Source organism: Urocampus carinirostris, chromosome 6, assembly GCF_059441175.1.
Source record: "Urocampus carinirostris isolate Australia breed hairy pipefish chromosome 6, RoL_Ucar_1.0, whole genome shotgun sequence".
In the NCBI taxonomy this organism is placed as follows: domain Eukaryota; kingdom Metazoa; phylum Chordata; class Actinopteri; order Syngnathiformes; family Syngnathidae; genus Urocampus; species Urocampus carinirostris.
This window is the reverse complement of record NC_142354.1, coordinates 45964967-46025914: the sequence shown is the minus strand read 5'-3', so window position 1 is coordinate 46025914 and position 60948 is coordinate 45964967. Positions and strand designations below refer to the sequence as shown.

Below are 60948 nucleotides of genomic sequence, written 5' to 3'. Positions count from 1 at the left end.
AGATGTACGAACTTTGAAAATGAAACGGAGCGCCAGCGCCCAAAGTTGCGCCGGTCGACGCCTCCGACGTCGGAAACGGCAACCGCCATTGAAGCCGGGACTGGAAACCGACGCGATGGCCTTGACGCCTGAAAAGCGAAGCCGCGACATAAAAGAAGCCGGTTGACGCAAGCGACGGGTGGGTCAAAGGAAGCGGGGGGTCGTCATCGCACGCTTCTGCTTCTCGCGGTCGCTTCTTTTGGAAAAACGTGGGCGTGTCACGCCGTCGGTCGCCCTTTATAAGCCAGGCTCTTATTGCCGATCGGTCTGGTCGGAGACAGCCGCGGGAGCTCTCGCCGACTCCGTCATGACGTCTTTCTACAGGACGCTGCTCTTCTTACTGCCGCTGTTGTGCCGAGGATCTTCGGCCGTCATCACCGGGGTGAGTTCCGACACGCCCAACCGGAGGTCTCCGACCTTCTTCGGTATACCAATTAGCTCCCAGTTTAGTATCAATTTTTAAAAGAACAACCTATGTTAGTATGTTACCAATATGTTATTACCGGTCCACGGGCTCCTCAGGGGTCCTTAGGGGGCACACTGGTGTCTGTGGGCACCACGTTGGAGACCCCTGGCCCAGAAAAAAAACCCGGCCTCATTTCCGGTCGTCACCGTTTCCGCAGATACCAAATCCCGGCGAAATGTCTCGATATGAATGATGGAAAAAAAATTGCTCGGTTCCCACCTCCCTTGGCATCAAAGTTAAGCCTCAATAACTACATAACCCATCTTCCTGATCCCTAAAAACACAGTGATACGATAAGTAAGATGATATAGATGAAGTAAAATGTTAGTTTATGATGAGGAAGTGGCCATTATGGAGGTGTGTGTGTGTGTGGTGCAGGAGGAGTCAGGGAGACATGACTGTCGATGATAGAAAGCCACTTACTGTATACTTAACCTTCAGCCTCCCTCTCAATAAACCCATCAAGCTACCCTATTGTGATCACAAATGGAAAGAGATCTTTTCTAAACACAGCACATTTATCCACAAACAATCGGGTTTTCATGTTTGGTATTGACGGTGTTAACGGATTTTATACATTTGACTGTAAAGGATTTTATACGATCGACTCAGTTTAATGCAATGAAGATTTTGACCGAGTGGGCTTTAGTTCAATGTACAAGGTCAGGGGAGGCTGTGTGGAAGATGTTTTGTCTAGGACATTTCGGATAACAGGAGGCCCGTGCTGACGCGGGACGACCGGAGATCGTTGGCCGCAAACAACGGCTTGGCACGCCCACGGGAGGAGCCGAGACGCCATCTGGGGGGGAGATGTCGGCCAATAAGAGAAAGGACTTCGGAAGAAGGCTTCCCACACAGACTCCAACGTCACGACTTTGGCCGTCTCCCGAGTACACTTAGTTCTTCTGTTAGGAAAAATAAACACCCGCCCCCGTGTGAAAGGCCATCCTGGTCATTTTTTTTCTCACAAGAAACGAGCGCGCATGATTGTTGGATGAATGTAGGTTGTGTTTGGTGAATGCAGTCAGATAACTCATTTGAACAATTTGGTAAACGCTCCATTTTGATCGTTAATTCCCAACAGGACTTATTTGAACAGTTTTTACACCTGAACCAACTCGCCACGCTTTACAAACGCTATAGAGAGCATTCGGTTTGCATTTCTTTACAAGAATCGGACCCGGAGACCTGTTTCTTTTTTCGACATACTTTTGGGTGGGCCGGATGAAATGTTTGACTTGCCACTCGGTGTGCTTTTGTGTGCAGGCTTGCTCGAAGGACTGGCAGTGCGGCGGAGGATCCTGTTGCGCCGTCAGTTTGTGGCTGGGCAGCCTCCGCATGTGTACCCCCATGGGGTCGGAGGGCGACGAGTGCCACCCCATGAGCCACAAGGTCAGTCGGACCCCCCGCCGCCCCCCTAGTGCAATGTTTTTCCACCTTCTTTGAGCCCAGGCTCCTTTCTGGGAATTCAAACATTTGAAGGCGGCCCATTGACGGATTCTCGCTTGCCACCGGGCAAGTACAACTCAGTGGCGCCCAGGCCAACTTCTTTTTCCCCCGTCTCGAAACGATACGTATATCGAAAATTCCGGCTCGATCGGGAATGCTAGCGATGTATCCCTTTCGGAATGAATAGTCCCAGATTTTTCCTATTGAATTTCATTCCAGGGGTATGTAAGTATGTGCAAAAGGCATGCGAATGAGCGCATGCTAACCAACAGATGCTAATGACTACACGCTAACGCCCCTATACAGTGGAACCCGGGTTCTCGACCATAATCCGTTCCAGAACCCTGTTCGAGAACCGATTTGTTCAATCACCGAAATCGATTTTCCCATTAAAAATAATGTAAATCGTTTTAATCCGTTCCAACACCCTGAATGTTTACCAGGAATGTTTAACGTAAACATGAAGCTAACCCAGGCTAATCGTACGTTCGCGTTAGCGTCATCTTCCGTACGAAAGATTACGCTAACACGAACGTGTAAAAAAAAAAAAAAGATAAAGAAAAGAATTATGAATAGGATTTCTTACTTTGTGGTGGTCAGCAGAAGGCGCATGCTGTATTCCCTTAGCAAGATCGGAAACTCACACACCTCTTTCATATTTAGCTATTATGTCTTTCTTAAAGGCAATAGTTGTACGAACAACTTATCTTTTTTCACCTGTCCCGCTTGCACCGACCTTCTTCGGAGGCATAGTTAGGGGCTAAAACACTCCGTTCACCGATATTAAAAGCGAAAGCAAAAAGAGGCAAGTGCGCAGTTGGTCACGAGGGGTGGGGGCCATCTACATCATCTACACCCGTACGCCGCTCAGCATCGCACTCTAGCGTACGCACTCAGGCATTACCAGCGTTCGAACTCCGAATTTTTGACCGAACAGCGAAGCAAGAATTTCTCTACATTTTTGGTCGAACACCGATTTGTTCGAACTGAGAGGCGTTCGAAAACCGAGGTTCCACTGTATGCTAGAGAGTAGATGCTAATGAGTCATGCTAACGCCCGCATGCTAACGGAAACATGCTCACAAATAGATGCTAAGGGCTGCTACATATGAACTGCTACATGCTAATTGGTCTTGCTAACGGCTACATGCTAACAGTTGGATGCTAATGGGTTGATGCTAAGAATCATGATAACACCTACATGCTTATGATTTATTCTAATGGTTGCATGCCAACAGGTGGATGCTAACAGCCACATGCTAAAAAGCTCATGCTAGCGACGACGTGCTAACCACTTTAATGGAGGAATCCAGCCTCACCTCTCACGATGGCCACGGGAATTGTCTGGTTTTATTTGAAACCTTAAGTGACGTGGCCTCATTGGACAATACAAAGTTGTTCTTATCATGTGTAGTCACTCTGGCTCATGAATTTCATATATTTATATTATTCCAATTGTACTATATTTTGGTCTTTTTTCTTTAAAAAAAACAAAACCGGAAACAAGCAAAAATGATTTTTTTTCCATGTGTATTCCTGTATATTCTATTCTTGTCTATTCCTGTGCAGTCAGCTCTACTCTATTCTGTCCTATTTCTTACTGTTCTTTCCTGACTATTCTATTCAATTCTTGTCCATTCCTGTCTCTTCTGTTCTTGTCTATTCTATTCTATTGTTGCATTCTTGTCTGTTGTGTTCCTTTTCGTCCTATTAATGTCACAAGCCAGAAACGGAGACAGGACCCAATAGCGTTTGTTTTACTCAGTTTTATTGAGGAAGAGAGCAGTGCTTGCATCCACGATCTGATGATTGTCGGACACGGGTAGCTGATGTTAGGAACGCGGAAGTGGCACTTCCGTGTTAAGTGAGGATCGTCGTGGGCGGCGGGAAAGCGGGTCGATAGCCGGAACGGAGGAGCAAGGGCAGTAAGGAGTCCAGAAAAGAGGTCGGCAACAGGTATAGGGCAGGAAGCAGGGCAAAACAGGTCGATGGCCGGGACGGGAGAGCAAAGCAGAAACGGGTCCAGAAACAGGTCAGCAACAGGTAACAGGCAGGAGAAAACAGGGCATTGTCGGAAGGTACAGAGCTTGCCTAGCAAAAGCGTAGGTTCGCACGATGGTCTGACAGCTTCCTCTTGGAAGCCGGGGGTTTAAAAAGAGTCCGGGAACCAATCAGCGAACAGGGCTGTTGGCGCATTCGCATCCGAATCAGCAATCATGACAATTATATTCTTATCCATTCCATTCTATTGATGCCCAGGATCTTCTATAGTATTCTACTCAATGGCGTGTTTGTCGTTTTCAGGTTCCTTTCGAGGGCAAGCGTCTCCATCACAGCTGCCCGTGCCTGCCCAACCTGGCGTGCGTCCCCATGGAGACGGGACCCCCCAAATGTCTCCCGTCTTCTTTCCCCCGAGAGCCGGACTACACCTGATGCGGCCCCCCCACTCCGATGAGGGTCCGGGGCGTCGACGCTCGACGAATGAACGGAGCCTTTATTTTGCATGACGGGATTTGAAGGCCAGGTCGCGTGAAACGGAGTCGACGCCGTCGACTTTGAATTCGATCGTCTCGATTGTCTTTGATAACGAGGTCGTCGATTTGATCCGGAATCTGCACAATTGTATGCCGCGGCTTCACACTTTGAGTTTTCCGATGCCGTTTGAAAATGAATAAAAGCACAAAAGCAGCAAACAACCAGTTCCTACACCGTTTTCAGTTCATGCTCTTTTCAAGGTGATATTTTTCAATACCTTTAATAAATCCAGCTCCGATCAAAACAATCTTTTTTCTTTGTTGACTTTGATGTCTAAAATAAAGTGCCCGCCTTGCTGCTAGCACATACAGTGTCCAATTTTGAGCTGTAGCTATTTATGATCTAGGCTCTTTGTATCAATGGGGGCTGCTCTAAACTGACATGAATTCTGCCATTCTGCCTCAACAATGCATGCGCAGTTACAATACGTCACACTTATTTGCACAATAACATCATTTATCATTATCATCATCGGTGGCCCTGGGGGTATGGCGCCCGCTCCGAGACTGGGAGGTCGCTGGTTCAAGCCTCGGCCGAGTCATACCTAAGACTTAAACATTGGTACCCGTTGCCTCCCTGCTTGGCGTTCAGCATTAGGGGTTGGAATTGGGGGGTTGTCTCACCTAATGACTCCCAACACCTCAGTTGGGTAAGTGAGGGGGCTGGGAATCCCTTCCTCTGAATCAATCTACCAAAAAGAGTCAGAAACAACTCTAGCCACCACCAATATATATATATATATATATATATATATATATATATATATATATATATATTTGTTTTTGTTTTCATAGCACTTAGTTAGTATTTTGCTCAATTATGATTTGGTTAAAATTTTTGCTTGTAGTGATCATTGATCCAGTGTATGTTGGCGTTGCAACTTTGCCTATTTGTTTCAGAAGCTTCTCTTCAGTTTGTTTGTTGTGATCTGAACTTTGAAGCGGTTGTGAAAGATACCAAAAAAAAACAGTCCTCTTGGAAGGAGAAAAGATGCTCGACTCGGGAGGAATAATTTGGTCGAAAATAGGCAACGACTCGCCACAAAAACAACTATAGATGGCGATCGATACGTTATAGTTACTTTCATTCACTAAAATCTGTGAGCTTTGAAAGAAAACCTACTTTTCGAACACACAATAAAACCGAATAGAGTGACACTTCTTCGTAGAACGCTCGCTGAAGCGCGTGTGACGTTTCATGATGGGAATTCGTTTCTTTTTAGAGAAGCGGCTTTATCGGCAAGCTCTTTTGGCTTTTAAGCATATTGTTTCTCATGCTTTGATCCATTCACGGCCAACTGTTATGTAACATTGTGCTCGAAATGACTTTAAATGAGGAGAAATGAAACAAAAAAATCAAACAAAAAAGGGGAAAAAATAAAGTAAAAAAATTGAATCAAGCCAGAAAAAGAACACCTACTTTCAAAATGGAAAAATGAAGCAATAAATAAAAAAGAAGGGAAAAAAGAGAAAATCACCAGAAAAATAAGGAAAGTTATAATGTAACGATATGTACAGAAGGAATTAATCATTCCTAGAATTTTTGTTATAACACTACTATATATTTTCACTTTCCAGTGTCAAGAACCGGAACAGGAGGAGAACCCAAATGCGTGACGTTTCTCACACAAGCCTTTTTTTTTTTACAGAAAATGGGGAGTCATGCACGTTAGGCAGCGGTCCAGCGTGGAATGACAGGAAGCCAGAGGCTGACGAAATCGATACCAATTGCCTGAGCAGATATCAGACAGGCGGGACGGACAGGATTGATATCAAAACTTGATATCGAAATCAAACAGGACAAACTAGACGGGAACGGAATTGGAGATCGATATTACAGGAAGAAATAGGCGGGACAAAATACCGGACAGGAAACACAAGCAGGAAAGCGTACGGAGTCAAAACACACGTCTTGCGGGGCAGAGGTTCGTTGACGGACTGACAAAGGGTGAGTGAGAGCACTGAGCTTAAATAGGAGGAAAGCTCTTAAGCTAAAACGGCTTCCGCTTACTTCAAAGAGTCGTCTCATTAAGGCGTTTCGTTCGCGAATTACAAATGACTGGTGACGTCACGATGGGTGAACGGAAACCGGAAAAGCGTTTGCGGAGGAGCAGCAAAACCTGGACCCGGTTTCATCGGAGAGAAAAAAAAGCCAGATTTGCCAAGTTCCGAACCGGTTCCGATGGCGGACCTCCAGACGGAGAGCGGAGCCGCAAAATGCATCGACATCGACGAGGAAGCGCTGGAAAAGCTGACGAAGAGCGACGCAAGCGCCGGCTTGCTGCCTTTGCACTCGCCCTGGACCTTCTGGCTGGACAGGTGGGTTCTTGGGTCCGAATTCTGCTCAAGTTAAGAGCTAAAGGCCTCCTGAATGTGTCCTTCCGTTCCCTGGGCTGCTGATGAGCCTGCCAAGTTGTCCTTGTCCCAAAGGGTCTCCGCTGCAGTGCTTCTCAATCCGTTTCTGTCTCACCCCCCTAGGAAGAAGAAAACCTCTCACATCACCCTCCCCCGCGACTATAAATAGTCCAATTTCATACCTGTGAACCTCAACTCATAGGTCCATGTATTGATGGTTGCAATTCCCCTTCTGAAGCTAACAACACCACGCGGCACCTATTTACTCACAGCCAGACTGACGACCTAGAATCTGCCATAATAAAGCAATCATTGTTTGCAACAAGATTAAACATGACACTCCACGGTAAAACATCTAGAGACTTTTAAGAGTAAAAAGATCAAATCATTTAGAATAAATAGGCAAAAAAACAACAACAATTTCAATTTAGTGCTTAACAGAACAGCGCATTGTAACAATAGTACAATTTATCAGCAGCAATTCTAAAACAACAACATAATTCACGTGGAATGTAAAAATATCCTCACAGGTTTGTATGATGGTATCTTTCCAATTTTTCATCAACAACAAAAATAGAAAAGAAAAATGGTAGCCATGATGTTGTTACTGTTTTGTGAGTTTGTTGATGCTCTTTCATTTTTCTTCCTTCATCTGAGACACATTCTTATGGACCGAGATTTTTTTTCTCTACACGTCTGCTGCGTCTCTACATTCCAGTGCAAAAGATACTCAGATAAGCTTTCTTTTTGGGACATAAGTCTCAAGACCTTATCGTTTTAGAACGGGAAATCCATTTGGAATATTAGAATTCGGATTGCATTCTTTGCACTCGCGGATAAACACACAATAAAGACTTGAAATACAAAAAAAGAAGATTAAAAAAAAGTCAGGATGAAAAGCGAACAAGCGATTGATGACCTCCCTGTTTGCCTTTTTTCTCTTGTTGCATAAGCACAAAGTAACACAGAACAATTCATGATACACTCTTCCTCTGTTACTCTCTTATTCCATCCATGATCTGCATCGCTTTATCCTCAGTAGGGTCGCGGGGGTGCTGGAGCCCATTCCAAGCATCTTCGGGCAGTGGGCAGGGGACACCCTCAACTGCTTGCCAGCCAATCGCAGGGCACACAGAGACAATCGCTCATTCCCACCTAGGGACAATTTGGACCGGCCCATCAACCTGAAATGCGTGTTTTTGGCATGTGGGGGGAAACCCACGCAAGAACGGGGAGAACATGCAAACTCTGCACAGGAGGTTCGATCTCATGACCTCAGAACTGTGCCGCGCATGCGCTGACCACTGCGCCGCCGTGCTGCCCTACTCTCTTAATACACTCTTCAAATTTGGCATATGTGACATCCCGCTGCAGGGGTCAGGAACCTTTTTGTCCCAAAAGCAAACCATATTTGGATTTTTTTTCCGAGAGAGTCACTCCATATATTGGAAGACAAAATTCAACAAAAGCCCTAAACCTGCCCAATGATTCCCAATATGGTCGTTAGCCCTCCCCTTTCAATGGACACCCTTTCCACATTGAGGGTCTGTTCATGCTAGTTTCATTCACGCTCAAAGCGCAAACTTACATTTGTCTTCCTCCACCTTTCTCACTCTTACCTTGACTGCTCTGGCGCCCCCTGGCGGCCGTCAAAAAAAAAAAGCATCAGTTAGCCCTATCATTGCATAAGCCGCAGGGAAAAAAGCCGCGGCTTATCGTCCAACTGTCAGGTAACAGTATGTTAAGTGTGCTCATTTTATTTGCTCTCCGGGCCATTTGGACTCAAGAAATGAGCCATACTTGGCTCGCGAGCCATATAGATAGATAGATAGATAGATATGTTGATGGTTTTGGTACATGCACCAAACATGATATATGTTTTTCGTCCACATGGCGGCAGCGTGGGGGGAAATGAATGGCCTTGAAGCCCACGCGTGTGCGTGGAGCATTTTCCTGTCCGGGGCTTCGTTTTGATGCGGCCCCACCATTTAAGAGTCGCGGGCCCGTGGCCCTCGGGGTCCACCCCATGCTAAGAAGAGAGTCCTCGCGACAAACCTCCACAGGTGAAATCCCATTTGACGTGACGTGTGTTGCAGGTCTTTGCCGGGAACCACCGCCGCCGAATGCGAATCCAACCTGAAGAAGATTTACACCGTGCAGAACGTTCAGGTACTTTCTTTTCAGCGCTCGCGCCGCAGACGCTAATACGTTTTTTTCGTTTTTTCGTTCATCACCCGCCATTCAAATTCGCTCTCCGGACTCTGTCGGTTTCGTGCCGATGAGCCGAATGCCTTGCACTTGGGCAGGGGTGGGAAGCGCCTACCCGAGGACGTTCTCCGCCCGCGCCAAAAAAAAAAACGGATAGGGTAAAATGACTTAGCAAGAGAAAAAAGAAAGAAAATAACAAAAGGGTAAAAAAAAAACAGGAACAATTAGGACAACGCAGGAAAATAGAAAAATATTGGGAAAAAAAGAATCAAAAGAAGAAAAATATAAAAGCGAGTAATAAAGGAGAAAGAAAGAAACAAAAAATAAAAGGAAGAATAGAGAAAAAAAGAAGAAAACCAACAAGAATTTTTTTACAGCTAGGAAAAAAGAAAAGACAAAATGAAAATGAGGAAAAAGAAGTGAAAAAAAAACCAAGAAAAAAAAGAAACCAAAGAATAAGAAAATAAAACCAAGTTAAAAAGGAGCTAGAAAGAAACACAAAATAAAAGGAAGAATAGAGAAAAAAGAAGAAAACAAGCAAGACATTTTTCAAAGCTCAGGACACAAAAAGAAAATATGAAAATGAGGAAAAAGAAGTAAAAAAAACAAGGAGAAAAAATAAATAGTTAGGAAAAAAGGAAACCAAAGAATGAAAAAATAAAAGCAAGTTAAAAAGGAGCAAGAAAGAAACAAAATATAAAAGGAAGAATAGAGAAAGAGAAGAAAACAAGCAAGACATTTTTAAAGCTAGGGGGAAAAAGACAAAAGGAAAATGAGGAAAAAGAAGTAAAAACAAACAAGAAAAACAGGAAAATAAAAATATTTAGGAAAAAAAGGAAACCAAAGAAGAAGAAAATAATTTCACTTTTTCTGACCCCCTAAACTCCGAAAATCACCTTTGAGGTTTTCTTTGCTTTTAGGGGTGTGATGTCATTGAAATGGGGAAGGCAATTCCCTGCATTTTATAATGGAATGCGTCCATCCGCTGCATTTTCACAGCTAAATCGAGAAACTTGATGGAATTGGTACGAGACGGTCAAAGTCAACCACGTTCAAAGGAAGAGAAAGTGCTGCAGGAATACAGAGAAAACACTTGATAGATGAATAGATAGATAGATAAATAGATAGATAGTTAATTCATCCCCGTAGAGAAATTCAAACTTCCAGCAGTATCCTTGTGTTGACAAATAAAATAATAAAATAAAAGATATAGAATAAAAAATACCCAATATAACCTGTTGATATAGAGTATTTAAATAATGCTACGGAAAATACACATGGTCATAAAAAAAGTGTCATATGCAAATGTGGGGGTGGGGTTTCATGTGGGCTTTTAGAATAGAATAGAATAGAATATACCTTTATTGTCATTGTTACAAATGGGCTAACATATTGTGACAACGAAATTGGGCATGACACTCCAGTTTTACACATAGTGAGGGTATGAGCAAGAAGATAAAGGAACAGAGAAGATAATGTTATAAAACAAGGGGAATAAGGCTATAGTTATAATTTACATGGTATTTACACAACAATGTCAGCATGTGGGATGTTACATACAGGGTTGTCGTGATAACGTTGTATCGTAACGGTTGTGCAATATTGCATTTGGTGCAAAGTCATCATGGTGCAAAAATAGTCCGCATATACATTGGTGCAAGCATAGACATCATAGTACTTCCCCGGGTGGAGTTAAAGAGCCTCGTGGCATGAGAAAGAAATCATCTCCTCAGTCTGTGCGTGGAACTGTGACAGCAGTCTATTTGAACATAAATCAAAGTAAGAAGAAATACACGAAAGATTCACGGGATTCTCAATACAATATATATCATTGGGAACGTTGATCATATTCAAAGAACCCAAAAAAACAAATTCGTGAACCACATTTTGAAAAGCGGGTTTACATTTTGGCGGATACAAATTTAGCCAATTATCAAAGTGAATGGATTGCGCTTTTTTTCGTTTTTTTGTTTCGTATAATTAGTCAAACGTAATATGATCTTTTAGATAAGGTGGTCTTATGCATTTGCAGGTCTATAGCCTAGATTTCGACTTATTTTTCTTTCAATCATCTGAGAAAAACATTTTGATCCGAATATTCCGTTGTCGTGTGCATTCTTTTTCTGTCTTTTCTAAACTTCATGATTTGAACATAGTAGGAATGGTAAATGTTCTGTATTTATATAGCGCCGGGAATCGAACCTGCCACCTCTTGATCCCGAGACGAGCGCTCTACCTCCTGAGCTAATGCCGCCCACCATGAAATATACATATTTAATTGAACATACTCCAAATTCCTACAGAAATTGCACAAAACTGCCCTGTCTAAATCAGTAGAAACAAAAATCAGTAAATAGACTGTATTTTAAGGACAGACAAATCAACAATCAAAATAGTTGAGCTGGTGAGGGATGGGCACCGTTAGGCTGTGCTTGCCCAAGACACACCACGGGAAGAGTGGTTAAGGGATCTAAAGACCCAAGCAAGCAAAGATTTCGCGTCCGTGTAAAGCGGTGCTTCTCAAGTATTTCTTGTCAAACAACTCCGTAATGACCCTAAGCATGCTAATGTGGTGGGGGGCTTAACCATCCTAGATTTTTGTAGTATTTCTCTATTTTTGTGGTCATTCTGTAGTATTTCTGCAGAATTTTGATACTACCACCCGATAATGTGTTTTTTAAAAATCCGAATCATCGGTTCGCGGAAAGTAGGACGGACGGATCCGAGGATTTTCCGATGACGTACGCACGGAGCCGCGACCCCGGCTTTTTCGGAAACCCGTCAAAGAGACTTTTGGATATTTCGGCGAATTCTGCAAATATCGGACACGGTGTCGTGTTTACCGTTGAAGCGGCGCAGGAGACGTTTTTGCCCGCGCTCGTCGCGAAACCGGCCTCCCCGGACGGACTTTTCCCTCCGGACGGCCAAAGAAAATCCCTAAGTTCTCTTCCTTCCTTCCTTTGATTGTGTTTTTGTCTTCTCGCAGCTCTTCTGGAGCGTATACAACAACATCCCGGAGGTGACGGCGCTTCCCTTGAGATGCAGCTATCACCTCATGCGGGGAGAACGCAGGCCCTTGTGGTACGTCTTACACTCCGGATTTTGACTTCCTTCCATTTTCTTCTTCCGCCTTCCCTCGCTATCGTTTACCGGGTATCGTCCCCGTTCGATCGCTCGCTATCTACGTGAAGACGAGGCGGTGTCACCCCGGGCACATAGATTTCCATCTGCTGCAGGGACCTCCAACTTTTGGACTAGCGTGTGACGTCATCCACTCCGCTGTTGCTAACTACAACACAGCACCCCGAGGCCATCCTGTTCATCTGTTAATAAACAAAAGGATCCTGCTGGAAGTGGGAATTTCCCAAAAGGGATGAATAAAGTATCTATCTATCTATCTATCTATCTATCTATCTATCTATCTATCTATCTATCTATCTATCTATCTATCTATCTATCTATCTATCTATCTATCTATCTATCTATCTATCTATCTATCTATCTATCTATCTATCTATCTATCTATCTATCTATCTATCTATCTATCTATCTATCTATCTATCTATCTATCTATCTATCTATCTATCTATCTATCTATCTAGACATCTGTCTAGACAGATGTCTAGACCACTGGCATCAAACAGGCGGCCCGCCAAATCAGGCCCGCTAAGGGATTGAATCCGGCCTGCGAGACAACACTCAAAGAAGCGCAAGAGAAAAACGAGCTGCAGGTTGAAATAGGTCAACTTGATGTTGCCAAAGCCTCAAACAAAGACACCGTACTTGTATTTCTTTCTCTCTCTCTCTCTCTCTCTTTCTTTTTCATCCCTTTTGTCCCACTCTCTGTCTCTGTCTCTTTCACTCTCTTTGTCTCTCTTTTTCTCTTCCTTTGTTGCTCTTTGTTTCTTTCTCTCTCTGTGTCTTTTTAACCTATTTTGCTCTAACTTCCTTTTTTCCTTTTCTCTTTCTCTCTTCCTACCCTTTGCGCTTTATTTTCTCTTTTCTCTCCTTCTGTCTTTCTATTTCTCTTTGGATTTCTTTCTTCCTCACCTTTCTTTTCCCCCTCTCCCACGACTTTTTATCTTTTGTTTCTCACGCTCTCTCCCTCTCTCTCTTTTTCTTTGTCCAGCCCTCTCTCCTTTTCCCTCCCTCTTTCTCTTATTTCTTCATCTCTCTTTTTCTTTCTCTTTAATCTACGAGTCCGGCTCCCGACAGAATGTTTGTTCTATCGTGTGGCCCCCGAGTTCAAACGAGTTTGACACCCCTGGTCTAGACATTTGTGTAGGCCTCTATCTATCTATCTATCTATCTATCTATCTATCTATCTATCTATCTATCTATCTATCTATCTATCTATCTATCTATCTATCTATCTATCTATCTATCTATCTATCTATCTATCTATCTATCTATCTATCTATCTATCTATCTATCTATCTAGACATCTGTGTAGACATCTAGACATCTAACTATCAATTTCTCCTTTGAACAGTACTGTAAAAATTGGAGAATCGTCCTTGAAATTCCTCAAAATGGGCTGGAATTCAGCGGTTCTAAAAAAGGTGTTCGAACCCCGGTGACGCACTGGTGACTTTTTGTCCAACCTAAGCCGGATTGTCGTCTTTTCGGTGATTTTTTTGAAGACGTCGACGTGATTTTCTACTCTTCTTCTGTTTTTTTGCCTCGGACAGGGAAGAGGAGAGCAATGCCAACGGCGGCGTCTGGAAGATGAAAGTGTCCAAAGAAGGCACCGTAAGTCTTCTCACCAACGGCCGGCTTTCTGAATCCGACCTAAAGGTTTCCCGGTTTTCTCCCGGTTTTGCTTCAGTCTGCCGTCTGGAAAGAATTGTTGCTGGCCACCATCGGGGAGCAGTTTGCCGACGTTTGCGTCTCGGGTACGGCCCGCAAAAGTCCACCTTTTGCCCGTCCTGAACACATCCAGCTTTCTTTTTGGGTTTCTATCAGGAGACGAGGTCGTGGGCGTGAGCGTGAGCGTCCGGGATCGTGAAGACGTGGTCCAAGTCTGGAATAAAGACGCCTCGCTGGCCGAGCGAGCCACCGTCTTGGCTAAAATCAACCAACTTCTGCCCGCCATTTCTTTTAAAGCGGTATTTTATAAATGTGAGTACTGTTGGGAATTCATGATCAAAATGGAGCGTTTACCAAATTGTTCGAATGAGTTATCTGACACCATTAACCGAACGCAACCTACATTCGTCCAAAAATGTATGCGTGCTTGTTAAGAGAAAATGACCTGGAGCCGGCATTTGTACACGGGGGCGGATTTATTCACAACATCAGAACTAAGTGTAAAACAGGAGACGGCTGAAGTGACGTTGGAGTGTGTGTGAACCCCTCTTCTGAAGTCCTTTAGCTTTTTCTTATTGGCCCACGTCTCCCTGCAAGGTGGTGTGCCGGCTCCTCCCATGGGCGTGCCAAGCAGTTGTGTGCGCGCCTTGATGTCTAGCTTCCCAAAACCACATCGCCTGCCGTCCTGCGTCAGCAAATCCACGAGTCCTGTGATCAAAATTCCCTGGACAAAATATTCAGCATTTCGAACAGCCTGCCCTGACCTAGTACTGAACTAAAGCCCAATCAGTGAAAATCTTCATTGCATTATGAGTCAATCGTATAAAATCCTTTATAGTCAAATGTATAAAATCCTTTAGTACCATGTTTTGTCTGATTTCTCTTCTCGGATGCGGCTTTCGTTGGCGTTTTCCTCCGCCGCAGTAGTAAATAGGTGCTTATTTTAGTAGACGAGGAAGCCCGCTTCTGGAAATCTGGTGTGGCTTGTACCAAGACACAACCCAATGTCCTTTTTACATTTGAGCATGCGGATTTGGATCAAACGCTCTCTGCAGTCTGGAATTTATCGTCGCTGTTCCTGCCTGTGAAATTTTGGATTGACTGTTCCGAACCTATACAATATCGGAAGGCGGCCTGATTTTCAATCCTGGTTTCTCATTTCGCAGCTCACATGGAACACCACGCCTTCGAAGGAGGACGTTCGAGGCACTAGACCAGAAGAGCAGAGGAGGACGCCAGAGAACAAGAACTCTATTTTCCCAACGCCGACGACTGATGCCTTGATTTTGTTAGCTCTGTGTTGGGGGTCCCCAGGACCGAGTTTATACGCGTACGTTTCTTTTCGATCAAGTCAGCTGCTAGCGCAAGGGGTCGGAACCTATTTTGACCCAAAGAGCCATAAAAGCAAAAACATTTTGATTTTTGAGAGATAAAGCTATACTATATATTTTGAGACAACTTTTAGAAAAGCCGCCTGACCCGCTCTCCCTAAAAAAGCCTATTTTTCCAGCGCATTTTATTCACGATTTGATAACTATGCCGGAGGCTCATTTTGACCTTCATTTGGTGACTGAAGTTTCCAAACAAGGAACAAGCACAGTTCTTTTATAAATACGTCACAAAAAAACTGCAAACAAAAAGTTTACAGATGTATTTCCCTACATGGGGCACGTGTGAAAGAGAGGGGAGTGTGCTGTGTGTGCTTAGCTCCGCCCACCCAATCCAATTGCTCCGCCTGCTTGGCTAGCATTTGTGGGTAAAACAGGTTGTTTTGTGGGTTTTTTATCATAAAGAGTCTCAACAGCAAACATTCACGGTTCTATGAGCTTCAATTTAAAAGATTTTTCAGCGATTTCGAGTCAAAACGGGGTCTGTTGGTGTGACACCTTGACTGTAAACTGTAGCTAAAACTAAAAGACTGAACGGTGTCAATGATTCAAGTGGCTTTGCTTTGCACGCACCAAACCCGACATTCAGCATATCTGAATTGAAACACGATGGCCGAATATACGTTCGTAGCATTTTATATCTGAGCCGTATGTGAAAAAAGCATATATGGCTCGCAAACCATACGTTTCCCACCCCCGTGCCTAGTGTCTTTGCCAGCACTTTCACTTTCAATTCCTATGATCGGAAGGAAAATGTCTATTTTCAAGGCGCAATTTTGCATCTTCCTCAGTTGCAAGTCACACGGAGATGCGTTTCTTCGCATGTTAAGTCCTCAAACTCGTTGATTTCCACTTCTACGAGTACACCAACGCTGTTTTTCCTTTTTTTTGAGGAGAAATTCACACCTGTATGGCGACGTGTTTTGTGACTCAGAAGGCAAAATATTGTGCAAAGTTTAGATCTCGTTTTGCTGTCATTTTATTTCGTCAAATGTAAATTAAAATATGCAAACTCGTTTTGTTGTCAAACTTTTGGACTATCGTGTGACATCATCCACTCCGCTGTGGCTAAACTACAACACAGCACCCCGAGGCCATCCTGTTCATCTGTTAATAAACAACAAAGGAATTGCCCTACGGGGATGAATAAAGAATATTGATCTATATCTATCTATCTAGACATCTATCTATCTAATAGAGATGTCACTAAAAAGTCGAGTTTAAAAGCCAAATTTTCTGCATGATGGATTTGTGAGGAAGTTTCTTGACTTTGATCCATAGAAATCATCATGATTAATCATCAGAAGTGTGCTGAAAACGCTGAAACCAGGAAGGCAGCTGGCCCGGATGGAGTACCAGGGGCAAAGCAGCTAGCCCACCCTGCCTCAAGTCCTCCAGCATCATCCCCATCCCCAAAAAGGCATCAGTGATCGGCCTAATTGACTACAGGCCTGTCCAGCACATCAAAGGTTCCCCACCTCCCACACTGGACCGTCATCAGTTTGCCTACAGGACACACTGCTCCACTGATGCTGCAATAAACCTAATTTTTAAAGGAAAAACACAGGAGCTATGTAAAAACTCTCTTCTTGGACTTCAGCTCTGCACCTGACACCGTTGTCCTGGAGATACTGCTGAAAAAACTTTCAACTGAGGCTCTCCTCCTTCTGCATCATTGACCTTCTCTCCAACCGACCAAAGGCTATGAAACTCGCCCGCTAGGTCTCTTGAGCACCGAAGACCCCGAAGGAATTGTTCTGAGCCCTCTACTGTTCACCCTGAATACCTTGGACTGTACATGAACCCACCCCACCTACACCATTGTGAAGTTCGCTGACCACACCACCTTGGTGGCACTCATCTCGGGTGAAATTGAGAAGGCATACAGGAAGGAGGTGGAGATGCTGGCGATGTGTTGTACAATACTAAATCACACAAAAACTAAGGTGGCAAGCACGGACCCACTCATCATTAACGAAAAATGTGTAGAGAGAGTCCACTCTCTGGCTCCTGCAGGTGTACATCTCTCCTGGTCTGCCAAGACCAAGGGTATGGTGAGGAAGCCCCAGGAAAGACTTCCCTTACTGAGGCTCTTCAGGAGGAACAACATGGAACAGAAGTTGCTGGTGTCCTTCTACCACAAGGTGTTGTATGGCAAAACAAAGACAGCTTCTCCCCCAAGGCCATCACCTCCCTAAATTAACACACAAAACTGAAAATGTATATTGCGACGCGTTCATTTGCCGATGACAAGGAGATAAATCGAGCACGATCGCTCCCTTTGTTTTAAAAGTGTGCCGGGAGCACCCCTCGCCAGCCGGGGGCGCTGTCTCCTCACAATTGTCGAGGCCCGTGCAGCGGCTGCCAGCCTACCTCCACAAAAAAAAAGATTTAGAATTTGGAATCGTCTTTCTTGTCATTTATAACGTTGAGAAATGAGATTAGACATGACACTCCAGAAAAAAATGATGAAACTTCAGAGATACAGGCAAAAATGAAATACATTTGTTTTAAATCGCTACCTTGGCCAAAGAAAATGGAAAGAAAGGATTCTGCCTTCCACCTTCATCAAGGACACAAATGAAATCAATGTGGCTTAACATGTTCAACATTTTCTTCCTTCGGTAAGGAAAATCTTTGATATAAGTTGCTTGGGAAAATAAAAGCTTCATTTCTCCATTAACAGATATTTGCAAACACATTTCTCAATAAGACGTTTGCAATATTTTGGGACCTCGACTCTTTCCTTCACGCCATGATGTCCAAATAATAAGTACTGTATTTTTCTTAGTGTAAAACATTTGCCAGAAATTCCAAAGGGCACTTTATAGTCTTGCACTTTATAGACCATAAATACGGTCAGAAATTCGTTTTTAAGATGAACTACTTCTACAAACCTTAACTATTTCTGAATACATCAAGTTAATTTCGTTTTGAAACCAGATGACGCTATATTATGTTTTATCAAAAAATATACGGTTTTAATGCTACTTATTTGAATATGCCTTGATCTTGTGATCTTGGCACAACACGGGTTGCTGGCTAGTTAAAATGTTATATTTGGGGATTTTTATGTTGTTTAATCCATATTTGACTGTTAGGGGAAGTGTATTAGTATTACAGGGTGTTGAGTTTTGTGTAGCAGAAAATGTAAGAGAAGTACCAGTATATCACCACTAGATGGCAAAGTCTCACAGAACAGACAAGGGTGCTTGGGCTAAGTCTCACAGGACCTCGCGTGATTTAATGAGACTTGCTCAAGAAATGATCCTTTATGTCAACAAGTAAATGGTGTCGTGTGAGACTGACATTTAGCATCTATTTTGAAGGTGAGATGTAGATACTGGTAACACACTGACTGTGGGGATGATAATAGGTGAAAATATATGTGTAAAGGTTGGTTTTGATGTCTGTAAACTTTATAAAAAGTGGAATAGTACGAGTGAGTCATCTGTTAGCTGCTATTTGTTGTTATAAGCCCTATTTGTGTTTATGCTAACGGTTAGCATAAGCAAGAAATAGGGCCTTGGGTGAGGTATGCTATGTTATGCTGGACTGGCTTAAGAGTGTATTGTGATGTTGATTTCTATATTTTGATACCAAACTACACAAGGTGGGTTGTTTTGGAAGGGACAGTTTTGGTGTTTTGTTAAATGATTCTTGAAAAGTTCCAATTGATGGCAATGTTATTTTGTATTGAAATGTTAAAGGGATCTCGCGTGATTTAATGAGACTTGCTCAATAAATGATCCTTAATGTCCACAATTAAATGGTGTTGTGAGAGACTGACAATTATCAGCCATTTTGCAGATGATGTAAAAAACAAAAATAAAAAAATATATATAAAACAAATGTGTAACACCCGCTGGAGCTAGACCATCCAACTGGGTCCCATTACATGCTTTTATAGTTTGAAATAGATGGTGCCGCAATTCATTTTAAAAATCAAATTAAAGTCTCGGTGGTTACATGACTGCAAATTGTGCCTGGAATGAATTTCTTGCAGTTGCCATTTCTGATCAATAAGTTTTGAACCAGGAGAAAAAAGTCATAGAGGAATCTTGAATCGAAGCCAATTGCACTCGAGCAAGTCAAGTGTACTCGTGACTCTCACAGACCCGGAAGAACAAAACCGTATCCCGATATTGATGCTTCTTTTGATCTCAAGGGCGTAGTTTTGGCATGGATGGAGGGGACGTGCCCCCACCCGTATCAATCATTGTTATCGTCCCTACCGATATGACGTCATCACTTAATAAATGCATGCACTCTTGATTATTCGATTTCTCTTATACTTGTTATTAACAGCCTTCATTGTCAAGCCCTATTTTTGTTGCCTTTTCCTTTTTTGGGATGCTCTTTTGTTCCCAATGATGTGTCCGTTCAATGTAAATGGTAAATAGACTGCATTTACATAGTCACTGAAGACCCAGCCCCCAAAACGCGTTACAATATACTCCACACTTACCCATTTACTCACACGATAGGAAGTCAGCCAACCTGCATATCGGAGGCATTAAGGGTAGAGTGTCTCGCCCAGTGTCTCGTTTTTAAGACATAGGTGAAGCAAATTGCATCGATTTGACATAAGACGGGGCTCACCTAGAAGCAGCTGACATGATTGTCCGGCATCTTGCTGCTGTGGCTACCCCAAAAAAGACAAAAGCCTCGAGGAAGGCCGGGCAAAAAATGAAAGAAAAATGGTGCTTTATGGTCAGTTTCCGTAGTTTGTATTCTTCCTTGTACTTTTTAGCACTCGTTTTCGATCGAGGGCAGCATGAGGCCGTTGTTTGCCCACTCCTGGTGTAAGCTATGGGTGTGGACAGTGTTGAATGTTCCTAAATAAAAAAAAATCACTCTGAACCTAAAATGGACCCTATCCCCGAATCATAAACACGATTCAATGGTGAGCCTTTGAAAGATCCTCAGCCCTCCAGTTGATGCACACCTTTATGCCGTTCATTGACTTGTCTGGCCCCTGTAAGATTGTTTTCCTACCACGTGGCCCTTTGAGCAAAAAATACTTTGACACCACCGATATAACATTACCCGAGTCTTTCTTTGAAACCCTGGTTTGCTGCAAACCTCAAATACTTGCTGTCATGTGCCTGGTTATCCACTAGAGAACAGCCTACACAAGGATACAATTGAAATCTTTCCAAAGGTCATATACTCACCAGGGTTGCACGTACACCACAGCATCTCCATTGGATTTAAATCCGGACTTTGACATTGCCACTCGAGAACTTTCAGAGGTGGACTTGCTGGTGCGTATCGGTTCCTTTTCAGTCATTTTTCTGTCCTTTTTGGGTTGCCATTTGCTTGTCTTCCAGTCGGTTATTTTTGGGGTATTTTTTAATCCTTTTGGGGTGGATTTTCTCACCCTTCTATTGTGATTTTTCAGTCGCTTCTTGACACAACGTGGTCAGAATGGGATGAAACTGTTATGCCACTCAATATTCGCTGTCTGCCAATGAAACGATGCCCCTTCTGACCAGATTCTTCAAATACCACAGTTTGACTGATGTTTCTCTTTTACCAGCATGTCAGTCTGGATGGAGTCTATTAGCTGGCAGCTAACAAGGACATAAGGCAAAAATGATCCATTAGATCCTCATTTAACTTCTTCAAATTTCAGGGATGAACCTTGTCCACCGTGGCCTGAGTCATTAGATTGAAGAGAAAAAAAATCCAAATGAATATGAAATCAAATACAACGTAAAGTGGGACAATAGTGACTGACCCAAACGTGTGACGTTCTCACACAAGCCTTTATTTTACGGGAAATGAGGAGTATTGCACGTTAGGCAGCGGTCTGGCGTGGAAGGATAGGAAGCCAGAGACCGATGGGATCGATTCCAATTGCCCGAGTTGATATCGGGCAGATGGGGTCCTCTGAGCGTTTACGACAGGATAGACAGGATAGCTAATGAATCAGGGTATCGACAAAACAGGACAAAAATAGACGGAAACAAAACTGGAAACCGAAAATAAACAGGACAAAATAAACAGGAACAATACCGGACAGGAGATACCAACAGGAACAAGACCGAGTCAAAACCCACGTCTTGCGGGGCAGAGGTTCGTTGACTGGCGGACAAAGGAAGCGTGACAGCGCTGAGCTTGAAATAGACAGAAAGCCAATCTTTTAACGGGCGGGGCCAATTGGGCGCCATGGCAACCGTGACACTGTTTGGCCATCCGGAATGCAAAACACAATACACGTGCAAATCTGTCAAGGAGCAAAACCAAGAAAAGTAGGCCGAGTTCTAGCCCAGGGGCCACTGGACCTAAAAGCGAGAATTGTCTAAACAGGTACAAAGTATCAAAGCAAACCTCAAATGAACCAAACAAAGACCAAAACGTACTCAATAAAATGCAGCCTTTTGTTTTCTTAGAAATCAATCACTTTTATGGCTTGGAATTTCCAGATGTTGTCAAGCATCCGACTGAAACAAGATGGCGTCGGATGAGCTTATTTCCTACCTCTGCGCTTCGAGCAACAAGAAGAATGGTGTTAAAGCGAAGATACACAAGAATGGCCCATCTAATAAGTGAGTGATGATTCTTTCTCCCCTGACATCTCTAGGAGCTTCGCCACGTCTCCTTTTAATCCCGCTGTTTGGCACAAAGTGGACCCAGTTATCTTATTCACTGTCATCACGTATAAATATGTTTCCAGGAGCAATGGTCCCTGCGAGCCAAAATTTAAAATCGCTTAATTTTGTTAAATTAAAAAAAATAATACTCTAAAGGCTTTGGCGCTGCCGATCAGTGAGTATCACATCTTTTGGAATGATTTCAGGATGATAAAATAGCACTGTACGGCGTAGTTGGATTTGATCAAATCTCTGTCCACTCATCGAGGAGCCCCCCCCTTTCTCCGTGATGCTTAGCTTTCTGTATTTAGCGATTGAGAGTGTGTGTTCGGCCCCCGAATGACCGATATCCTGTGATGACATCACTGTTGACGCATCGTTCGTGCAGACGTTCAGTGTTCTTGCACAAAAATGTCATTTAAAGTGCCCTTGTATTCGTAGAAAGCATTGTTTAGAAATTGGAAGTATTACGAATGCCAGTGAAAGTTGAATGAATGAATGAAAACTTTATTTCAAACATTAAAATTAAAACAGAACAAAAACAATAACTCAACATCAAAAAAATGTGACATAATAAGTTCGAAAATTGGTAGTAAGAAGCAGATGCTTCTATTCCCTACCCCTTCATCTTCCCTATGAAATACACCAATGATAATAACAACAATAGTAATAATATTAATAATAACAGTTATGATATAACAATAGCAACAACGACAACAAAGTTAACCATAGTTCTAGACGTACTGTTCCCAATCTCTCGTATCACCCATTTTCTTCATCTCTGTATTCCGCCAGTAATGATTTTTTGAACACGTGAATAGTTGGACATTGTTGGATCTCGTCTAGTAAATTGTTCCAAAGTTTGACTCCGCACACAGACACACACATACTTTTCCTGGTGGTTCTCACCTTTGGGATTTTGAATTCACGACAGCCCCTTAAATGATAATTTCCCTCTTTCCGAATGAATCATTTTTGGATTTTTTTCTGGCACTATGTTTTTGTTGACCTTAAATAGCAGTTGTGCAGGGAAAAAAATTATTAAATCATCCAATTTTAATAATTTGGACTGCAGGAATAAAACATGAGTATGATCTCGATATCCTACCCAGTGTGTGGTTCTAATTGCACGTTTTTGGAGGATTAAAAGGGGCCGGAGTCAACTTTTGTAATGATGGCCCCAGACTTGTGCACAAGATGTGAAGTATGGCAGAACGAGAGAACAATATCCTAAATACAATCTATTATAGTTTAAAATGAATTTGCCTTTATGAATTATTGAAATGTTTTTAGATACTTTAGTTTGTATGTATCTGATGTGTGTTTTCCAGCTTAATTGATTGTCTATTACGACCCCTAAAAACGTCATTTCTGATTTGTATTGCAGCAGCATCCGTTTTGACTTCTAAATCTTGATTTGCCTTGCGATGACCGAAGAATATGACTTTGGTTTTATTTCAATTTAAAGATCATTTATTTATATACTTTTTAGGTTAATGAATTCACGATGAATACAGGATACCAAATCAATATAGTTATCATTTGAATAGAAATTGTGAGTGTCGTCTGCAGATATTACTATTTTCAATAGTTTTGAAACATTCAAAATATCATTAATACATAAATAAAGTTCAGTTCGAAACGCATCCTTTCACCAGAAGCTGTATTTCTTGGAAACCTGTATTTTCGCCTTGGTCAACCGTTTACTTCACAATGGTAAAAGCTAGAAAGATACTTTTTCTGATGATAAGGGTGGACGCTTTCTTTTTAGATAGCTACAGAAGAACAGATGGGACAAAATGCTGCAGCGAGGCTTTTAACTAAGACATGAAATTTTGATCACATGACCCTGATTTTAGCTAAGGTGCATTGGCTCCCTGTTAGCTTAAGATGTGATTTGAAGGTTCTGTTGGTAGTATACAATATCATGCAAGGACTTGCTCTTTCATATCTTTCAGATTTAATTTCCCCTTATGTTTCGGTTCTGAGTCTTCACTCTGAAAAGGAGTCAAAATGGCCAAAACTGGCCGGCACCCGCACTTCCCGTTTGAGAGAAACGTCCGCCATGGAGCGAGTTACACACCTTGAGGCGGTGGCAACCATCTCCCCAAATATATTCTCAAGATCAGACGAACGTTCTCAAAGGTAGAAAAAGAGAATAGCTTTGGCACGGCCCGCCGTCTTGCTGTTGATTACAAAAGCCGCTCCGGAGGGATTAGCCGGCTTTTCCCGTTTCAACTCCCGATGCACTTCCCAGATCTCCTTGTTTGGATTGCATCTGGCCAAGACGGCTTTGCGTCATCACAAACATCCCGTCCGGAGGACGCGGAAGCCGACCCGAGGTCCCACGCGGGACCCCCGAGGCCTTCCCGGGCCCACCGGAAGAGGTTTTCGGGCCCTCCAACAGGTTCTCTCCGGAGGAATAGCAACACTTCATCAGCGGTGGAGTCAAATTGCCGGTAAAGCGCCTCGCCATATGGGCTCCGCTTCTGACTACGGGGGCAATCTGTTTAACAGGAGCACGCTGCTCGGTAAATAGAGGCCGTGCGGCACGGGGGGACAAAAATGATCAATTACCGGCATTACACGCGCTCCTTCAGGAATTGCTTTTATGGGTCCGGACATCTGTTTTAATATTGTCATAATGTATAATCAGATGGGGCCTGTTCCAGCCAAGTGGATGCCCAAAACGTAGCCATAAACGCTCAATTAAAATGCGCGATGGCAGCTTTTTGTCCATCTGCCGAAAAAGAACCGACGGGGGACGGGGACCAACGGTCAAGGATGACGCGGCTGCGACGTGACCTTCCCAAAATCGTACGTCTTCCTATTGTTTTTGAGCTTCTCTAATCTTGTACCAGTTTTTGCGTTACAGAATACCGCGAACGGGAATGTATTTACTTATGTTAGACGATGGGACGAGGTCACAGGTTTTAGCTTGGAAATCAAGTGGTCCTTCATCGTCCTCTGTTCTGTCTTATACACTAGTGTTTAAAGGTTACTGATCCCACACACTCTCAATCGCTAAATACAGGAAGCTGAGCATCACAAGGAAAGGAGGGCTCCTCGATGTGTGGACAGAGATCTGATCAAATCCGTCCCCGCCATATATTTTATCATCCTGAAATCATTCCAAGAGGCTTTTTTGCCATGAAGAATTGACATTATGATTTCACAAATGTCTCGTCCGATGTCTGTGTTCTTTTGCCCACAAGAATATCTTCTTCTTGTTGTCTAAGATATGGCTTTTTCTTTGCCACTCTTCACTGTGCATCTCATTGTTTAAGAGACGGGAAAACGATTATATTGACAACCTTACAGTGCTCCTGCTGCTAGTTGTAGGAACACAGTTTTGTACTCTCAACCGTTGCCGACCCCTGAATTAGCAGATAGTTTTGGAGAGAACGTCGTTAGCCGTTGCCATAAAACATACGCGGAGAGGAGATATGGCAAAAAGGGAACGACAGATGTCTACGCACTATAGGCTATTGTCAGCTCCACGACTTGGGGATAGTGTCAGGTTCAACCCAACACCTGTAACAAAAACCTGCATACAAAAAGACACAGAGAATTGTGTGTGGTTATACTTGCAAGGAGAGTGACAAGAAAACTGCAACTCACTCTGAAGCAGTTTTTCTCTGCTTGCTTTTTATTTAGAAAGGAACGCCCTAGTTACAATGTGGTTTCAACTGCTAAGGGAAAGGGGTGCGGTTGAAGGTGAAATGTTCCAGTTGAAACCAGTTCTTGCACAACCACTTGTTATTTGCAATGTGACTGATTCACTCTTTTCACGCTATCTTCAGGAAACAACCTTGGCCTGCGGTCAAATCTGTAACTGATTCATACCGTTAGTTCTCTCTTGCCAGGGTGCAGTGGAAAACCTTTGCTGTGAGAACATCCTATCTTGTAAGCGCAATATTTCAAGCAAACATATAACACACATAGATTATAGTAAAGTTGAATAACTTATGTACATTATTCCAACAGTTAGCTCGCTTCCAGTTTCCGGTTCATTCCGTATCATTAGTTATTGTCTACTTTCTACAACAATAGGTAAATGTGGCCGGTATTTGGCAGGGTTACTCCTGGACTTTAAGGCGAAAGGACAAGCATAAACGGAATAAAGCGGCGTAGGAGAGCGCATTGGACCTTTTCAAGTCAGGTACACAAGAAAGTTATGAACTCCTATGATTTTGTTGTTGTTGAGGCGGCCTCATTGTTGCATAGACTTGATAGAGACAATTGAAATTTGCTCCTGCATCACACCTTATCACAGGTAATTTGCTTTTTCTGTGTTTTATTCCTGAACGCGTGGTTTTATTTTGGCTCCGTCCTCTAATGGTGTTGGTGGTGCCAGTTTGCGATGAATCGCGTCGCTTTTCCGGTCTTTATTGAGCAATTTGCTTTGCTGCTGACTACTCCGAGCTGGAAAACGCCGTCATTAGGAGCGCTCGTCTTGTATTTTATTGCTAAAAGAGGTTTGTAGTACCGGGGCGCAACATTCTGAGAAAAGTAGGCCTTATCCCCTCCCATACATTCTCAAGGTAAAACTTAAAATGTCCAATGCGTGGCTGGGTGAATGTTAAGGAGAGCTTTAGCGAATGCTCTCTTCCCGCCTTCTCTGAAGATTAGCACTCTTTAAGGCAGCAAAAACATCAATGGCGGTTTATTTAAAGGATGAAGATATTTTCTCAATGGTATTTGGAGCTTGTATCATCAGGTCTGGAGCCAGGATTAGCGCCGCCGGGCCTTTTTTCCTGTCCCGATAAGTCGGATTTCACCTTCAATCTGCGTGTAAGCCCCGAGAGGCGCTCCTCTCGGGTCCTACCTTGATCCGGCGAGGGCCGCTCTGGCTTTCCCGGTCTATCTGCGGGACCCCCCCCCCCCCCGCCCCCCTCTCATGTTCTCGTACCGCTTTCACCTCGCCGTCCGCGGCGTTTTGCGGCGACGCATTATGTACGGGAGCCCCGGGGTATTGGTCACGGCCAAAGTCGTTTGGCAGCCCGGTCCACGGGTGACGGGGGTTAACTACTGAAGTTGTTCGCAACTTAGAGTTTTGCGTGGGATGATTAATAAAGCGCCGGGCGAGGAACCCCGTCCCGTCGTCTCACGCCGCGTGCAGCATCTGTGATGGTCGCTGCAAACAAACGACTGCGCCTCCAGCGAGCGGACCACGCCAGCAATTAGTCAAAGGTTGCTGTCCTATGACTTTTCTTGCAATTTTGTATGAAATGACACACGCGCTAATGTTCCAAAGTTGTTGGAATGTCCTCTTTTTTTCTTAACAAAGATAACAGAAATACACCTCATTCGTTGTTAAAGTGGTAAATAACTATTTCATATTTTCAATGCTGTATCTACAAAGGTATATCAGTAATCTCGTTTGCCCGCGTCCCCTGCATCCTAAACGCATCATTTTTGCCGGGGAAGCATAGTGTAACTTTTTCAAAACATGCAGAAAGTGATAACAACGGCAATAAATTCTTCGGAATATCGCAGAGGCAAGGAAAACACGTGTGTTGAGGCCAACGATTGGACGACAGAAAATAAACAAAAGAATACTCCTAGCAAGAAAAGGACTTTTCTGCCAAAATGGACTAAATTGTACATAATAATAATGTACAATATCGAACTGAACTGAAAAATCTCGAAGTAATAACTGATTTGTATTACCAATAAACTGTGATGATTAAAACTGAATGAATACATAGATTTATATTATATGTTTGTCGCCGATTTACAATTTCAACCTGGATAAGACTACATTTTGGGGAGCCATAGATCTCTGTTGGGACCCATAGATTTTTGAGCATGCGAGTCCCCGGGACCCATCACTTTTCACAGCTCAAATGAGCACTGAGTATATAGAGGCCCTTTTCCAGCAACCGGCTCTTCTAATGGTACATTTTGTGAGATATGGACAGAAAACCCAATAATGTTATCATAGCTAAAATAGTTTAGCAGATTGGAGGAGCTGTAAAAACTGACCTTCCTTCTGAGCTAGTGAAGTATCTGAAGCTTCACATTTGTGCCTGTGATTCAACTTTTAGAATTGCTCGAAAAAGAGAACCTTCGTGTGGAACTGAGCAGTTTATGATTGTTTCTAAGAAAATCAATTCCCAAGATTTCCTACAACACTTTCTACCACCCCCTTTAAAACAGTTCAAACTGAGTAGAAAGAAGCGGGAGGACAAGATTGTTTGAGAAGGAGGCACCTTAGTAGTCCTCAACAAGCAGTTTGGTGAATTAGGAACGGCAAAACCAGCGGTGTCACCATCTGCAGTGAAGATGCGACTCGGAGAGAACGAGCCGATTCTTAGACTGGCCGACAAAAGGAAGAGATTCGCGTGAAGAAACCAACACAGACCTCAGAGAACTCATTTGATAAATAGAAGTGATACTTTTTCATGGAGATTACTAAATTGCCTGGGTGACCCCAAACTTTTGCCATTTCTGCCAAACTGGCAGAAATGGCAGCCAGTGCAGTCCCACTATTTGTTGGTTTATTACTGTCGTGACGATCGGAATAAGATGCATTACTACCGTTTAGAGATTGTTGGTTGGTTGATCCGAAGGAAGCATCAACTGAAAACATCCTGACATATGCACATCCTAGTTTCTGCATGGTTCTATTATGTAACATATGTAACAGATGACACTCAACTCTATCTTCCGATGGAGGAATCTGCCACACTAAAGAGTGGAAATTTGGAGGCCTGCCTCACTGAGATCAAAGAATGGATGTCACTCAACTTCTTGCGCCTTAACTCTGAAAAGACCGAAATGTGAGTTAGTGGTCCATCCAAATGCCGTGACTTGTTCTCAAAAACGTCTCTGAACATTGACAAATGTAATATCACCCAGAGTGTCTCAGTCAAAAATTGAGGTGCCATATTTGACCCCAATCTGTCCTTTCAAACACACGTGAAGAATATGACTAGAACAGCTTTTTTCCATCTTGGCAACATTGCTAAAATTCGTCCTATGCTGTCTCAGTCGGATGCGGAGATTATGATTCCTCCCGTCTCGATGACTGTAATGCACTACTCTCCGGTCTCCTGAAGTCCAAAATCAAGAGAGCCTTCAGGTAGTACAAAATTATGCAGCGAGGCTTTTAACTAAGACAAGAAAGTTTGATCACATGACCCCGATTTTCACTAACCTGCATTGGCTCCCTGTTAGCTTAAGATGTGATTTTAAGGTTCTCTTGGTAGTATACAAAATTATGCATGCACTTGCTCCCTCATATCTTTCAGACTTAATTTCCCCCTATGTTCCAGTTCAGAGCCTTGGCTCTGGAAATGCCGGTCTACTAGTGGATCCCAAGAGCCAAGAAGAAATCCGACGGTGTTTTCCATTGGGGGCCTTGGTGCTGTGGAATGCTCTTCCCCCTGAGATTCGATCTGCACCTCAGTGGAAATGTTTCAATCTAAGCTTAAAAGACACTTCTACTCTATAGCATATGAATAACCTCTACTTTATGTTGATAATGTGTGTATTATTTGCCCTCATGTAGGTTTTAGATGAGGGGATGGTGTCATCATAGTCTTTGATCTGTGCAGCCCTTTGAGACTCTTTGACATTAAGGGCCAAACAAATAAACATGACTTGACTTAACAACCTTAAAGAAAAAGCCTGTTACTTAGCAAAAAACGGAAGGAGAGCATGTCGAGGAGTGCGTTATTGGAGCAGGATCATTTATGGAAGTGACAACTATCAAGCAAACATTTCTACTCATCGCTCTTTTAATTAGGGAGTCTAATTTGCAAGCTCTGGAGTGCCAAAACAATCCATCTCACGTGCGCATCGCGGCTGAGCCGAAGCAGGAAGGCCTCGTCGCATCCTAGAAACAAATAGGCTCCGCCCCCCCCCGCCACTCCACGGCTCGTTTGCCGATTTCCATTTTTCGCCAGAAACGGTCGCGGGGATTTTCCGACGTCGTGTAAATATGCATTAACGGGGACACAATTAGCGCTGATGAGCTTGACTGGAGCCTCATTCCACGGGCAACTTTGCTCACAGGGCCCGATAAGGCGCGTTATCTGCAAAATTGGCTGTGGGAAAACAGGACGTCTGATTGCCAGCAAAAGATCCAGATAAGGAGTCGGCTGAAGAGAAATATAATTGAGGTGGAATATGTTACCGAGGTGTCGTGAGCTCATCGGGAGTCATTTAGCCCGACGTTGGCATTGCGCTCCACGTTTAGTCTTTGCCCGCTTTAATTACCTTCGCTGATATTGCGTCTCGTTAAGCGTATCCGCACGTGTTGGACCGGTTCGATTTTTGTGTGCGTTGCCGTGAAAAAGTCTTTGACCCCTTCTTTATGTCACAGTTGTCACAGTCTTGTTCCACGGACAGACTAAGGAGATCATTTCTTTCTCATGCCATGAGGCTCTTTAACTCCACCCGGGGGAATAAAAGCCCACATGAAACTCAACCCCCACATTTGCATATTGCCCTATTTTTATGACAGTGTATATTTTATGTAGCACTATTTATTTCTTTTATTTTATTATTATTTTATTTTCAACATTTGGATACTGCAGGAAGTGTAAATTTCCCTACGGGAATTAATAAAGTATCTATATCCATCCATCTACCTATCTATCTAGACATCCATCTAGACATCTATCTATCTAGCTAGACATTATCTATTTATCTAGACATTTATCTATCTATATCTATCTTTATTTCTGTTTTTTGTATACGTATCACTCGCGAAGGCTTCGAAACAATTTCATGATCACGCAGAGACAACCCTAAGAAATACAAAATGCACAAAACTCGAATGTGGATTCCATTTATGAGGTAAAAACAAATCAAAACCTATGTGAAAAAGTCATTGAACCCCTTTGAGCCACCTTTGGCAGCCATAACAGAAAGCCAACGTTTACCATTATCGGTAACGAGTCTTTTGGCCCACTCTTCTTTACAAAATAGTTGGAGGGTTTTCTAGCTTGAACTGCCCGTTTAAGGGCACAGCACAGCATCCCAATTGGATTGAATTTCGGATTTTGACTCAACACCAGAATTCATGATTCTGTTGAGCGCAGGAAGTAGCGGTCAGAACCCAAACAGACGGTGGACCCGGACGCGTAACGTTTTCACACAAGCTTTATTTTACGGAAACGGGGCAGTCATGCGGGGAACACAAACGCCGGCGATTCGGCGATCGCTGGACAGAAGGGATCGAAACCGGACAGGACAGACAGGATCGATACCAGATACAGGATACACGAGCAGATACCGGACAGGGCAGGACACACGGGATCGATACCGGATACTGGATACAACAGCAAGATACCGGACAGGACGGGACAGACCCTGGATACTGGTTACACGAGCAGGATACCAGACAGGATCGACACCAGATACATGAGCAAGAAACCAGACAGGACTGGACAGACAGTATAGATACCGGATACCGGAGAAAGATACCGGACAGGACGGGACAGACGGGATCGATACCGGATACACGAGCAAGATACCAGACAGGACAGGACAGACAAGATTGAAACCAGATACCCGAGCAAGATACCGGACAGGGCAGGACAGACAGAATCAATATTGGATACTGGAACAAGATACCGGACAGGACAGATGGGATCGATACCAGATAGAGTCTGGAGCAAGATACCGGACAAGACGAGACACATGGGATCGATACCGGATACCGGATACTGGAGCAAAGACTGGGACAGGACAGGCGGAATCGATACCGGACACTGGAACAAGATACCAGACAGGACGAGACGGATGGGATCAATACCAGATACTGGAGCAAGATAGCGGACAGGACGGGACAGGTGGGATTGATACCAAATACTGGATACACGTGCAGGATACCGAATAGAGTCAAAATACAAGTCTTGTAAGTGCAGAGGTTCGTTGACGGACTGTCAAGGAGTGAATGAGAGCACCGAGTTTAAATAGGAGGGAAGCCATTCGGGCAACGAGCAGCAGCTGGCGCTAAACAGGCGGGGCCAAGTGAGGGCAATGGGGGAACCGTGACAGTAGCCCTAGACCATCACACCACCATTCTGCTCTACTGTTGACTTTGTGTTGATTTTGTCAAATGCAGTGAACATTTTTCGCTAGAAAAAAAACAGGCTGCAGACCTTCCATACAGTTCCATTATTGACTCATGAGTCCACAGAATGTTTCTTTAAACGTCTTGAGGATAATCAAGATGCTTGATGGCAAACGTGAGATGACTTTTTGTGTTCTTTTGTGACAGGAGTGGTTTTCGCCATGGCACTCTCCAAAGGATGCCTTTTTTTAGAAAAGTGTCATTTTTTGTAATGGAGTCATGCACACCGACTCTGACAGTGGTTTGCTGTTGTCGCCTTAAAGCCTTTGAAATGATTTTGTGACCTTTTCAGACTGATACATTCCAACGGCTTTTTTTCTAATTTCTTCTGGATTTTCTTTGGACAAGGCACACGTGACTTTGTCTAACAAAGCAAAAACGTGGTCGGGATTGGAAACGAGTCGAAAGCCAGGAGGGGAGAGTAGACGTGCTCGAGATCAAAACAGATTGTAGCGGGAGACAACGGGAGCAAAAAACGGGACAGGCGAAAAAAAACAGATTTGCAGACGGACCGACAGAGTTTAGATACTGACAGGGAGCCAATCCGTCAACAAGCTGCAGCTGGTGCCACACGGGTGCGGCCAATTGGGCGCCGTGGCAACCGAAACATGAGGTGGTTAAAACATAGCAGTAACGCGGCACGTAGTAACTACGGTAACATTTTACACAAAGTACTCATCGCTGTGAAAATAAATAGCGCTCCGGGAACGTGTTCCTTTGTAACACTGACACCGATTGCGTGTTAGAACACATTTCATTGACGTCTCTCAAAGCTGTGAGTGGCTTTGAGAGACGACGGCCATTGTTCTTCTGAACTCCTATTTCACCATACCCCCCCCCCCCCCCCCCCCTCTTTCTGAGTGCGGTGGCTCTTTTTGGCCGCAATCATTGACAGCTCTCTCATCCACTTGAAGGCTCGGAGGCCGTCGGCTGTCACAAGCTCCTGCTGGAACAGCGAACGGCGGGACTGACAGCCCGCCGGTCGGACGATCGGGTGACGGTCTTGCGAATAGGCGACGGAGCGACGGTCCCGCGCGTCGGCAGAGGCGCTCGTCTTGACGGGTGACGGCTGCGGCGCGACGGGCATAATTTAGTAACGGAGGGTGGGCAACCTCGACAGCAGCACCACCGGCAGACAATTCGACCTTTTTTACTGTTCTTTGGCTTTGTTTTATATACCATCGCTCAAAAGTTTGGGGTCGTCCAGACAATTTTGTGTTATTTATGAAAGAGTCACATTTATCCAATGAGTTGTCCAATATCTGGCCTCTTTTGCCCATAACAGATACCTTCCTTACTGTTGGGAATTTTCTATCAAAATGTAGCCTTTACCAAATTGTTCCAATGAGTGAGTTATCTGACTCCATTAACCAAACATGACCTACATTCATCCAACAATTGAGCGCGCTCGTTTTTTGAGAGAGAAATGACCAGACACGGGGGAGGATGTTTATTGTTCCTAACAGAAGACCTAAGTGTATCAACAGGAGACCACTTCCCCTTTCCACTTGCCCCGTCTCATTTATACATTTCACAAACAAAGAAAAGACATCCCATTGGCTATGTGCTATGTGTCATCTGTAGTTAACGTTTGCTTTCTCTTATTGGTCTTCTCCTCGCATGAGGGCGTGTCGGCCGGGCTCCACAATCTTCGCATACCAGCGGCGCCCCGACGTCTGCCCTCCTGCGTCTGGCCTTCTCCGTCTGGCCTTCTGCGTCAGCACTCACAGGAATTCTGTCATCAGAAATACGTCTCGCGATCCACACAGCCTGCCCTGACATTGAATTAAAGTACAGTCAGCGAATATTCCTACTGCATCAAACTGAATACATGTACTTTGTAGTCAATCGTATAAAATCCTTTATAGTCAAATGTATCAAATCCTTTATTACTTTGGCCAGTCTCAGATATAGCTTTTTCTTTGCCACTCTGCATCTCAGAGTTGCCTCTTTACTGTAAATATTGACACTGGTGTTTTAACCAAACCGCTAGTTGAGGCCTATATTTCTCAAACTAGAAACTCCAGGTTACTCCTCATCTTCCTCTTGTGCTGTTCTCTGAAAGTAGGAATATATATTGTTGTAGGAGATCTTCAGTTTCTTGGCAATTTCATTCCGAAGAACAAGAATAGACTGCCGAGCTTCTCGTGAAAGTTGTCCTTTTCTGGCCATTCGGAAGGTTGAATCGCAGCCACAAATGTGAAGCTCCGGATACTGGACTAGCTCAGTTTGACAGATTCTCCGATGAGTTAAACTGTGCTAGCTGCGCTAACTTCATTGTACAAGGCTCCTCTATTCATCCTTTAGCCTTCAGACACAATTAGCAAACATAAAGACTGGAGCGCCGGTTGCTTGAACTGGGCCTCTATAAACTGATGGAAATGTTGCATTAAAAACAGACATTTTCAGCTGAAACGGTCATTGACCACATTCATAATTTATAAGGTGTATTTCTGGATGGTTTCACGTTATCTTTACTGAAAACAAAAAAGTGTTTTTTCTTTCTTTGGGCCTTTTGGTTAAAGGATTTTATACATTTTGACTATAAAGGATTTCATACGATTGACTCATAATGCAATTAAGATTTTCACTGAGTGGGCTTTGGTTCAATGTACAAGGTCAGGGCAGGCTGTTCCAAATGCATACTATTTTGTCTAGGGAATTTTGATAACCGGACTCGTGGAGGCGACGTTGTTTTGGGAAGCCAGACATCAAGGCGCTCGTGGATGAGAATGTGAAGCCCAGGGGATTTACTTGGCACGCCCATGGGAGGAGCCGGCACACCATCTTGCGGGGCGATGTGGGCCAATAAGAAAAAAGCTAAAGGACTTCCGAAGAAGGCTTTACACTGACGCGAACATCACTTCTTCTGCCGTCTTTGATGGAGTACACTTAGTTCTTCTGTTAGGGAAAATGAATCTGCCCGTGTGTGAAAATATTGGCTTTCCTGTTCATTTTTCTCTCAAGAAACGAGTTGGGTGAATGTAGGTTGTGTTGTGTTCATGGAGTCAGATAACTCATTTGAACATTTTGATGATAAATTCCCAGCACGGTGAATGTCATTTTACGTCCAGAAACTATAAAAAGGCGATGATTTAGGCCAGCGTCAAGCTAGGGCCCGCGTCCATGCATGTTCTGGAAAGAGGGACAGATTTCCCTTCGTTAGTAGGACAGAAGAGCGCCATTTTGGCCATCCACGGCCACGCAAAGTGGTTCTGGTGACCGGCATCTCCATGTCTCCGCCCATGTGTCCAAAAACAATAGTGGAGAGGTTATATGAAGACGTGACCTCCCTTGCTGCAATTATATGAAAAGGAGCCGCCAATTAGCAGCACTCTCCCTGTTTGTATGAGCAACTTCAACTTCTCTCTGCCATGTAGTGACCATTTTCTCATTTACATAATTGCCGCATTGGTCATTAATGGGAATGGCGCGTGAGAGGATCCCATTAAGATATGGAGTGAGATCTGATCATCTCTTTGGCTTTTTTTTTTTCTTGATTATTTTCTTTTTCGGGGTCATTTATCTTCGTGCGTATTGATGTGGGAAACGCGACTGTGATTCTTATCGTGCAGGGAGGGAAAAATGGGACATTTTCTTACTTTCTGCCCTCGCTATTTGCCGGACACGGTTTGGTCGAAGCAGCCTGAAATAGTTTCACTGAAAAGGGGCAGCGTGAAAAAAGGAAGCCAGCATGTGATCTCGTGTTCATCCTAACTCCAGTTGGCAAAATGTACAAAATGTACAATATAAACAATAAAAAGTAGTCACATCTAATGTAAGTTTTCACATTTAAAATAAAAACTATTCTCATTCGAGATATTGCACTTAAAAGCAGGATATTGCACTCAGAACAGGGATATTGCACTTTAAAACACCTCATACATTGTTAACGTGGTAAATGTTAGCTAGAAATGTCTGCTTATTAATACAATACTGAAGGATTTTATACGATTGAATACAAGTTACATTTATTGAGTTTAATGCTATAGTTATTTACTGACTGTGCCTTTATTCAATGAGCAATGGAAGTTCAGGGCAGGCATAAGTGGTGGAAGAGATTAGAATAGAATAGAATATACCTTTATTGTCATTGTTACAAAATGGGTTGAACATATTGTGACAACAAAATTGGACGTGGCGCTCCAGTGTCACATTTAACAGTGAGGATAAAAGAAAACAAAGAAGATAAGGAACAAAGAAGATAAAGGTTATAATTGACACAATATTTACACAAGAAATGTGGGCATGTAGGACGTTACATACAGTTTGGGGATCATCTTAGCGCAATATGCGTTAAGTGCAAAAATAGTCAACATTGTGCAAAGTGAGCATAGGCATACAATTTGACATCTGTATGAGGTCGTGTGTTTGCAAGACTTTCAGTTTTTTGTGCAGTGTGTGTTAAGGGTAGTAATGGCTCTGGGGAAGAAACTGTCTCAGAGTCTGTTTTTGTTTTGTGTGACCTGTAGCGCTTGCAGGAAGGCAGCGGGTCAAAGAGGCGGTGGCCGGGGTGAGAAAAGTCCTCGATGATGTTTTCCGCTCTGCTGAGGTAGCGAGAGCAGGCAATGTCCTCCAGACTGGGTAGTGAGCAACCAACGATTCTCTGGGCTGTGTTGATGACCCTCTGAATCGTTTTCCTGTCTGCTGCCGTGCACCCAGCATGCCACACCGTAACGCAGTATGTCAGAATGCTCTTCACTGTGGCTCCTGAGATGGACACCAGCAGCTGCCGTTTCAGATGATTTTTCCTGAGCACTCTCAGGAAATAGAGTCCCTGCTGGGCCTTCCCTAAGACTGCTTTGTCAGGTTGATCTTAATAGGGAAGAATATTGCTGTATGATGATTTAAAAGCATAGTCACAGATACAAGGCCAGAATCTTGAATTCAGGCACAATTATTAACTATCGTGGCACTTTGGTGGCGGTCGGTCACGGCTCGTGCATTAGCGTCATCTAAAATTGGAATGATTGCCAAGAACAAGAAATAGAAACCATGTTGTCATCATGGTTTCACCTTTACTGCCATATTTGCTCAACGACACAAGCGTCAATGGTGTTGATTTCAAAAGCGGTTCTTGTAGAGTCACAAAATATTTCATCAAGCACTTTCATGCATTTGAAGTGTTGTTTTCGCATCCTAATTGGTGCGCGCCGCTCGGCCTTGCTTCCGGCACGAACGAAGCGCAAGGTTTTCGAGTTCTTTTGTTGTCTGAGATCGACTAAACACGATTTCAATGATTCATTTCGTTAACCGAAGCCAAATCTCCAGAGGTGTCGAGAGACGATTCAGACGTTCAGGTTGCTCATCCATCAGGCTCTTATTCAACATTAAAAACAAGCCGGTGAAACATGGCACCCCGAGATGGGAAATGCGGCTAATGTGTTATTAGCGCTCCACGTGGGATGACTTTCATCTGGCCCATTAAGATGCACATTTTGTTGGGATCCTCAAATTACAAAGCTCATATTAAATCTGAGTCTGCGAAAGGCATTGATCATAGCCCGCGACGCCGCAATGCAACTTTGATTTCATTTGCTCTGCCATTAATATCCATGAGACTTCCCATTGTCATCTCGGGCATATTGATGCTTTTGTATGCCCCGCCTCGGTATCGTGTTCCCCGCCGGCCATGAGCAGACGTTAGCGAGAACGACGCCCCGCGGAAGCCTTAGCACAGCTCCTGGTGTAGTAACGAATGCGTCACGTGAATCGACGGGGGAGCAGGTTCAGAAAAACCCGCGAAAACATGAGCATTGTCTTCAAAAAATCATTTTAAAAAGCCCACCCCGTTAAGGTTTGGTTGTAGATGATGGACCCATGTACTGGAAGAAAGTCCTATTTAACAAAGAAAATCAGAATTAAAGTTGCAACGAAGTAGACTTCGGGAGACCGGAGAGTAGTGCACATCCTGTCAAATGAAGGATGCTTGGGATGTGACAAAGAAGACAAGGAACTAGCAGGGAACCAAGGGGAAGGAATACTAATGAAGGTAGCAGGACAATAGAGAGCCACAAAAAACAACATGGGTGCAGGATTGTGACTGTCTAAAACATTGTGGTTTAATATGTACACATATATGCCAAATTAGCTTTTTGTAACGTAACCCCCACAACAAACAGGCTTCAATGTGTACATTATAGGTGAGTAATGAACAGCCCCTGTTAGCAGGTAGTTGCCTTGCATGGCTGACGCTGCTATCGGTGAGTTAGTGTGTAAAAGGGAAAAGTGTGAAGCACATTGTAAAGCGTTTTGGGAGGTCTTCATTGACTTGAAAAGCGCTATAGAAATGCAGATTTACATTAAATTACATTAGATCTCACAACATGTCCAAACAAGAAACCAGAAACAAACAAAAAAACTAAAAACTGATAATATCACGAAAACCGAGATGACAATGGCAGAGAAAAATAAACAGGACAATGACCCAACAACGTGTGAAGATCAAATGATCCTTTTAAATAGTACCGGATGATTGGGCACAGGTGTGTAATAATTGGAGACAGCAGCTTGGGGCCCTCTGGTGGTAGGAGGTGTGTCAGACCTTAAGACACCCTGCCCGTAGAGATGACAGAATCGTCCTACTGTGGCCCTTGAGACAATAATTTTACTCCTATCTACCGATTGGAGCATCTGGAGCAATCACAAGTTGATAAATTTGGCTCATACGCAAGATTTCGGACAAATTTGTTACCTCCATCTCGATCGGGGATCTCAAACTCTATTTACTTGGGGGGCGTCGGAGCTAGGGTCTATGTGAGGTTGGGGCCAAATCGTATTTCCCACAAGAAAAGTTCTGATAAAACCATTCTACTGTTCTCATATATCTTTTTAATATAGTGTAAGGTTTTAATATTTACTAAACTGCAATCTGACTCCTAATGCACTTCACGCGTCATATCTAATTCCTTACAGTTGGAGCACGTTCTAGAGTCAGGGAAATTATCGAGCCGAGCGCCGCATATAGTCCAAATATTAATTTTACATAGTTAAAGAAATCAGGTCTCTGTCTGTGCCAATTTCAATCGTGTGCAGGAGACGAGTGGGGGCTTGTCCGGGATGCCCCTTTTATGCCACATGGGATGGACTGTCCGCACCCCATGATCAGGCCTCTGGCTGATTGGTCTGCGCCGTGTTGATGCTATTTCAAGCATTGGGAGAAGGGTGATAGGTCATCGCCCTTGCTCCCAGGCGAGGTGATTAAATCATTGTTATCCGCACAAACAGAAAGGAAGAAAAGGCACATTCCAAGGCAAAGTGCGGTTCACGACAAACCTCTCATAGTTTGCCCTCAAACACTGAAGTCAGATTTTAGAACAAGTATATTTGACTTTACGTAAAATGAAACAGTGTATAAAATAGTTTATAACTTCAACACACAGTGCATTTTTTCTTTTTTTTTGTCTTCCATATTAAACTCCATTATTAACCAACACCTATAGGGGCCTTTCCGGGTTTGTAAACAAGTGTGACGTATTGGAACTGCGCGTGGATTGTTGAAGCAGAACAGCAGAATTCCTGTCAGTTTATAGCGGCCTCATAGATCTGAACAGCGCAAAATAGAGATAGCAACTTTATTTCCGTCATTAAAGTAAAAAACAACAAAAAATCCTTCTTTTGATTAGAGCTGGATTTATTTTTGGAGGATACTGGAGAAATGGAAACATTGGCTTTAAAAGTTCTTGAAAAGTGCTTGAAAAAGGTGTATTAAACCCGAACACTGCTTGCTACTCCTTTGCTACGTTTTAAACACTGCGGCTTCAAATACGGTGCGGCTTACTTTTTCTTTGGGTGGCGGCACTGAGAAAAACGGCGAGCTGCTCTTTTCCGAGTCCCTCCCCCCAAGTGTTTGTTTCTGAAGACCGCCGCCTCCCTCCCTGTACAGACGACTTTGGACAAGAGACGCACGGCTGACATGACAGAAAGTCAATAATGATTTTTGTGGAGCAGCTTTGTTCTCAGCTCAAGTTTCAGGTTTAACACATCCAAGAGATGAATCATTTTACTCTAGCATAATATTAACTCTGGCCTGAATTAAGCAGCTCCTGCTTGAGAAAATATGCCAAAAAAATCAATGTCTATTCTTTTCTGAACACTGTCATTGGACAGAGACCCGTTTCCAACAGCCAGCCTTCTACCCTTCTAATAGTAAATGTGTCAGGACCAGAACGGAGACAGGACCCACTTGCGTTGCGTTTCTCACAAGTTTTATTGGAAAGAGAGGGAAAGGGTTGTGCCCACGATCCGGTGGTTGCTGGACGCGGGAAGAGGGTCGCTCCGAACGAGGAAGTGTATCTTCCGTGACGAGCGATGGCGGTGTCGTGAATGGAAAAACAGGTCAGTAGCCGAGTGGTCGGGGTCGTAAGTGAGTCGTAAGCCAGGAAAGCAGAGTCGGCGTGGTCGAGGACAAAAAGAGGTCAAAAGCCAGGACGGGAGAGTAGACGTGGTCAGGATCAAAAACGGGTCGAATCCGGGGGACAGACGAGAGCAAACAGGTGGGAGTCAGGGTCTAAAAAACACTAGCCTAGTGTTAACTGAGTTTCACAGACGGACTGACAAAAGGGGACGGATAAGGGTGGGGTTAAATAGGGACAGAGAGCCAATCAGAGGCCGAGGCAGTTGGTGCCAAAGGAGCAGGCAAAGGTGATGTATATCAGTAATCATGACAAAATGATGTTTGCTAATTGTGTTAGAAGGCTAACGCATGTGTTGGAATTTAACTATCAAAATGTAGCGTTGACCAAATTGTTCGAATGAGTTACCTGGCTCCATGAACCAAACAGGACCTACATTCATCCAACAATTGAGAGAAAAATGACCAGGAAAACCGACATTTCCCACGAGGGCGGATTTATCCACAACATCAGAACTAAGTGTAAAGCAGGAGACCGCTGAAGTGACGTTGAAGTGTGTGCGAAGCCTTCTCCTGAAGTCCTTTCGCTTTCTCTTATTGGCCTACGCCTCCCCGCAAGGTGGTGTCTCGGCTCCTCCCATGGGCGTGCCAAGCCGTTGTTTGCGCCCAACGATATCACAACACAGCGCCTTGAGTCTGGTTTTCCCAAAACAGCGCCTGTCGTCCTGCGTCAGCAAATCCACGAGTCCTGTGATCAAAAATTCCTAGACAAAATATTCTGCATTTCGAACAGCCTGCCCTGACATTGAACTGAAGCCCAGTCAGTGAATATCTTTATTGCATTGAACTGAGACAAACGTATAAAATCCTTTACAGTCAAATGTATAAAATCCTTTAAATAATTAAAAAAAGCCTTGTGCTATGATCTTAGAACAGCTAAAAACAGTTTAGCTGGTAAGAGAATCTTTAAAACGGACCTTTGACTGAGCTAGCCCAATATCTGGACCGTCACACTTGCGGGTGTGATCCGACTTTCAAAATAGCCGGATAAAGACAACTTTCCCGAGTACCTCCACAAGCTATTCTTCTCCTGTGAAAGTAAATTGTCAAGAAACTGAAAATTTCCTACAACAGCGTGTACTCCTTTCAGAGAACTGAGTCGAAAGAAACTGCAAATATGATTTGCCACACGACCAATACACGAGAGGGAGAGCGCTCGTCTTGGGATCAAGAGGTCGCAGGTTCGATTCCTCCGTGTTATATGTCGCAGTGTCCTTGGGCAAGACACTGAATCCCTAATGCCCCCAATAAGCAGATAGTGGGCTGACGTTGCTATCGGTTAGTTAGTGTGTAAAAAGGGAAAAATGTGAAGCAAATTGTAAAGCGCTTTGGGAAGTCTTCATTGACTTGAAAAGCGCTGTATAAATGCAGATCATTTACATTTACATTAATGAGTTTCATGATGGGCAGCACGGCGGCGCAGTGGTTAGCGCATGTGCGGCACAGTTCATGTCATGGGTTCCAATCCAGCTCCAGACTTCCTGTGCGGAGTTTGTATGTGTTTTTGGAATGTGGGAGGAAATCGGAGTGCCCATAGGACACCCACGCAAGTTTGGGGAGAGCATGCAAACTCCACACATGAAGGTTCCATCTCATGACCTCAGAACTGTGCCTCACTCGCGCTAACCACTGCGCCGCCGTGCTGCTAAGCTTCATGATATGGGCGGCAGTGGCTCAGGAGGTATAGCGCTCGTCTTGCGATCAAGAGATCGCAGTTCAAATCCCGGCTCCTCCGTGTTAAATGTCGAAGTGTCCTTGGGTAAGACACTGAACCCCCAAAAATATTGGGAAAATGTGGAGCACACTGTAAAACGCTTTGAGAAGTCTTGACTTGAAAAAGCGCTATATAAATGCAGATCATTTTCATTTTATTGAAAAATCCCCAAAGCTTTTCCTTCAAAAAGAGGGACATTTTTTTGAAGACTGGTGCATATTTTTAACACGGAGATGATAACAAACTATGTTCTTTGTCATGTGTTTTGAGAAGAAGGACTTACAGCAAAAGAATAGGGCCCGAATGGCAGGTCAAGGGCTTTTTTCCCCCCGCAATTTCCCGTTTTGACAGAATTAGTCCTCTGGCACGAACGCGGCCGCCACGATGGGCCCCGGGAAGGCTGAAATGGAGCTAGCGCTCAGATCGCGCTCACGCTAGTCCAATTGCGTGTTATGGGTTACATCTACAGGGAGCACTGCTAGCTTGTGAGCAATTTTCTCATTACCTGCTGCGGCACAATTACAAAGCTTGAGTGCCCCAGCCGCTACTGCTCCATAAAATCTATGGGAGGTCCTTTGTGGTTTTCCAAACATAAAGTGTGTCTGCATAAACAGATGCCCCTTTTAAAGGCAAAACATCTGCACGTCTTAAATCTGCTCTCAAATCACCCGATAGCTTTGGGACTTCCGCGCCTTGTAGAATGCAAATGTTTGCTCGTAACGTTCCCGTGTCCTGTCCTTTACGACGGTGCTTTTGAACCCCCCGTTCCACCTGTCTCGGCCCGTCCTATACGGACAAGGTCGGGCTTTTTTTCCTGCGCTCTGTGCGGATACTTTTTGTAATCGAGTCCAGTCGTGTTTATTTATATTGCCCTTCATCCCGAGGAGTCTCGAAAGGCTGTACGGACAACCATCCCCTGATGTAAAACCTACGCCAAGGCAAGGAAAAACTCATAACCTCATCATGAGATAGATAGATGGATAGATACTTTCTTCATCCCTGTAGGGAAATTCACACTTCCAGCAGTATCCTTTTGTTGATTATTAACAGATTAACAGGATGGCCTCGGGGTGCTGTGTTGTCGTTTAGCCACAACGGAGTGGATGACGTCACACGCTAGGCCAAAAGTTGGACGTCCCTGCGGCAGGTGGAAATCTTTGTTACACCACCTCGTGTTCACATAGATAGCGAGTCCGCCTCCTCGCCGCTTCCCGCAAGCCTTCGTGTCTCTGGCTGCCCTAAGAGCGCTGAAGCCGGGTAGCTCCGAAGAAAATGAAGAAACCTCAAAAAGGGTAGTACATGAATTTATCCCCCTTCCAGGATGACCGGGTCAAAATGGATGTTGCAATACACAGACATCATCAACATTAAATATAGGTCATTCATAAGCTAGGAATAGAAGTGTATCTTAAGCCTAGATTTTACCATATCCACTGAGTTTGCAGACCACATCTCGGAAGGCAGAGTGTTCTTGGCTCCTGGGATCACTAGTAGACCAGTGTTTTTTGAGCAGGAACATAGGGGGACACTAAATCTGAAAGATAATAGTGGGCAAGTCCATGCTTAATTTTGTATAGTACCAACAGAACCCTAAAATCACATCTTAAACTGACAGGAAGCTAAGGGTTCAGGGTTATCAATCATTTGTCTTAAACCCTCATGCAGGTTTGCTAAAATCAGGGTCATGTGACCAAACTTTCTTGTTTTAGTTAAAAGCCTCGCTGCAGGATTTTGAACCAGCTAAAGGCTCTTGATTTTGGACTTTGGGAGACCGCAGAGTAGTGCATTACAGTCATCAAGACGGGATGAATCATAATCTCCGTATCCGACTGAGACAGCATAGGACGAATTTTAGCAATGTTGCCAAGATGGAAGAAAGCTGTTCTAGTAATATTCTTCACGTGTGTTTGAAAGGACAAATTGGGGTCAAACATGACACTCTGGGTGATGTCACATTTGTCAATGTGCAGAGCAGTTTTTGAGAACAAGTCATGGCATTTAGATGGACCAATCACTAGCATTTCGGTCTTTTCAGAGTTAAGGCACAAGAAGTTAAGTGACATGCATGTTGACCAGCCGGCAGAGATGGGAAGCTGCGTCGTTGCTGTGGTTGCTGTGGTTGCTGTTATGGACTTTCTGGACTAGTTTACAGGCTTGGAGCGTCGTTGCTGTCATTCACTTTCCGGACAAATTTCAACACGTTCCCTAGTGTTCTCTTTCATCGATGTTAACTATGTTTGTGTACTGTAATGCTAAATGTAATTCACCCTGGTCATCCTGGAAGGGGGATGACCACACGTGAGGCCCCTTCTCAAGGTTTCTTTTTTCCTAGCGCTGAGGTTTTGAGTTTTTCCTTGCCCGCATGTTGGTTCAAGATCAGGCGGTGGTGTCATTGTAATCCTGTGCAGTCCTTTGTGACATTTTTTTGTGATTAAGGGCTAGACAAAGAAATGGGACTCGACATGCATCTTTTATCTCAGTGAGGCAGGCCTCCGAACTTTTAGTGGGAAAGTGGGTCAAACAGGCAAGTAGTAGGTTTGGCCGTACTCCCCAACTGTGTACGATTATCTGGTGACAAATCACTAAAACGGGAAAAAAAATCACCAGAAAGCCACCAGAAAGCGCATCTATAATTTCCAGATCTGACATATTTACATGGTCATAACAAATGTCTTCCTAGATGTGTTGAATCTTCTTATTAAAAAAAGAGCATAAAGTCATGAGCTGAGCAAATAGAACCATCTGGGATAATCTGTTCCCTCGTTAGCAATGCTACAGTGTCGAAGAGGACTTAGGGGTTCTTTTGTTGTGCAGCAATTACCTTAGAGAACTAGGCTGATTAGGGGCCAAGCAAATGAACATGATTTGACTCTTCTTGCTACCCCGTTGTACATGTTTCTGTAGAGCAGGGTTGGGGCCACAAATCTATCTACCATTTGGCAAGGACACATCACTGCTTCTGAAAAATCAGAGCTTGTCTAAGGCCGCGACGTTGGCAATTAGGTCAGGGGCGTTCCGGCACATCGCAAGAAGAACAACATCCTGGAGGAATTGCCTCGTATGACTCGTCCTAATCTGTATTTGGGCCAAACGTCGCCCAGGACGACCCACCGATTGGCGAAGGCACAAAAAGGGAACTCCCGGTGGACCGCGCCAAAACCAGCCGCGGGCCTCTTCTCATAATACCTTTCAATCACGCGGAGATGTCAGGTGCTGTCTCTCAGCCTCCACGTGGCCTCAATTGAACAATTACCGTAAATTCCGGACTAAAAGGCGCTAATTTTATTGTACATTTAAAACTTGTGTTTTTTTTCAAGCATCCAACTACTCTTTGTTCCAAAATAGCCCAAAGAGCACCCACTTTTATATGAATTTCTAATATTGTAACCTAGCTAGGCTGCTTGCTAATTATCTAAAAAGTAGCTTGATAGTTAGCTCCAAAAGTATACAGTAAAAAACTAAAAGGGAGCTAAATAGCTAGCTAAAAGAGTAAAAACCCATCGAAATAGCTGGATAGAAAGCTAAAATTAAGCTAAATAGCTAGATGAAATGAAATGAAATGATCTGCATTTCAAGTCCAGACTTCCCAAAGCGCTTTACATTGTGCTTCACATTTCCCAATATCAGCCGTGCAGCCATGTGAGGCGCTAACCTGCTTATTGGGGGTATTAGGGGTTCAGTGTCTTACCCAAGGACACTTCGACATGTAACACGGAGGAGCCGGGATTCGAACTGCGATCTCTTGATCCCAAGACGAGCGCTCTACCTCCTGAGCCACTGCCGCCCGATAGATAGATAGATGGAAAGGAACTCAAAATTTAGCTTGACAATAGCAAAAAATATCAAATGTTAGCTCAATAGCAAGCAAAAAATGTAAAAAGCTAGATGATTTGCTAAATAGCTAAAAAATGTGGGGAGATTGCTGGCCACAAAGCTAAAAAGGTAGCCATATGGCTAGCTCAAAAAAATGCATGTTTTTGCTCATTCACTTTAAAAATCCCCAAAACGTGAAATTAATTTTTTTGCATTTCCTGCAAAATAAGCCCATAAAAATGAATAAATACGTTTGTCTAAAACCTGAATAAATTATCTCTCTACTCTCTTAATTTCTTCCTTAAAAGACATTCTCAATACTTAAATATATTTTTTATCCACAAAGCCCATGAACTGTAATTCCTTTATTTTAATTGTAAAATAATATTTGATCATGTTATTACCAACTTAATTATTAAATATAGGTGTTAATAGACTCAGTCCACAAATAAAAAACGTTTTATTTGAAAAGCACAGAGACCGTGCACAGGTGAGCAATTTTCAAAACAGGTCCCCGGGTTCTACGCTGGAGACCCGTTTTAAACACCGCGGCTCTAAATACGAAACGACTTATTCCCTCCCTTTTGTTGGGTGACAGCACCGAGGAAAACAGCAAGCTAGTCTTTTCCTCAGCCCACTTGCACTTGAAATACATCTTTCTAGATGCCAGTATTAATCATATAGTACATAACAGAAGCAAAACGGGTGGTTTGACTGTTTTTCAATTTCATATTTCGTCACAAGCCAGTAACGGAGACAGGACCCAACCCAATAGCGTTTGTTTTACTCACTTTTATTGAGAGAGAGAGAGCAGTGCTTGCTTCCACGATCCGATAATCGTCGGTCACGGGTAGCTGATGTCAGGAACGCGGAAGTGGCACTCCGTGCCGAGCGAGCGTAGTCATAGGCAGCGGGAAAACAGGTCGATGGCCGGGACGGGGGAGCAAAAGAGAAACGGGTCCAGAAACAGGTCGGCAACAGGTATCAGACAGGAGAAAACGGGGCAGGAGAGTGTCGGATAGTACAGAGCTTGCCTAGCTGAAAGCATAGGTTCGCAGACGGTCTGACGGCTTCTTGGAAGACGGGGGTTTAAAAAGTGTCAGAGAGCCAATCAGCGAACAGGGCTGTTGGTGAATCAGTAATCATGACATATTTAAAAATGTTCTTGCGGTATTTCTTTTTTGTCCCCCTCAAAACAAGTCCAAAATTTCTGCATCCGAATTGAACAGCAGCGGAAGTTATCCATCTAAAAGGCTACACTTCTTTTTCCGGCGCCAACGTCAGGTCGCTGAAGTTTCCTTTAATCCTTGAGAAGTAAGAACAAGTTAATGCATTTTGATCCGTCACCTGGACACGACAACATTAAGACGACTTCCTTGTCTTGGCTGCAATCTGGCACAATTCTCCACAGTGTGGTTGCCCTTGTGTTTTACACCTCATTTGCGTTTTCTTACGGCGCAGTAGTAAATATGTGCTTGTCTTTGTGTTCGCCATCTTGAACGGATGCAAAAAGACGTGATGTAAACAACTCTGAGTCGAACTGAAAAGCAATGCAGCTCGGAACTAGGTCTAAAAATGTGAAAGGGGACGGGAATGATTTAGGAAAGGTGAGGCTTTTAATCCAGTGCAGCTTACACCAAGAGAAAATCGAGTTTTCTTCTCAAACTTGAGCATGCAGATTTAAAAGTGGCACTCTGTAGTCCGGAATTTACGGTAAGAGTGTGGAAAGGCTTCGAAAGGCCTGGAGGGGTGGGCGGGCTTGTACAAGCGCAGATTTTAATGAGCTGTTCTCCAAGATAATGAAAAGATACTGAAAGCAAAACGTTGATCTTGACTTGTTTTTGAACTATTGTGCGGACGGCACAGTCCCAAAAAAAACAGGAAAGAGTCAGACTCGCCGCTGTTGTCGATGCTGTCGGGCATCCGAGCGAGCCGTCCTGTGAGGAGCGTGGAATCCTGTCCCTGAGGGTTCCATCTTTTCCTGTTGCTTCATTTAGCTCAGGGCAAAAGATAAACATAATTGATTGATGGATTTTGCAGATAATCGGCCTCAAATTCAATACATGAGGAAAAAAGCTCATGTAGGCCTATTCGACTTTTCTCATATGCTATCATGAACATACATGCAAACAGTTATGGTTTACGTTTCATGTTATATTTGTGTATCATTTGATTTCAGTGAACCAAGCTGAAAGAGGCAGTTTTCTAGTTTTAGTCGTACTTGAGGAGCCAGCATTCCACCCTAATGACAAAGTGCGGCACAAATCAAGTAAAGAAATGCTCCTCTCAAACGGATTGTGCAGTTTACAGTATTTTATACATTATAAAGGATTATATACGATTGACTACAAGTTACATGTATTCAGTTTAGTGCAATAAAGATATTCACTGACTGTGCTTGAGTTCAATGTACAATAAAATGTCAGGGCAGGCTGTGTGAAATGCATTATGTTTTGTCTAGTGCTTGAGATAACATGATTTGTGGATTTGCTGACGCAAAATGAACCAAACATCAAGGCGCTGTGGTAGGATTGTTGTGCGCAAACAACCGCTTGGACCGCCCATGGGAGGAGCCGAGACGCCATCATGCGGGGGGAAGTTAACCAATAAGAGAAAGCTAAAATGGGCTTCAGACACATAGCCAATAGGAGAATAGAGGGATGTTTTTGCTTTGTTTATTGAAATGTATAAATGATCCCAGGCAACTCGCATGGGGACGGTCTCCTGTTGGTACACTTAGTTCTGCTGTTAGGAATAATAAACATCCGCCCCCTGGTCATTTCTCTCTCAAAAAAAAAACAACGCGCATAATTGTTAGGTGAATGCAGGTTGTGTTTGGTTAATGGAGTCAGATAACTCATTCAAACAATTTGGTAAACGCTACATTTTGATTGTGAATTCCAACAAGTTGAAAGCAGAGATAGTAGATTATACTCACTTAAAAAAAGGATAAAAAGACTATCAGAATAAATGGGCCAAAAAAAGAAAATAATTCCAATGTAGTGTTGGGAATTAAATATTAAAATATATCGTTTACCAAATTGTTCAAATGAGTTATCTGACTCCATTAACCAAACACAACCTACATTCACCCAACAATGCACGCTCGTTTCTTGACGGAAAAGATGAACAAGAAAAGCTGACATTTTCTCACAGGGGCAGATTTAATTCGTTTAACAATTTAACTAATTGATGGTATCACGGCTCATCCCATGGGCGTGCCAGGGAAGCCCCACGTGGGCTCCGCCACCTCGCCTCGATGTCTAGAAAACTCAAAACAGCAGATTGTTTCTCAAAACATTGTCTGCCGTCCTCCGTCATCAGGGCCCCTCCGCGTCTGGATGCGCTGATTATCTTATCAGCCTCACTAGGATGCTCTAAACTTTCACTGCTCATTGAACTTAAGCCTACTGGGTGAAAATCTTCATTGCACCAATAAATGTAACTTGTATTCAATCGTATAAAATCCTTTATAGTCAAATGTATAAAATCCTTCAGTAGTTCTTTGAAAAACTGGCCTTCGTTCTACTAATAATGCCATGAAACAGAATAGTGCACTAACAATGGTGCAATGAAGATAAGTGAAATAGCATTTAGCAGCAACAAAAGGTGTATATATTCACAGTTCTGCGCAAGAGCATATATTTTTTTCCTGGTTTCATTTAGCGACAAGAAAGAGAGGGGAAAAAAAACAAAGAGGGACAAGGGAGTGTCTCGATTGTGACGAGCCGGGGATGATAGAGTGCATCAAGCTGTGAAATGCCGCTAACCCCCTCCCTTCCGACCCCCTCCTCTTGCGCGCACACACACTGCTAATTTAGCGGCGTGCACCCCCCACCGCATAAAGGAAATTAAAGAGCTGCGTACGGGAGGGTAAGGCTGCTGATTTAAAGTGTCACTGGGGGATGGGGACACGGCACATTCCACTTAATTACTGAATAATGAGGAACAATTCATTGTCTTCTAGTTAGAGACATCTAAACGCTTGTGGCTGCTTATTGCAGAGAAGACGGGCCTTCTCTCTCTCTCCTTCCCTTCGTCTATTTAGAGTGTCTGACTGGGAGCTATGTCCTTTTGCTTAAATGTTTGCGCATTTAGCAAGGTGCTGCAGGATTTTATACATTTGACTATAAAGGATTTTATACCATCGAATACAAATTGCATTTAATGCAAAAGATATTCACTGGCTGGGCTGTGGTGCGATGTCAGGGCACCCTGCTGGAAAATGTTGTTTACAGGAACGGCACGATAAGATAATCCAGATGCAGAAAGGCCCCGATGATGTAGAAACGCTCGGTGTTGTTTTGAGTATTCCAGACATCGTGACGCTCTTCGACGAGATGGTGAAGCCTAGGGGGGGGCTTCTTTGGCACGCCCAAGGGAGGAGTCGGCACGCTATTATGCGGGGAGAAGATGGCCAATAGCAGATTGTGATTCTTTTCCCGATGTCTCTCAAAGTCTTTTCTCATTCAATTCTTTTCGAGGTCGCCAAAATTTTCAGGTATTAAATATCAAAATTGTTTACCAAATTGTTCGAATGAATTATCTGACTCTATTAACCAAACGCGACATACATTCATCCACCAACTATGCGCTTTCATTTTTTGGAGAGAGAAATGACCAGACGGACCACACGGGGGCAGATGTTTGTTATTCCTAACAACAGACCTAAGTGAACCCAATCAGAGACGGCCCCCATCCAAGATGCAAGGGATCATTTGTACATTTCACAATCAAAGCAAAGACATCCTATTGGCTATGTGTCATCTGCAGTTAACATTAGATTTCTCTTATTGGATCTCTTCACCCTGTATGATGGCGTGTCGGCCGGGTTCCACAATTTTCACGTACCAGCGGCGCTCCGACGTCTGGCCTTCTGCGTTTGGCCTTCTGCGTCAGCACTCACCAGGCATTATGTTTTCAGAAATATGTCTCGCACTCCACACAGCCTGCTCCGACCTTCCACTGTACACCGAACCAAAGCACAGTCAGTGAACATCTTTATTGTATTAAACTGAATACATGTCGTTTGTAGTCAATCGTATAAAATCCTTTATAGTCAAATGTATAATATCCTTTAATATATAGAACTAGCGTTTACAAACCGAGCGTCGTTTTCTCTCACAACGAGGTCGACCTCTCGGAGAAACAATGTTTTGTAACGTTGATTTCCCCGTCAGGAGACGACAGCGATCTGCCACTCGAGAGAAGCCTCTTTGACGAGAGAAACGTCTTTGAGGAGAGAGGTTGAGGGGAGGAACAAGGACGAGGGTCCTATCCACGGCGCGGGCGAGAGATTTCGCCTTTCCAGTGGCACTTCAGCTCGAACGCCGGCACGTCAGACGAGAGCTTTCAAGATTTTTTTCGCCGCTGCTTGAAAAAGAGCGTCGGGACCGTGCCACGCTAACATTCTGAAGGAACGGAGGGCTGGCTTTTTTGGCCGTGACACCGACTGCCGGGGATTTCCAGTTCACTTCAGTCGCTCCTTCACGGTTCAAGTCCGTCCGAGACAACCGGGCTAGTATCGAAACAATGACAGAGGTTTCAATGCTTCTGATTTTATGCAGCATACACTAACTAGCGTTGAAACCTTTGGGATCATCCAGACAATGGAGTGTTTCTCATAAAAAAGTCACTCTTTTTGTATCAAATGAGCTGTCCAATGTCTATCCTTTTGCCCATCATCATCTCACCCTATCGATGGCCGGTCTACGATTTTCTTTGCGTCTCATCGTCTTCTCTTCACTATACATGTTGACGCTCGTCTTTCGCAGTTAGCATTAAAGCTAGCTGCTCGTCGAGAACCTGAAAAACATCTGTTTCTCACTTTCTCCACTTCTATTTATACTCAGTTTGAGTTTATCTCTAAAGGGAGTAGTACACACCATTGTAGGAGATCTCCAGTTTTTTGGGCATTTTCATCAAGAATAGACTGTCTTTTTCTGGCCATTCTGTAAGTTCAATGAGACTCACAAATGTGATCCTCCAGTCAAATGAAGTTCAGTTTCATAGCTTCTCTAACGAGCTAAACTGTTTTTAGCGATGCGAAGATCATCACACAATCATTCATTAGCCTTCTAATGCAATTAGTACTATACTATTAAGAGACTGAAGTGCTGCTTGTTGAAAACCTGCCTCTACTCACCTATATAGACATATAGCATGCATTTGCAGCTAAAATAGTCATTGAACACATTAACAAACTTTAAAACTGTCCTGACCAGAACCGAGACAGGACCCAATTGCATAATATTAGTTTTATTGAAGGAAGAAGGAAAGGATTGCACACACGATCCGGAGATCGCTGGTCACAAGGAGCAGGTTGAGCTGACGCGGAAGTAGAAATTCCGTGGCGAGCGATGGCGGTGTCGGGAGCGGGAAAAACAGGTCAGTAGCCGGGACAGGAGAGTAGACCTGGTCGAGATGGAAAACTGATCCTTATTCGGGACCGGAGAACAGACGATCCAGTGTTCGCTGGACGCGGGAAGCAAGTCGCTCTCGTACTCAGATTGTGATTGGAGCACGGAAGTGGATCTTCTGTAGTGAGCGATGGCAGTGTCAGGGACAGAAAAACGGGTTTGTAGCTGGGACAAGGCGTGGTCGGGGTTGGAAACGAGTCGTAAGCCAGAACGGGAGAGTAGACGTAGCCGGGGACAAAAAGAGGTCGTAAGCCGGGACGGGAGAGCAGATGTGGTCAGGATCAAAACAGTTCATAGCCGGAGATAGATGGGAACAAAAACGGGACAGGTGGGAGTCAGGGTCGAAAAAGGCTTGCCTAGTATACATAGAGATTCGCAGACGGACTGACAACAGGGGATTAACAGGACTGGGTTCAAATTGTGAAAGGAGTCATTTATTTCAAGGAGTCGGCTCGTGAAGTTGCCACGTTCGCAGAGGGCGCGTAACAATTTTTAACTACATAGCGGTTCACTGCCAAAATCCGGTGGGATAAGAATACGGTGTATCCATATTTTGTATTATACCTAAATGCAAATTTCATTTTAGTCATTTTATGTCACGGTTACCATGGCGCCCAATTGGCCCCGCCCGTATGGCGCCAGCTGCACCTTGTTGACAGATTGGCTCCCTGTCAGTATTTAAACTCTGTCCTGTCAGTCCCCTTTTGTCGGTCCGTCTGCGAATCTCTGTTATTACACAGTAAGCCCTTTTCGCCTGTCCTGTTTTTTGCTCCTGTTAGTCCCCAGCTACGATCTGTTTTGACCTCCGGCCCCGAATAACGATCTGTTTTTTGATCTCGACCACGTCTACTCTCCTCTCCTGGCTTTCGACTCGTTTCCGATCCCGATCACGTTTTGGCTCTTCTTTCTCGACGACTGACTCGTTTTTTCCGTTCCCGACACCGCCATCGCTCGCCTCGGAAGTCCCACTTCTGCGTCTGAGCAACCTACTCCCCGCGACCAGCGCTCTCCGGATTGTGTCTGCCCTCCTTTCCCTTCTTCCCAATAAAACTGTGCGAAACGTTACGCGAGTGGGTCCTGTCTCTGCTCTGGTCATGACACTCTAGTATAAAATAATCAAAGAGTGAGCATATTTGATGACGCAACCACGATCGAATGGCTATTATTTCTCCACGTGTAGCTCGTCTTTCCCATGCTAGGCCGGCTTTTCCTCAGTGGGGGTTCTTTCTTCATCTTTTCAAAGGGCTTTTTGGACGACTTTTATCCGGCGAGAGTGGGTTGCCTCATCCCAAAATGAAACAATTGAATGGCAAATTCCGACATCCCAGCTACAAATATTTAAAAAAACGGACATCATGTACACTACGGGTTAGGGGTCACTGGGAAATGTCCTTATTTTTTTGAAGGAAAGGCGTTGTTTTCACCACTGCTTCCGATTCGACGCGTAAAAAAAATGTTCAATTTGGAAAGCAGTGTGTCAGGACCAGAACGGAAACAGGACCCACTTGAGTGACGTTTACCACAAGTTTTATTGAAAGAGAGCAGAAGGGCTGCGCGCACGATCCGGTGTTCGCTCTCGTACTCGACTTGTGATCCGAACACGGAAGTGGATCTTCCGGGGCGAGCGATGGCGGTGTCAAGGACGGAAAACTGGTCGGCAGCCGGGACTGGGAGAGCAAGACGTGGTCGGGGTTGGAAGTGAGTCATAAGCCAGAAAAGGAGAGAAGACTCATTCAAGGACAAAAACAGGTTGCAAGCCAGGACGGGAGAGCAGACGTGGTGAGGATCAAAAACAGGTCATAGCAGGAGACAAACGGGAGCAAATAACAGGACAGGCGTGAGTCAGGGTCGAAAAAGGCTTGCCTAGTGTTCACTGAGGTTCGCAGACGGACTGACCACAGGGGACAGACAGGACTGAGTTCAAATACCGGCAGGGAGCCAATCAGAACCCACGGTGGTTGGCGACAAATGAGCGGTCACAGCTGAGTCACATCAGTAATCATGACACAGTGTCCTTGCAAATGAATAACTGCATGGTACAACTGTAAATCTTTTCAATCATTGCCTATATTAGCCAAAAATGTCTGCTTATTACTGCAATACATACACAGGTTTTCACGGCGCCCAATTGGCCCCGCCCGTGTGGCACCAGCTGCGGCTCATTGACAGATTGGCTTTCCGTCTATTTAAGCTCAGTGCTCTCACTCTTCGTTTGTCAGTCTGTCAAAGAACCTCTGCCCCGCAAAACGTGGGTTCTGACTCTATCTCGTTTCCTGTTGGTATTCCTGTCCGGTATTGTTCCTGTTTATTTTGTCCTGTTTAATATCGGTTTCCAGTTTCGTTCCCGCCTAGTTTTTGTCCTGTTTATTATTCTCTCCTGTTTTAGTTACTGTGTAGTTTGTCCTCTTTGATTTCGATATCCTTTTTCAATATCAATCCTGTCTGTCCTGTCCTGTCCACTATTGACCCCATCTGTCCGATATCTGCTCGGGCAATTGGTATCAATCTCGTCGGTCGCTGGCTTCCTGTCTTTCCACGCCAGACCGTCTTCCTAACATGCATGACTCCCCATTTCCCGTAAAATAAAAGCTTGTGTGAGAAACGTCACGCATTTGGGTCCTGATCCTGTTCCGGTTCTTGACATAGGTGCGTAGAGGCTCGCTTCCAATAAGCAGCATTCCAATTTTTTAATAGTACCTTGTATTTGCTAATTGCATCAAAGGCGCACGAAAGATTAGAAAATAATTATGCAATGATGTTAGCACAGCTCAAAACGTTTTTTTCTGGTTAGAGAGGCTATGAAAAGGACCTTCCTTTGACTAGAGCATGTCATTTGTGGGTCCGATTGAACTTTTCAAATGGCCAGAAACGGACGACTTTCAAGAGAAACTCCAAAGTCTGTTTAAATTGCCAATAGACTGAAGATCTCCTTCAAGAGTATGTATTACTCCCTTTAGAGAACAACACAGAGTAGAAAGAGAAGCGGCAAGATGACGAGAACATTAGAGTCTCTAATTTTTTTAATGAGACGCCTTGCAGGTGCCTTAACTAGCATCTTAGTCAAATAGTCCCCAAAAGACACCTGTGTCCACAGCAAATTGGCGACTCCAAGATCATCTAAAAAAAAGCCATATCTGAGCCTAGCCAAAAAGGGCAAAAGAACCCAGATAATGGACAACTTCTTTGAGAATGAAACGTGTGACATTTTTAAGGAAAACATTCCATTGTCTGAGTGAAACCAAACTTTTGAACGCTAGTGTAAGCCGGATAGCTAAACTATGTTTACACCAGTTTTTCACGGAAGTGGTTTCTCATGTGGCATCTATTAGGCTAGCAAAGAACATCCAGGACAAAGTCTCCTTCACACCGCACGGATTCCATTTGGCCCCGTGCCGACGGTGAGCTTCCAATGACGTTGGCAAAATATTCTCGGCTCCTATCAAAACATGACAGACAAAGTCAGCAACATTTTATTACCGCCGCTCTTTTCCTCCGTCGAGTGATAATGGAGCCAAAGGCCAAATGCTGAGCTGGCCGCCTTTAAAAGGACCGTAAATGTATTGCTATGGCTAGCGTGCCGTACGAGGGATCACGGTGTGGCCGTTGGATTTCCGGAGAAGCTCCTCTTTCAGCTGCGCTTACTAAAAAGAGCCGTCTCAGTTCTCAATGAAAAAAAAATAAAAAAATGAAAGATCACTTTTTTGGTCGAATCGGTCTTGGCGCCCTCTGCTGGACCAAAGAGTTCTCCAACTCTCAGCAAGTGTATTGCAATGGCTAGCATGCCGTACAAGTGATCATCGTGTGGCGATAGGATTTCCAGCTCTTTTTGGAGAACCTCCTCTTTCAGCTAGGCTTACTAAAGAGAGCCGTCTCAGTTCTCAATGAAAAAAAAAAAAAAAAATGAAAGATCACTTTTTTGGTCAAATCGGTCTTGGCGCCCTCTGCTGGTCCAAAGAGTTCTACAACTCTCTGCAAATGTATTGCAATGGCTAGCATGCCGTACAAGGGATCATCTTGTGGCGATAGGATTTTGGAGAAGCTCCTCTTTTAGCTGGGCTTACTAAAAAGAGCCGTCTCTATTCTCAATTAAAAACAGATTGAAAAATCCAAGATCACTTTTTCACATCGGCATTGGCGCCCTCTGCAGGACCAAAGAACAACTCTCAGCTTCACAACTGAATTCTGTGCACTTTTATTTGCACCGATTAAACGTGCTCATATATCATATCTATCTATTAAGTTGTGGACGCTTTCAATTGAAGTCCTTTGTATCGATTCGTTGTTGCAGCCCTACTTTATTTATACAATGTGGCCGCACCGGTGAGTTTGTGAAATCTCACCTTGAAGCGAGGGAGCGTGTTCAAGGCGTGTAAATGAAGCGTCCCCCTTCCCTCCGTTCCTTCAAATGGGAGTTTGCAGACGACGCCGGCGGTGCAGAGATCCTTCCCGGCCTTTAATTAGCTCCGCCGAGAATTGGTGTCGTGGTTAGCTGCCGTAATGAGAGCCCGCGTTTGTGTCACCTTGACAAAGGCCAGGAAGACACCTGATGTCACTCCGTTTTACTTTGAAACTTTCTTGGATAAGCCGATGTTTCGGCCATGCTAAACATGTGCACGAAGCTTCCGTGAGCACTAGAGGTCGATCGATTATCGGGGGGAATGATTATCGGCACCCGTATTTGGGAAATTGACGGATATCGGCGTCGGATTTATTTTCATTTGACGCGTCGACGAGTCTCATACAGCCGAGACTCTTTTCTATCCATCCTGCACTGTGAGTTGAAAGGGAAGATGAGTCATTTTAGCCGAGTTGAAATTTAAATTCATTTACTGTAAAAGGTTTCAGAGAGCTTGATTTGAATTGATAACAAGCATTCTTGGTTTCTTTTAGTATAGTTAAAACATTTTACCGACAGTTTTTCGGCTTTTACAGCAAAAGAATATCGGCTCCAAACATCGGTTATTGGCATCCTCCGTAACCGTAACGGCTCAATCGGCTGGCTCTCGAAAGTAATCGACGAGAGCCGGCTCCTCACCAAGCAGGAGTCAACTCCCTTCAATGATGTGTTGTTAGCGAACACATTGACTCTATGTGGCAGCTCTCTGAAATAAAGAACGGGAGCCGGCTCTCTATCAATCAGGGTCCAGCTCCCGTCAAGATAGTGATGTGTGGTTGGTAAACGTTACGGCTCTATAGGCCAGCTCTTCGAAGTGAATGACGGGAGCCGGCTCCTTTCCAGATAGTGTAGTTGGCGAAGATTAAAGAAAACTCTTTGAAGTGATCAACGGGAGCCAATACCCCAACAATCAAGAGCCGTCTCTTTTCGAGGTAGGCATGTGCCATCGGCTATGAACTGGCACTTGGAAATGAATTACGGAAGCCAGCTCCCTACCGTTCAGGTGTCGACCTAACATCCCCCTCACCCCTGTCAATCAGAAGCCGGCTCCCTTCAAGATAGTGATGTGGTGTTTGAAAACGTAAGGGCTCTATGCGCCAGCTCTTGGAAGTGAACCACTAAGACCTGACTCCCATTCAAGCAGGAGCTGTCTCTCTTCAGAGTAGTGATATGTCGTTGGTGAACATAACAGCTAAATGTGTTGTCTCTTGGGAGTAAACGTAGCGAGCCTGCTCTGCACCGATCAGGAGCCAGCTCCCCTCAACGTAGTGATGTGTCTTTTGCGATAGAAACGGCTCCACGAGCCGACTCTTTGAAGCAAACGACAAGAACCGGCAGCCCACCCATAAGGAGCCGACTCCCCTCTAGTGACGTGTAATCCTGGAACGAAACGTTTGGAAGCTGAGCCGTAAGACATTTTGTTGTTTTGCGAACTTTTCTTTGTTTGTTACTTTGTACCTCCTTTTGTTATGAAACGCCATCCCTCTTTTTGAGCACCACTGTTTCCCGCGCATGGGTCCACCCCACAAAACCGTCATTGCCCACGCTAACTATGAGCCGTGTATTTTTGATGAGTTCCTCGAAAAAACGAAGGCTTTCCTTGAAACCTACGGACATTTCTAATCGACCCCAAGCGTTTTGAACCGTAGTGTACGTAAGCAGGCACATACAGTATGAACAGTTTGACCATGCAATTTTGTGTATTCCTTCCTCACTGCTTCCTAAATCGGCAGTTTTTTATGACCCTTTCGGTGGATGAGCGGAATATGTTCCCATTTGAAAGATGAGCCTCCCCTCAGGCGGCGTCCCACAGGGACATGTTGAAGGTCCACAGGAGCTTTTCCAAAGCACCAAAGAGCAAAAAGAGGAGCTTTTCTATTAACATCTTGACGGCATCGCTCTGATTTCTCAACCGCTAAGATTTCAATTAGACAATCTTCAACCTACATGGGATTTCTTTGACAGAATCGTGCAAGCCCGACATTTTCAAGGATATTCCATCCGGTGAGCCGATGACGCTTCCGACAAAGTTTTTACGGCATCCAGAAGAAATCTTGCTCGTAAGTTTACTTTTCCCAATTTAAGTTGAAATCTTGAGTTCAAGTAGAAATAATATGGTCAGGAGTAAAACGGGTCGAAGCAGGATACAGACGGGAGCCAAAAACAGGACAGGTGGGAGTCAGGGTTGAAAAAGGCTTCCCTAGTGTAATATTTTTCTTGATATCATTGTTCTTATCATAAACTTGAATATTGAATCACATAGGCCAATAAAAACATCACTAAGCTAAAAAAAAAAAACATGAGGAAAAGCTGCTCAAGACTTGTCCTGGTCGGCCAACACCATAGCAGTAATTAAAAAGGCCCAGCAGTGACTTTACTCCTCTCAGTATTTGATTGCAGTAGAAGAATTTCAACTTTATTTTATTTTTGTACCGCTAAATGTTTTTTACATTGTACTGTTTACTCTATCAAAAGAAAGAATCGCACACACGATCCGGAGATTGCTGGTCGCGGGGAGTAAGTTGCTCCAGACGTGGAAGTGGGACTTCCGCGGCGAGCGATGGCGGTGTCGGGAACGGAAACAAGTCGAAATCCAGGAGAGGAGAGTAGACGTGGTTGAGATGAAATGAAAATGAAATGAAATGATCTGCATTTCTATAGCGCTTTTCAAGTCAATGAAGACTTCCCAAAGCACTTTACAATGTGCTTCACATTTTACCAATAGCGGCCGTTCAGCCATGTAAGGCGCTAACCTGTTTAGTGGGGACATTAGGGGTTCAGTGTCTTACCCGAGGACATTTCGACATGTAACATGGAGGAGCCGGGATTCGAACCTGCAATCTCATGATCCCCAGACGAGCGCTCTACCTCCTGAGCTACTGCCGCGAGATAAAAATCGGCTTGTTATTCAGGGCGGGAGAACAGACATGGTCGAGATCAAACAGATTGTAGCGGGAGAAAAACAGGAGCAAAAACACAGGACAGGCGAAAAAGGGCTTGCCGTGTAAAAACGGAGATTTGCAGACGGACCGACAAAAAGGGACTGGCAGGACAGAGTTTAAATACTGACAGGGAGCCAATCTGTCAACAAGCTGCAGCTGGCGCCACATAGGCTGGGCCAGTTGGGTGCCATGGCAACCGTGACAGTTACAGTTTTAAGTCAGAGTTAAGTGCAATATTCTGGTTATGTACAGGTTTGAGATGTTCTTGACTTTTTGTATAGTTCTAAAACAGATGTGCAGTAAAAGTATTTTGGTAGGTATTTCAGTTGTCATGATCCCTTGTTCCAGTTCAAAGTGCAATATCCCGGTTGTGTATAGTTTTTATTTCAGAGGTGAATACTTTATATTTTTTGGATTTATTAGTCTTTACATGGGCAGCACGGCACGGCAGTGGTTAGTGCGTGTGAGGCACAGTTCTGAGGTCAGGAGATCGAACTTCCTGTGTGGAGTTTGCATGTTCTCCCCGTGCTTGCGTGGGTTTCCTCCCAAATTCCCAAAACATGCATGTCAGGTTAATCGGCCGGTCCAAATTGTCCTTAGAGCGAGTTGTCTGTAGCTGTGTGCCCTGCGACTAACTGGCAAGCAGTTGAGGGTGTCCCCTGCCCACTGCCCGAGGACAACTGGGATGGGCTCCGGCACCCCCGCGACCCTACTGAGGATAAGCGGTGCAGATCATGGATGGATGGATAGTCTTTACATTGTCAAGTGGAGTGCAACCGCAATTTTGTTGTAGCAACACAATGACGCTAAGGCCGATCCGGAATCTGATCCGCCTGTGGTAGGAAACGTACAAAATCAAATGTCTTTCCTTTCAGCTTTAGAAGGCTGAATTCATTTTATCATCGAACATTTGAGAGAGATTCAATCCATTTATTTATTTGCGCAAATGAAAATGAAGGAAACGGGCCAGGCGAAGGAAGGTTAAAACCCGGCCGAATTCCTCAAGAGAAAACGGTAACGCCGCCTCTCTCGTTCCGATAATCGATGCGGGCGCTAACACCCAAAGCGAAACGTCGGAATCCATCAGGCGCTAAGCGTTTCCCCTTGACGAACGAGGAGGCGCAAAGACTATTAGCGCTATTAGCGCTATTAGCGCTATTAGCGCAACGACGGTACGCCTCGGCCAAAACGTGGCCTTGTTGTTAGCGGCCAAGACGGATGATGATTGGCTTTCGTCGGCGGCCGTTAAAAAAGAAATCCTCTCCCTTAAGTAACGTTCATAAAACAAAGCTTCTTTCCGTTTTCGAGCGATCAT

The 60948-nt window shown here is 44.1% G+C and overlaps 2 protein-coding genes across 2 annotated transcripts; both read left to right on the top strand.

The window, feature by feature from the left end:
- The first annotated feature begins 346 nt into the window (after positions 1-346).
- On the top strand, positions 347-4386 carry prok2 (prokineticin 2). The gene is made up of 3 exons (XM_088339119.1): positions 347-421; positions 1772-1897; positions 4258-4386. The coding sequence occupies exons 1-3, from the start codon at positions 347-349 to the stop codon at positions 4384-4386; spliced, it is 330 nt and encodes a 109-aa protein (XP_088195245.1).
- Positions 4387-6560: 2174 nt separating this feature from the next.
- LOC148364897 (eukaryotic translation initiation factor 4E type 3-like) lies at positions 6561-16263 on the top strand. Its single transcript, XM_088337302.1, has 7 exons — positions 6561-6806; positions 8939-9011; positions 12037-12131; positions 13742-13802; positions 13879-13945; positions 14016-14171; positions 15026-16263. Exons 1-7 carry the CDS (start codon positions 6670-6672, stop codon positions 15070-15072), a joined length of 636 nt encoding a protein of 211 aa, XP_088193428.1. The 5' UTR covers positions 6561-6669; the 3' UTR covers positions 15073-16263.
- The last annotated feature ends 44685 nt before the right edge of the window (positions 16264-60948 follow it).

Coding starts and splice junctions, on each gene's coding strand:
- LOC148364897 (XM_088337302.1), top strand. CDS start 6,670: ATGGCGGACCTCCAGACGGAGAGCGGAGCCGCAAAATGCATCGACATC. Junction 6,807..8,938: donor TGGACCTTCTGGCTGGACAG/GTGGGTTCTTGG, acceptor CGTGTGTTGCAG/GTCTTTGCCGGGAACCACCG. Junction 13,946..14,015: donor TGCCGACGTTTGCGTCTCGG/GTACGGCCCGCA, acceptor GGTTTCTATCAG/GAGACGAGGTCGTGGGCGTG.
- prok2 (XM_088339119.1), top strand. CDS start 347: ATGACGTCTTTCTACAGGACGCTGCTCTTCTTACTGCCGCTGTTGTGC. Junction 422..1,771: donor CTTCGGCCGTCATCACCGGG/GTGAGTTCCGAC, acceptor TTTTGTGTGCAG/GCTTGCTCGAAGGACTGGCA. Junction 1,898..4,257: donor GCCACCCCATGAGCCACAAG/GTCAGTCGGACC, acceptor TGTCGTTTTCAG/GTTCCTTTCGAGGGCAAGCG.